General features: G+C 43.2%; 1 protein-coding gene across 8 annotated transcripts; it reads left to right on the top strand.

Moving 5' to 3' along the window:
- Nucleotides 1-15,308: 15,308 nt before the first annotated feature.
- On the top strand, nt 15,309-67,444 carry LOC128328087 (uncharacterized). 8 transcript variants are annotated; one of them, XR_008308995.1, is made up of 6 exons: nt 15,309-15,592; nt 54,596-54,705; nt 55,166-55,502; nt 64,418-64,696; nt 64,868-64,982; nt 66,994-67,444. XR_008308995.1 is itself a non-coding variant. In XM_053257685.1 (6 exons), exons 1-6 carry the CDS (start codon nt 15,572-15,574, stop codon nt 67,213-67,215), a joined length of 765 nt encoding a protein of 254 aa, XP_053113660.1. In that variant the 5' UTR covers nt 15,310-15,571; the 3' UTR covers nt 67,216-67,444. The 8 variants fall into 8 exon arrangements, 5 of the variants coding, with proteins under 5 accessions (XP_053113660.1, XP_053113661.1, XP_053113659.1 ...); XR_008308994.1 differs by having other exon boundaries at nt 64,418-64,700; XM_053257685.1 differs by lacking the exon at nt 64,418-64,696 and adding an exon at nt 53,491-53,545 and having other exon boundaries at nt 15,310-15,592; nt 54,599-54,705; nt 55,166-55,410.
- The last annotated feature ends 4,645 nt before the right edge of the window (nt 67,445-72,089 follow it).

Below are 72,089 nucleotides of genomic sequence, written 5' to 3'. Positions count from 1 at the left end.
CATTGGTCTATCTAGCTCAGTATTGTCTTAACAGACTGGCAGTAGCTTCTCAGAGGTTGCAGGCAGGAATCTCTCTCAGCCCTATCTTGGAGAAGCCAGGGAGGGAACTTGAAAACTTTTGCCCTTCCCAGAGCAGCTATATTCCGAGGGGAATATCTTACAGTGCTCACACTTCTAGTCTCCCATTCATATGCAACCAGGATGGACCTTGCTTAGCTAAGGGGTCTGTGAATAGAGGGGTTGTGAGGGAGGAAAGAGCCGCTTCAGGAGAAGGAGGCTGCCGTTGTGTGAATTAGATGAGGAAACAACATCTGTTAACTCAGGAAGGAAGAGAGAGAAAAAGAAAGAGAGAGAGAGAGAGAAAGAGAGAAAGAAAGAAAGAAAAAAGGGAGGGGAGGAAAGACAGAGGAGAGAAGAACAAATGGAAGAGGGAGAAAGAGAGAAAAAGATGGGAGGGGAAGAAAGAAAGAAGGAAGAGTGAGGGACAGGCCCGAGCCTGTCAGTGGCCTGAGTGGAATGAGTGGCTATGGTGGCGGTGGTGGCAGCAAGGAAGGGCCCAGTCAACCACTGCTGCTGTTTGGGGCTACTGAGGCCATTGGTGGAGGCAGGCAGGTAGGCAAGGGACGGGTCCGGGCCTTTCAGTGGCCTGAGGAGAATGAGTGGCCATGGTGGTGGGGGCAGTGAGAAAGGGCCCAGTCAAACGCTGCTGCTGCTCCTGGGGGGAGGAGCAGGGATCGGGTGAGGGTGGGGAGGTCTCTGGGCATAGGGGCTGCTGTTTGGCCAGTAGGCACCAGCAACGCTGTAGACCAAGAAGGGTGAAGGGGATGGAAGCAATGGGGTGGAGGAGTAGGAGCAGGAGTGCAACTCAGGTGAGGGTGAAGAGATCTCTGAGTTGAGGGGGGCTGTGGCAGAGGGTGAAGGGAGCAATCAAGTACTAGTGTGCAGATGCTCTGTGCGGGTTAAGCTAGTTACCTTTAAAGCCCTAAACAGTTTAGGACTGAGTTACCTGGGAGAGTGCCTTCTTCTGCATGATCCCCACAGCACATTAAGGTCATCGAGAGAGGTCCATCTCCAGATGCTGCCAGCTTGTCTGGTGGCGACTCAGGAGCAAGTCTTCTCTAAAGTTTCTCCTGGGGTGTGGAATACACTCCTTGTAGACATTCATGGTTTAACATCTTTACCAGCCTTTAAAAGAGCCCTAAAGACACATTTTTTAACCTGGCTTTTAGTAATTGTTGATAGTTTTAAATTGTTTGTTGTTTTAAGTTGTTGTTTTAATAGTGGTTTTGTTTTGTTTTGTGTACATTATTTATTTGTGTGAACTGCCTAGAGCCTTTGGAGTCAGGTGGTATATAAATTAAATGAATGAATAAATAAATAAAAATAACCACCTCAGGATTCTGCCCACCTGTTGAAGAAACAACATCTACTGGTCCCAACAGACAATATTGCAGCCAAAGCCTAAGTCTAGTGGGGAAAGGAACTGATTCTCCTTTAAAAATTATACCTGGAATCTTTGCAAAAAATTCTGAAAGGAGTCTTTCATTGTCTAATCATCATAGTGGCCCTTCAACCACTATATTCCAAAATATTGTGTTTATGTTTGAGAATCTGATTTTTTACCCAGTTGTTTTATCTCTCTTACCAATTCCCTCAAACCCATAGGGTCAGGAGTGGTACATTCTTGATATTTAAAGGCTACTACATAGCTACTACTACTACATCGCTACTAAAAAGATATATTTTTATTTCCTTCAGGAAATCTGCATAACCATAAGGATGTCCATGGTATCCCTGGCCTGTTGGATTATGGAATTTATCACCATGTCCTACGTGTCAAGTAACCTTTAGGGTACTGGAAGATATTGGCACACACTGATAAGGAAGTTGTAGCCTCTGCAGCTTTTTGAGATAGAACTTCCTGTAAAAGATTTGTAAGTTTGCAGCACATATCTTAGTGCATACATTCACTAGGCACTGGAAGAGTGACAAGTTCACAGTCTTTGGATGATGAATCATATAAAATATATTGTAGTTATAGATGGACCAGTGTCATGGAGTTTTTGGTCTTAAGAGAGGGTGTAGTGATCAGCCACCACCCCCTCCAAAGAGTTAACCATAAATGAACTCTGTCCTGACTGACAGGATGGTGAACTCCAGGGCTCAGCCAGTCAGCACCCCAGGGGGGTGCGACAGTTGGGAGGAAGAAGAGTTTTTTTTGTTAGAAGATGCAGGCTGGGGGTGTGCAGAGTGACTCATGTGGCCATGGAGGATGGCTGTAGGAAGATGATTGCAGATCTTGGAAGATAGAACTTCGGGGGCTTGAATTCTCAACCAGAGTTTGGGTGAGTTCAAGAAAAAGGAAGCCTGGGCTTTGGTTTTGGCAAGTTTAGTCTAGTCAGATTTTGCATTAGACTTCTGTTTCTTTGGTGTGTGTTTTGTATATCCCTGATAGTGGTCTATTATTGTTTACCTGTAATGTAACTAAACTAAGAAACACTAGTCTTAGCCCATCCAGCCAGGGTGTTGCAAAAGATTCTGTAAGCTTTTAAAGGTGCTTTTGTATTTTCCTACATACCTGTTCCTTGCAACTGGGTAACTACGATTTTTAAAGTGTGCCGCCCCAACATTGTTTGGGGTGCTTTTTGAAGCATTCTTGTAACCTACTGAGTATTTTTACCTGTAACTAAAAGCTGAGAAAGCCTCAGATGGAAGCAGTCTGTAGCATTTGAATAATATTGTTTTTCTTTTTGTCCTTTTCTTTTACAAGCCTCTCCTAGTGGATTTTTTAACTCAGGAGAAGGGCGGGGGCTGGAAGGGGGTCTTACTCTGGTGCAAGCATGTCCTCAGACATTCAGCAACTATCAGTTTTCTCACAACGTAGAAACCCTAGAATACTTGACTTGGAAGGATTTGATAGAAGGTTTGGATGGCATGCATTTCTGTGGTATGAAAAAAGTAAAATACATAGAGATTTTTTGAACCATTATGTGAGAAGGAGTTTAATGAGGGTGTGGCTAAAATATAAAAAATGGTTGGAACCTAAAACTCCATTATGGGTATCTCAGATTGAAGCTTTATCACGTAAAGAAGTAAATATGCAACTGCATTGGGGTACCTAGAGATTGGTTTCAGTACCATCAGTTAAATGAGTTATACAAGAAGGATTTTAAAGTTGGATTTGAAGATCAGACTTCGAACTTTGAGAAGGAATTATGTGAAAATGATGAAAAATTAGTTTCTAAAATGTATAAACTTTTTTCCTACTATGGACTTTACAGCAGGGTTTGAAATTTAGTAAAAATTGCAGGTTGGGTAGACTAACTGTGTTTGTAACATAAATTGTTAAATTTATGTTTTGAATTATTATTATAGCGAGGGTAAATCTTATAGCTGATGATTCATGAAGAGATGTGTGCGGGAAGTCCACTTTTGTTTATTTGTTAATGATAATATTACTATTGTTAAAATCAATAAAAATTGAATTTGGGGGAAAAAAAAGTTTTCTCACCATGTGTAGGCTTGCACGTGGAAGATTTTTGTACTTTTCCAATAGCAAAAGAAAAAGAGTTTTCACTGGGAGATCCACCCCAAGCCCAGGGAGGTCCAAGCTCTGTAATAGAGAGGGGTGGTGTTGGCAGCCATTTTTTGAACCCACCAAAAATACAGGAAAGGTTTAGGAGTAGCCTTTGCCAGAAAGCTCAGCAGGGATGATTTAGCATTTTTCAAACCCCACATGGGAGCTTGCTCTGAGACATGGGAGCTTGCTCTGGCAGAGCATTTCCATTGAATTTCCATACTGGAGGGGAAAATTATCTCTTCAAGTTGCCTGCCTAGCTAGCCTGGAGGGGCCTGATCTTCATTCTAGATGCCATTCTGCCCTCAAAAGGAACAGAAATTCATAGATAAGCCCAGAATTTTCTTGCCAGAAGCAGATATTTTTGCAGAATATCTTCTTGCTAGCTGTATAACTCAGGGGTGTTTTTAGTCTGGGATATCTCCATGCTTTATTACCTCAAGAAAATAATTCAGGTGAGCGAGTCAGCTCTAAACAGGAAAGAAAATACAGATAGAAAAACCTAAAGGAGTCCTATAGCATTCTAATTGGATTTGAAGTTCTGTTGTCTGATAGCAGTTGCTTAAGGCAAACATGTCTATTGCTTTCTTCTAAGTTAAACAAGACTCTTACTGGGGTATTGTGCATTAATTGGCCTATCAAAGCAACAGAATGTTGATCATTCAACCCTGGGCTCTTGAGTCCGTAGTTTTCAGATTCAGGTTGTAACAATTAAAAAAAAGGAGAGGGGGCGAGAGAGAATAAATAATCCCTTGTCTAGCTGTCCTAGGTATGTTGCCGCCATCCACTTTTTAATAGGAGCAGATTCACCTTTGCAAATGAATATTCTGGGAGAATAAAGTGTAAAACCCCTCAAGAAAGGCTTGAGCAGTCTTAGGCCTTCAAGAGTTTGTGACTAGGGCAGGACTCGATAAGGTGTGACGTGCTTTAACAAGAAGGATTTATTAATAATCAGATGATGAGGAAAAATATAGAGGCATCAACAACCACTGCTTCCATTCAAGAAAAACCCTTCCCCAGGAACTACAAGAACCATGCAGTCAGATCCAAGCACAAACAAAAATAAATTCCCTGATGGGAGAGGCTTCCAGGGAAGAACTGAACTCTCACACCCCTCCCCTACTTCTCTATAACCTCCCCCAACTCCCACCACTTCTCTATATACATACATCTATTCTGTATGTTCAGTAAACCCTGACCCTCACTCTGGATTGGGCCACAGGGATTTGATTCTCTCAGGCTTTCTTCCTTATTTGGAGATGGCTATCTTCCAAGCAGTTACTCCAGTTGAGGCCTAGTCCTCCCTCAAGCCTGACTATTACTACACAAGTACTCATCAGAGTATAGATATAGATGCCCTAGGCATGGAAAGCTATATCACTACACTTCTGGTTTCATTTCTAACTTCAGCATTTTTAAGTCAAGGTGTTCATTTGGTTAAAATGGAGCAGTGACAACGTATCTGCAGAATTAAACTTCTGTTTTCAAGCTATGAGGTTGCAGGCCTCCACTTCCAGCTGTTTCAATTTTAGATGTCCTTCATTTCTGATCGTCTTGTTCCCGGTACTGCTGATGAACTTGATTCGGCCTCCCTACTTTTTTCTTTTTAATTGACACTTTCAATATTTTAAGTTGAAAGGGCAGTTGTCTTTAAATGCTAAGAATGTAACATTCTGTATGTGAGCTTCAAGTTTATCATTCATTCTTTATATAAAAAACAAGATGTGATATTACATGGCCTAAAATGGAAAAGACAGCATTTTCAAGTTTGCTTAAAATAAGTGTGGGATATATGAGTGGCAATTGGCTTCTGCTACTTACACGTGCTTTTTTTTTTTTAAAATGAAAATATCTTTCTGTCAATTAAATAAAGCAAGATCTTAATAAGTCCTGCATTTGCTGGATAACTAAGGAGACATTGGGCTCTTTTAGAGCAACACAAATCTTATTAGGCTAGAGACCTCTGGTCTTTTGAGAATGAATGAGATAACTGCCTGTTGTGCCATTGGCTTGGTCAAAAGTTGTAAGAAAGCTTCCACTGAAAGCTTCCACGAGAGGAAATTTTATAATGTCCTACCTAGAACTGGTAGGAAGTGTTTGGCCAAAATAAGTAGGCTGAGAATAGTAACTTCAGTAACAAGAATAGTTAACTAGAGCTGGCATTACATTTAAGTCTTCTCAGTGATGGAAAGCAGAACTAGTGTCAAGGGTCAGCAATGTTGGGCCACTGCTAAGAGCCGAGGGCCTTAAGAAGGGTACACTGCTGATCTTGATATCATCTCAATGCTGCTTTTGTGTGGCAGGTGATGCAGGTGATGGTAGAGACTCTATTTGGAGCCCCCTAGGTAGGAGGAGACCCACAGAGGGCAGATACTTGGAGTGGAATACTTGGAGAGGGCAGATACTTGGAGAGGGCAGATACATAGTGGAAAGGAACTTGGTTCTGTTCTTCTGTAGCTGTGAGAGCGTAATCTTGCAAGAACAAACATGTCTGGAAGTCCTGAGTTTTAGGATCTTGTGATTCAGTCAAGCCTGAGCAAAAGGCACATTCAGATCTCATGAAACAGCTTCAAACTCAAATTCGCACGTAATGCAACATTTGCTATAATGAAATTCTCTAGGTAATCATTCTGCAGGCTTGCTAGCTTATATACCCTTTTTTATCTTGGAAACAATAAAAAGTAGAAAATCCTATTTCATGGCTATTTCACCACTTCAGGGTGAGAGACACTAGGAGAAATCTGTAAAGAACTGCAAGTAATAATCCGCTACCCACTGTAAACATAACCATCAACCTAGGCAGATTTATAATACCAGAATTATAGTCAGTGGCTGACATCCAGACTAAGGAAGCACTAGTGCTACGTGAGAAGTGGTGGTGCTTCTGATGGCTTCAGCTAATTCAGCAGTAGCAATTGCACAGAAGGCTCTGTGAAATTTTGATGACTCTTCCTGCCCACCAAATGAAAATATGTCCCTGAGGGTTGCACAGCCCTGAAGAACTTATTTTTGTGTGGAGAAGGATATGTCGACAAAATTTGTCCCCACATGCAACTGCTGGTAATTTGTTGGCCAAATATCAGGAGCACCACCACTTCTCACATAGCACAGGCAAACACAGCACTAACAACAAAAACATTTTATTTATATAGCCATTGCAAATGAAATTGTTTTCTGGGCAGCTAATCCTTAGTCTGGATGTCAGCCAGTTTCCATACACTAAAGGAAGCAAGTAGAAGGCAACATATGAGGTTTGAATGCAAGAATAATGGTTGTTCCCCAGTATGCAAGATGTATAATCATAAAATGATTTTCAGGCAGTTCTAATAATAATTTTGACATTTTTTTCATCTGTGATATCTGTTCAAGCTTTATCTTTGTCCTCACAACAATGTTCAACAGATAAACATGTTGTATGTCAACAACAATGTTGAAATGATAAAGCTTTATCTTTGTCCTCACCACTATTACCCCCATTTTACAGATGTAGTCTGAGGCTGAGGGCTAGTGAATTATTTAAAGACTAGTATTTTTAAGCCCGTTATAATAACGGGCGCTAGCTTCCCCCCTCTTTAAGCGTTCTTCCTTTTTATTGTCCCTTTTTTTCTCCCTGTCTCTCTTCCTTTATCTTCTTTCCTTTCTTTTCTTGCTCTCCTTTTCCCTCTCTCTCTCTCTCTCTCTCTCTCTCTCTCTCTTAATATGGGTTATTCTTTTCGTTATCTTTTTCTCTTGTCTTTCTGTAATGGGCGTGTTTTGGGGGGCTGTTTTTTTTAATCTTTTCCTTTTTCTGTCTTTTGTTTTTCTCCCTTTGTTCTGATAGAGGGGGATGGGCTTATTAATAGTATGGATTTGGGTTTGGGGGGGTTGCTGCTCCTCTGGGTGCTTTAATTTTAACTAATTGTCTTTGTGTTGTCTTACGGGTGTTTTGGCGGGCGGGGGGTATTGTGCTTAGTGCAAACGTCTCACATACACACTCCTCCTCTCTTGCCCTCTGATGTGTGTGAAGTTAGCACCAAAGCCCTCAAGCCATCTGCTGAATTCTTTAAAGGGTTAAACACACACACACACACACACACACACACACACACACACCCTGCAAGAAGCTTCTCTGTTCAGCTGCCGTGAGCAACTGGGACAGAGGAATGCTTCCCTGGGTGATATGAGTCAGACCGAGTTGAGTAATCTGCCTGCCTAGCTGCACAGGATCAGTGAGAGGGTATTTGGCTTTTCAACTGAAACAATCATTAGTGCTGCGTAAGGGGAAAATGTGGCAAAGCAGGCAAGAGCACCATTAAGCAACAGACTAATGCTTTCGACCGAGGGTATTGTGCTTAGTGCAAACGTCTGGTAGTGCAAACGACTGTTCAAGGCACCGTTTTACTTTAAATCTTCTGGGCTCTTTTTTCTAAGCTGGCGTTTCCTTTGTCAGGGCTGGTCCCTTCTCCTGCCGCTTTTCTGCCCACCGGGTCGGGTCTGGTCTCATCGCTGCTCTCTATCTCTGACCCGCTATGGCCGCCATTTTGTGTTCCTCGGTCTCGTCTCCTTTTAATCTCTCCGCCGCTGCTGTTATATTTTTAGCTTTTTTGTTTCCGCCGCTTCTCGTCTCCTCTTTTAAATCTCTCCGCTGCTGCTGTAAGTATTTTTAGCTTTTTTGTTTTTCTGGTCCCCTCGTAGCCGCCTCTGCCTTCCCGATCCCCCTGCTGCCATCTCTGCCTTCTCTGTTGTCTGTTTTGCGCCCGCCGCTCTCTAAGTCTTGGCGGCTGTTTTCTGTTGCTCCCTCTGCCCTCCCGGTCCCCTCGCAGCCATCTCTGTCCTCCGGTTCTCCACGTTGCTGCCTGTGTCCTCCCCGTAGCCCATTCTTTGATCCCTGCTCTTTGCATCATGGCCGCCCATGTCCCTGCGGCCGTATCTGGGAGGGCGGGCGGGCGGGCGGGCTGCGGCCGCGGCGGGAATCAACCCTGGTGTCGGCGGTCCTGTCTCCCTTGGGCTGTTCTGGGCCTGCACTTCGCACAGGCCCAGAACAGCCCAGCAAGGCAGGGACGCAGATCCCCAACGTTCCAAGGCCACGGCCACTCACTTAGCCTTTTATTATAAAGGATTCCAGAGAATCTGTATGAGAAGAGATTTTGAATCCAACATCATTTCCAATTTTTTTAAAACTGCAATGGAGTAAGAAGATTGTTTAATCAGTTTGCAGGAATGGGGTGTTGAAAGGAATTTGCTTTAAAATTGTGTATCATAAAATAGGTGAAATTGGTTTCTGTGATGTCCTATGCCATGGGACTTCAGTGTTATAAAAAAATTAACATTCTGATCATTTTGTCTACAGATCAGTAGGACTTTGGTTTAATTTACTAGCTCAAATACTGTATATGTAGTTATGATAATTGGTCTTGCTTCAGTTATCTCAAAAATTGTAATTATTTTTGTCAGGAGAGAATATATGAGAAAATTTGAAGGGCAGAAATGAAGATGAAAGTAATATTGAGATAATTCATTTCTTCTGTTGGTTGTGTGTCCACTGTGTCTAGGCTCTGATAGTTTTAATAATAGAAATGGTTCAGTTTAATTCTGTTGAGTTTGTCCTTGATTTCTATTATGATGAATGATAGAAAAAATACTATGCAATAGGCTTGTGCATTTGGATTTCGGTACAAAACATTTTGTGCCCGAAAATGGCAATTTCGGAGGTTTTGTAACCAAAATGAAATCAAGAATTAAAAAACAGATATTTTTGTTTCCAAATTGAAATGACTCTGTTTCAGACCGAATGCTTTGTTCTTCAGAAAAGCATTGCAATTGAAATTGACTTCTCTGACTCCTCTCCACTCCAGCTGAGGCACCGAGTGATTAGCAGAAGATAAGATATGCAAAAAATTTCGAGAAGCTGGTTAGGAAAGTTCTGAAATTACACAGGTTTTTCTTTCCAAAGGTTTAGAAAGAATCCCTTGACTTGTTCAGGGGTCTTTTGAAGAGCTATTTCATTTTTCTTCTGATTTTTATGAGTTATGGTGGTATCTAAGTTTTGTTGCCCAAGTTGAGCAGTCTAATGTCATTTAGGCCACAGTGTAATTTGGTGGTACATGATGTCTAAGCCAGTGGTTCACAACGTTTGCTATTGCAGGGACAGGTCATCCACATGGGACTACAGGAGACAAAAGGAGGAGGATGGGGAATACCCCTATCAATCTATTGACATCCCCAGGAATCTTAGTTGCTTCTCTCTTTCTTGTAACCATGGCCCATGGTTTTGCATTTTCTTAAATGCAGTGATGATAAATCTCAACAATTCTGAACAGTAGGCTGATTTGTTTGGGTTATGGCTCACTCCACTTCAGTTAAATGAACATTTGAAGCTGTTCCATATTGTGGGGAGGAAGCATTTTAATTGAAAGATTGCTTGAATCCACAAATGGGTTGTGCTGCTGTGCTAGTTCCACAGGGACAGGCTCACATCCGCTGCAAAATTCTCAAATAACTATGCCAAAAAATTAAGTGTCATTGGTGTTCATCATTCTCTTCACTCTTTCAACTTGTTTATGTGGGGCTTCAGGGGCAAAACAGTGGGTTGGGTGGCAGTGCCCCAAGGGGTGGTGCACCCAGATTCCAAATAGGGCAAAGGGCTGATTCCTTAGGAATTTTAGAGGTTTATGCGTCTTTAAGATTTTTTCCCATAGGGAAAATCTTTAAGATTTAAAATCTTTAAGATTTTCCCCATAATGGAGGTTTCAGCAGCCCCATAACTCCACCTGGGGGGCACTAGGGTGCCCTGGAGTGAGTCGTGGTGTAGTGCACAGAGCGTGCCAACCACCCCCATGGGTTGCTAACCCATGGAGTGTTGGACTCTGTTGATTCTGAGGTGTTCTGAGTGTAGATTCTCTGGTAGCATATGAGATTTTCAGTGACAAACCATGAATCCACTCATATGCTACCAGAGAATCTACACTCAAAACACCTCAGAAACAACAGAACCCAGTACCCCATGGGTTAGCCACCCATGGGGGCAGTTGGCATCCTATGAGCTCTACACCACATTTCGCTCTGGGCCATCCCGGTGCTTCCCAAGTGCAGTTATAGGGTTGCTGAAACCTCCATCATTTACTATGGGGAAGAACCTTAAAGACACGTAAACTCAATTAAATCTCTAAAAAGCAGCCCCTTTGAAATAATTCTAGCATCTTCCTTGACCCCACTGGGCACTACCAGCCATCCTACACTGCTCTGGGTCACCCCCTTCCCCCCTGACGTGAAGCTATACTTTTGCTGAAACCTCCATTATTCCCTATGAGAAAAATCTTAAACTTCAAAAATTCAACAAAATTCACCCCTTTGCCCAATTCCTCTGAAATTTGGGTGGTAGTTTCCACCCATTGGTCACTACAAACAGCACCCACTAGCTTTGCCTTGGGGCCATTTTTTAAATCTGAAATGTTTCAGATTTGGATTTTTCAATTTCAAACAAAGAACAAAATTGGGGTGTTTTGGATTTGGGCCAAAAACAAAACAGAAACACACACACACACACACAACCCTACTATGTGATGAATATGTTATGAGAGGACAGAGCTGTAAAGATTTTTTTAAAAAGATGTTTAGGGTTTTATATGCTCCTAGAAATTAGCAAAGACTTCAGAGCTAAGATGTAATGTGCTAACTTAACTCAGAAGTTCAAAGCTTTGTACCTCTGAGTGATCAAGAAGGGCAAACATCCAAGTAACGGACATTACAGTAGACTAGCCTTGAGTTTATGGAAGCACGTACAACTGTTCCTAGATCTTAATTTGGAGACAGAGTTCAGAAATGTCTTGCTATTCCGACTCAACATACCCCAAAGTGTTAAGTACAGCAATGTCTTTCATATAATCCCATAGGTTTATCTCTGGGGAGTATAAAGATTTATCCAGAACATAAATGTAGTATTGCAAATTATTTAATATGGGGTATAGAGATTAATCTGGTAGCATTATGCCAGCTGCAGGGGAGCAACAGTGTGTAGAGGGATATCCCTTCATTCCCTGCCTGTGGACTTCTGGTTGACCACTGTGTGAAACAGAGTTATGGACTAGATAGACCTTCGCCTATCCAGCAGGACTTGTGTTGTTATGTTCATTCGAGTGATCATGAAGTTTTCATTCTGAATAATGTATACTAAAAATCAATTTATTTTTTACAGCAATTCAGATAATACAGACACAAATAATAGTTCTGAAGCACAAGCTAATATAGAATAGATATATGCAGATATCACACAAGCAAACCAACAATTAAATAAAATGGCACAGGGAACTCCTGAACCAGGTAATAGGAAAATAAATAAGTAAAAGTCCCAAGCCGGGCAAAATTACATATTTGTACTACCAGGAAGTCTTAGAACATACAGAGATTTTAATCAGTAGGAGCAAACAGAGTGGTAAAAACATAAAAAAATGAATTTACCACTAATAGCACAAAAGGATGCTGAGATCAAAAGACGTAAAGATAACTGTGCCAGCATGGATAAACCTCTCCTGCAGCTTCTGTGGAAGAGCAGCATGATGATTTTTCCTGCTGTTCAATAAATATTCTATGAAGTTGGTAGGCCAATAAGCTGAATTTAATCATAGGCATGATATCACCTATTAGGCAGATTGCCTTGATGGAACCCTGACAGTCAGGATAAACTATATAAAATATTAGCTATCATACTAGACATCAAAAGAGTTCCATTAAAATAACAAAAATTCCAGAGGGTTAAAAAGCTGGGCTGTGGCATTGCCAAATGCAGGTTTGGAATGGTTAGAACTGATTTTTTTAAAAGTCAAAAGTGTTAGATATTACATGTAAAAATCAAATTATTAAAATATGCTCCTGGGAGCAGATTTCACTTTAGTATTTTAATAGCCATGTCTATGGTCCGAAGACACATGATACAGCAACCTTGCTAAAGTTAAACAGGTTTGGGTCTGATCAGTGCCTAGATATGACACTAAGGATAGCAGGCACTGGGCAGTGAGGTCATTAATCGTGCCATGGTGGATTACTTTGCTTTGCTGCCTGCAATGGCAGTAATTAGCGGGGGCATGGAGCAAACAGTAGCCAGCAGACCCAGGTTTGTCTCTGAGCAGTGCCTAGATAGATACCCAGGATAGATACCCAGGATAGCAAGCACTGGGCAGTGATGTCATTAATTATGCCGTAGTGGCTTACTTCGCTTTGCTGACTGATTAGTGGGGGCATGGAGCAAGCAGTAGCCAGCAGCAGGAGTAGGGGTGGCAGTGGCAGCCTACCAGAAAACCTGGACATGGGCCATGGCAGACATCACTAAGCCATTGATGGGGTTCCATCATGCAAAAAAGGTGGGACGTAACTTTGAAAACTATTTTTAAAAACAGGTGATACATGAGGCAAAGAAGCAATTCTTTTCTGCCCATATCACATCTGCAAGTTTAGTCTGGTGCAGTTGTTCAGATTTGTGAGTGGGGCTAGTGAGTGACTTTCCCCCCTTGAATCAGAACTTGGAACCAATAATTACTCACTATGATGTCTTTAATGAGTTTTTTGTATGGACAAAATCTCTCATATTCGGGCCAACTTAGATTCAAACTCTGGATTTGTTACAGAGTCTGATGCCAAGGTATCCAGCAACTTCTCTTATGTGGTGACCCTAGATCATTTCAGTTTGTGACTCCTGAGGATGTGGACAAGTTACTTGGAATGGTGCAGCCTACCACCTGCCCTCTTGATTCTTGCCAAACATGGCTTATACCGCCCTGAGCCATTTTTGGATGGCCAGTATATATAAATTAAATAACTATAACTATAAATATAAATATACTATCTGGCAGGGAAGCTGTTGTAGAGGGCCTGATAGAGATTATAAATGTAAGCATAATCTTATCTGAGGGAGGGAGCTTATCTCCTTGTCTCAAGGAGGCAATCATTAGACCTCTCTGAAGGACCCTGCTTTGCACCCCTCATTGTTAAGCAACTACAGACTGTCTCTAACCTCCCGTGGCTGGGCAAGGTGATTGAGAGGGTTGTGGCCTCCCAGGTCCAGGCGGTCTTGGAGGAAACTGATTATCTAGACCCATTTCAGTTTGGCTTTTGGGCAGGCTATGGGGTGGAGACTGCCTTGGTCGGCCTGATGGATGATCTCCAACTGAGAATTGACAGAGGGAATTTGACTCTGTTGGTCCTTTTGGATCTATTGGTGGTCTTTGATACTATTGACCATATTGTCCTTCTGGAGCATCTGAGGGGATTGGGGGTGGGAGGCACTGCCTTGTGGTGGTTCCACTCCTAGTTCTTGGGCAGATGCCAGATGGTGTCTCTTGGAGACTGTTCTTCAAAATCTGAACATTCAGATGGTGTCCCTCAGGGCTCCATATTGTCTCCAATGTTGTTTAACATCTACATGCAGCCACTGAGAGATCATCAGGAGATTTGGGGTATTACCAGTATGCTGATGACACCCAAATCTATTTATCCATGTCAGCCTAATTGAGAGAATGCCCGCCTGGATGTGGTGATGGGCTGGATGAGGGATAACCAACTGAGCTGAATCCAGATAAGACAGAGGTACTTATTGTGTGGGGTCAGAACTTTTGATCTGCTGCTTCTGGATGGGGATACACTCCCCTGGAAGGAACAGGTATGCAGTGTGGGAGTACTTCTGGATCCGAACCTCTCTCTGGTGTCCCAGGTTGAGGCGGTGGCCAGAGGTGCTTTTTATCAGATTCATCTGATATACCAGCAGCGTCCATTTCTTAAGATGAATGACTTCAGAATCATGGTACATATGCTGGTAACCTCCAAACTTGACTACTACAATTTACTCTATGTGGGTCTGCCTTTGTACATAATCCATAAATTGCAGTTGATACAGAATGTGGCAGCCAGGTTGTTCTTTGGGTCATCTCGGAGAGACCACATTACTCCTGTGTTGAAAGAACGACACTGGCTGCTGATAAGTTTCTGGGCAAAATACAAGGTGCTGGTTATAACCTATAAAGCCCTAAATGGCTTGGTCCCTGGGTATTTAAGATAACATCTTCTTTGCCATGAGCCCCATCACCCATTGAGATAATCTGGAGAGGTTCGTCTGCATTTGCAACCGGCTTGTCTGGTGGCTACTTGGGGACAGGGTTTCTCCATTGCTACTTCTGGCCTTTGAAATGGCTTCCTGTTGAAATAAGAGCCTCCTCATCTCTGGCAACTTTGGAAAGAAGGCGGTGAAAGAATCTCTTATCTGGACCCACCTTCCTCCCAAATGAGGCCGATGGGGCCAATTTCAGGCTTCTGTGTGCCACAGAGGACAGGCTTGGAATGGGCCAAATACCACCTGAACTGGGCAATTTGACCATTAATGGAGGCTGGCAGGGGAGGGGAACCTCTGGAGACCCCTCGTGGCCATGGAGAAGCCCCCCCAGACCAGCAGTGGTGAGTTATTTTTCTTTATTTTTTCTTAAATTGTGAACCCACTGAACCTCAACTGAACTGGGGAGGCGGGGTTGGGGTGCACCAAACTGAACATGACCTGTCTGGTTCGAGCCTGGTCGTGAACCAAATTAGTTGCAGATCTATCTATCTATCTATCTATCTATCTATCTATCTATTTATAGTTTGGTTATGGAACTATTGAAAATGTAATACTTAACAGTTTATGTAAGTGCAGGAGGGAGTTTGATTGATAGCAGCTGCAGCAGTAATGAGACCCCTGCAGAATAGATAGAGGAACCCCTGCTTAGAATGCAGGAGGGGGAAGACAGTTGGTGGGGACACAGTTGGATGACTGTTGATTGGCAGTTGAGAGGGTTGAGAGAAGGGAGCTGGAGGCTTGGAAAGAAAAAGGAGTACAGTACTGAACAGGAGAAATGGTGAAATAGAAATGGTGAAATAGAAATGGGGGTTTAAGTAGAGGCAGGGGTCTACTCTCAAAAGAAAAGCCCATTGCCTGCTTAGGGAAAAAGCAAAAATGTCCTCAGAAGAAGGCTGGTCAGAAAATGTGTATCAAAAATGAGGCACCTTAACCCAAAGGTGAGATAAGAAACAAGGAATGAACTATATGGAAGGAACCGTTATGGTTCCTTAACTATTTATCATCTTAAGAATGATAAATACCAAAAAAGAATAAGCCCAAGATTATCTACTTTGGTGTCAATTTTGAATGTTTACTTTTATGAAGAAGAATCTTCTTATAAGTACAAATTTTGGAAAGACAATTCATATACTTTGCAAAGTTTAACTCAAGACTTAACGCAGAGCAAGTCAGATTTTGAATCTCAACAACCACCTTGGTTTCAACAGGTCCAGATTAGTTCGATAGTACAGAAAGAGTTACAAATACAAGGTGGAAAACTTAGAGAATTGACTGACTTTGAAGACTTAATTAGCTGAAATAAGGACCGTTTGTTGGGAAAAACATATAATCTGTTGCTGAAATATGAGACAGAGATGGAGCAGGTTAAAGAGTGCATGATAAAGTGGATGCAGAATTTCAACAGGATAATTTTTCTGACTGGGAATACCAGTGGAAAAGAAACGTGAAATTTACAATGTGTTATAACCAAAGGGAGAACTGGTATAACATATTTTTCAGATGGTACATGACTCCCCTGATAATTAATCTGTATCTATAATTCTCCTGGGTGTGCCTTGGAATGTGCGTCCCAGCACCCAGCTGATTGGCTGGGCGGTGGATGGGCCTGATTGGTTGAGGTGCGCCCAGGAGGATTGGTCGCTGCAGCAGCAGCAGGCCTGGCCACAGAGGCCAGAGGTAGCAGCAGGCCCAGCCCAGCCGCAGAGGCAAGGCCCAGGAGGGGGGGAAGGGGGGGCAGAAGTGGCGGTGGGGAGGAGAAGTGGCTGGGCCTGGAAGTGGAGACTGGGGCAGAAGATGATGGGGGGGGAGGTAACCACCGGCCCCAAAGAGCACACAGATGCTCTGTGCGGGGTCGGCTAGTAAGATAGATAATTCATTTTCAAAAAACTGTTGGAAATGTAATTATCAATCAGGGTCATTTTTCCATATGTGGTGGACCTGTAATAAGGCTCAATTGTATTGGAAGCAATTTCATGAGAAAATGGAACAAATTTTAGAGATTAAATTTCCTTTTTTACCAGAAATCTTTCTTTTATGTATGACAAAACCTTATATTCCTTCTAAATGTAATGCGCTGTCTTTATACATGATTACTGCAGCCAGGATTTTATATGCGCACAATTGGCGTATTTCTGAAGTCCTTTCTTAAATGATTGGTTTTTGAAACTATGGGATTATGCCTCAATTTCTAAAGTTTCACCTTATATGAATGAAGTCTCAACTGAGTCATTTATGTCAACTTGGGATCCCTTTATAAACCTTAATATCCAACAAGGACATCATTTGTTCCCATTGTCCAGATTTGATTTGTGAAGTTTTTATGTACCCAGCTTTATGCAACCAAGTGTTGATCAGATGTAATCAAATATTGATCATAGCTGCCAAATTCTCTTAGAACTGTTAATATAGTCAGAATGTTTTCTTTCTAGTACTTGCTTAAAGAAATATCATGACATTGATTCAATAAAATTGGGGAAAAAAGTTTCAAAAAAAGAATGATAAACAGTTTATGGCAACACCTTTAAACCACTATGCTTCTTTACATCTAAAACCTGTTATTTTCATGTTAACAAGGGAATCGGTATGTTTTATTTGCTCTCTCATGTCACCAGAAGAGCTACTCCACACTATTACACAAATAAGAGGGGAAGAAGTGTGATTTTGATCTTGGATCCTTCCAAAACAGGACTTATGGTGGTAACTGAGATACCCAGAGTTAGTGAGACCCTCACAGGCTGCTCTGGCCCATTCCTTTGGGCGCATTCACACAGTCCCAATAATAGATGCCTAAAGTCATTGTCAGTTATAGTGTCTTCCTTCCTCTAAAGATTTTGCCAGCACTCAGAGGCTTTTTCTGGTAATAATTTGTTTTCACAGAACACTTCAAGATTAAGTGCACAAATTGTTATGTAAAGCCGCCACTTGGTAATGTTTATTCATTGTGGCTGTAGTAAAGTGTATTTAGCAGAACTGTGGGAACTGAAAGGTTAATAGTTGTAGGAGGGGCTTCCACCACCAGAGGTGTCTCTGGGAAGAAAAACCTCCTTGTTGTTAGTGTGTCTTAAACACAAGCTGGTTGCTGGGACCAGAAGCTCCTGAAGTTTTATGTATGAATTCTTAGGCTGTCAAATAAACTGTTAATTTCATCTCAGCGAAAGTAAGTTTTGTTCAGTGGTGAAGATGAGAGGAATTGGGATTCATTTACAACTGTGGTGACATGTAGAATTGCCAGCCTTTTCCCAGCAGAGTTCCTGTGCCTTTTACTGCTGTATGACAAGCAGAAATTCAGTAAGTGGAGAATTTCTTAACAAGTAGATACAGTTATGGAGAAAGCTTCAATTGCTGAATTTCTGCATGTCAGAAATTTTCCTAGCAGGGCTTCTGTGTGTTAACAACTGCACAGTGGTGTGACAATCATTACGTGAAGGTTTTTCCCTTGCTGCATCTGTTGAATTAAAAGCACTGGAGCAGAAATCCTCTCTTCAATTGAAGTAATAAAGGAGCAGGGGCCTGTCTTTGCATCTGGTTATCTTTGACTTGTTCATTAGGGTTTTTTTGAAAGCAAGAAATATCATCTAACCCTAACAATGTTGACTGAAATTAAGTTGCATTGGAGCTAGTGGAGTTACTTCTGCAGCCTTTCAGTGTTACCCTAAGCATGTTTACTTGGAAGGAAAGACTAAAAAATCAAAGGCATTAACTCTGCATAGGATTGGGCTGCGACCCTGTGCGCAGTTACCTGGAAGTAAGCCCATTGAATATGGCGGGACTTACTTCTGAATAAATATGCACAGAATTGTGACATTCTTAGTAGGGTTGCGCGTTTTGTATTTTTTTCTGTTTCGATTTGTACCAAATCCAAATGAACCCCATTTTGTATTTTGTCTGAAATTAAGCACTTCTGAATCACCCCAGTTTTGTTTTGTATCTGAATTAATCCAAATCCAAATCAATTCAGATTTAAAAATGGGTCACATGGTCAAAAGAGTGGGTGGGGATTATAGTGCCCAGTGAGTGGAAGCTATCACAAAAATTTCAAAGGAATTGGGCAAACTGCTGATTTTTGGTGAGTTTTTGAAGTTTGCGCATCTTTCAGATTTCCCGCATAGGATATGATCGAGGTTTCAGGAAAAGTATAGCTTCACGTGTGTGTGGGGTGGGTGGGGTGGGGTGGCGGTGGCTCAGAGTGGAGTGTGGTTGGTGGTAGTGCCCAGTTGGTACAAGGAAGCTACCACAATTTTTTCAGAGAAATTTGGCAAAGTGTTGATATTTAAAGAATTAATGAAGTTATGCGTCTTTCAGATTTTCCTCGTAGGGTATAATGGAGGTTCCTGCAGTCCCATAACTCCACTTGAGGAGCACTGGGGTGGCCCAGAGCAAGTGGCGGTGTAGTGCACATAGGGTGCCAACCACCCACATGGGTTGCCAACCCATGAAGTACAGGGTTTTGTTCTAGAGGTGTTCTGAGAGTAGATTCTCTAGTAGCATATGAGAGTGGATTCATGGTTTTTCATTAAAAATCTCATTTGCTACTAGAGAATCTAAACTCAACACCTCAGAAACAACAAAGCCCAGTACCCCAATAGGTTAGCAATCTAGGGGGGTGGTTGGCATCCTATGTGCACTACACCACCACTTGCTTTGGGCCATCCCAGTGCCCCCCAGGTGGAGCTATGGGGCTGCTGAAACCTCCATTATTCCCTATGGGGGGAAATCTTAAAGACACGTAAACCTCAAATATTCCTAAGGAATCAGCCCTTTGCCCTATTTGGAATCTGGGTGCACCACCCCTTGGGGCACTGCCACTCAACCCACTGTTTTACCCCTTTCAACATAAACAAGTTGAAAGAGTGAAGAGAATGATGAACAACAACAACACTTAATTTTTTGGCACAGCTATTTGAGAATTTTGGAGCGAGCGGGAGCCTGACCCTGTGGAACTAGCACAGCAGCACAACCCATTTGTGGATTCAAGCAATATTTCAATAAAAACACTCCCTCCTCATGGAACAATGACCACAGGTCATTTGAGATAGCAAGATAGACCAATGAACTGCCTTGGTACTATGGAACAGCTTCAAATGTTCATTTAACTGAAGTGGAGTGAGCCGTAGCCCAAACAAATCAGCCTACTGTTCAGAATTGTTGAGATTTATCATCACTGCATTTAAGAAAATGCAAAACCATGGGTCATGTTTACAAGAAAGAGAGAAGCAACTAAGATTCCTGGGGATGTCAATAGATTGACAGGGGTATTCCCCATCCCCCTCCTTTTGTCTCCTGTAGTCCCATGTGGATGACTTGTCCCTGCAATGGCAAAAGTTGTGAACCACTGGCTTAGACATCATGTACCACCAAATTACATTGTGGCCTAAATGACATTAGACTGCTCAACTTGGGCAACAAAACTTAGACACCACTATAATTCATAAAATTCAGAAGGAAAACAAAATAGCTCTTCAAAAGAGCCCTGAACAAGTCAAGAGATTCTTTCTAAACCTTTGGAAAGAAAAACCTGTGTAATTTCAGATCTTTCCTAACCAGCTTCTCGAAAAGCTTCTCCACACAATTTATACCTTGGCTTTTAGGAAAAGCTTTGGAATTGCATTGAGCTCCCAAATATATTTGGGTATTTCGGTCTCAAAATGCTGTCTTCCAAATCCCTTTGCAAGGTCAGTTTGCATTTCAATCACACTGAATACAACACATACTTAACTAAACCATTCATGCTAACAGCTTTTTGCCTGTCTTATCTTCTGCTAATCACTCAGTGCCTCAGCTGGAGTGGAAAGAGTCAGAGAAGTCAATTTCAATGACAATGCTTTTCCAAAGAACAAAACTTTCGGTCTAAAACAGAGTCATTTTGATTTGGAAACAAAAATCTCTGTTTTTTAATTCTTGATTTCGTTTTGGTTACAAAACCTCCGAAATTGCCATTTTCGGGCACAAAAAGTTTTGTACTCAAATTGAAATGCACAAGCCTAAGTCTTAGTTCTAAACAGATTTGGAAGTATGATTTATCAGAGTCAATGGGATTATTTCCATTAAATATGTTTAGGATTAACATTAGTATTTGGTCCTCAGTTATCGAAATTGGGGAACCCCTTTTCATTATTGTATTTTCTATTAGCTTTTTGATCCTAATTGCAGGTGCAGGAGGTGTCACACTCTACTAGGTGTGTTTCAGTTTATCTAATTATCTTTCATCTAATCCTTGGTGTCCCTCCTGTAGTGGGATACTTGATGATACCTCCTGTAATAGGATACCTACCATTACCTCCATGGCAGACTGGCCATTCATCAGGTAGAGCTATGCAATCCCTTCTACGTGCTTCTACATACTTCTGCATTGTAAACTGGCCATTTAAACAGAACTAGCTGGAGCTTGCTTACGAATGATAGAGGATCACACTATGTATGATAGTAAACCTGTAATTAATTCACTGGTTTAAACCAGGAATTGGACTAGAAGTGGTCATTTTATCTCTAAATATATCTGTTGGTCATTGGTCTAGCTTTGGACTGTGGCATTTGTGGTGGTGGGTTTACACTTCCCCTAACCTTTTTTAAATATTGAAAACTGCACCCCCCCAGCTATTCAGGGGCAAATATTTGTTTTAATTGTATGCTCTGCTACCTCATGATAAAAAAAATTTAAATGTTATGGAAAGATAATATTGAGGCTTTAATAACTGGCTGACAACCAAACGAAGCATCAGTGCTTCTGAAAAGTTCAACAAAATCATCTACACTGGTGGCTCAGCAGTGTGGGCAAATTTTTCCAACCATCTCTTCCCCAGGAAGCCCTCTGTACTACCCAAAAACATGTCCCTGAGGATTGCACAGCCTTCAGCGAGATATTTTGGGTGACACAGAGGGCTTCTGGGAGAAGAAGTTGTTGAAATTCCCCAGATGCATGTTAGCACCAGTGTAGCATTTTCCTGAAACTCTTCAGAAGCACTGGTGCTACACTGGATCTGGATTGTGATCCGTTGTAACCATAAGGAATGGGTTCTGTGCCTGCGCAGGGACCTCACGGGCTGATTGATTAGCTCATCTTGATGCCACTCCCGCCTGCACGTGCTGTGCCAAGTTCATTAAGATTGGCGGTTGGTGCGTCTTCTCTTCAGTTTCTCTTTGACTGCCTTAGCAATCATACCTCATAGCTGTTGCTCCTTGTTAGAAATTACATAAAAACTACCTAGAATTCTTGGCTTTGAACTTGGATTTGGACTGGGTTACACTTTACTCTAGACAGACAAATTTGTTGAAAGATCGTTTGCCTTTTTCCTTTGACCTTGGAATGGATTTCGGACTGAGTTTGCTTGACGGACTGTCTGATTTGGTGAAGAGATTGTTTGCCGTGGTTATCAGGCTATCGTAATGGAGACGAAGAAAACCTTTAAAAGATGTGTGAAATGCCGAGCCAAACGACCACCGACTGATTACCATGACGCTTGTTTGATGTGCCTGGGAGAAGAGCACAATACTGCAGCTTGTAAAGTTTGTTGCTCATTCTCGAAACAAACTAGGCAGAATAGGGTGTTGCACCTCTGGGCGGCTTTGTATGATGAGGCCCTCCGCCTGCCTATGCCTCGGCCTGGTGCTTCACCAGGCTCCCCTTCGATGTCAGGCACACGGTTGGCATCGGGTTCCCCGGAGTCTGGTAGCAGCGGAACTGCACAAAAGCAGTCTAAAACCGCGTTACTGAGTGCTCCAAAGAACACAGATGTAATTTTCAAGAAACCCAAATATATGTCAAAAAAGGAAATACACAAAGATCGGGACAGCCAATCGAAGGGAAATGCTAGGGGCTTGGAGGTGCCAAAATTAAAGGTGCATTGTACCCCTTCCCCTGTATTTGCACAGGCTTTTGATGGCAACTCAGATGAGTCTGCCTCAGCCTCAACATTGACCATGGCATTGAAAGCTCGTTTTCTAACTTCAACTTTGACTTTGGCCACAGCTTTGACATTGACCACGGCATTGACGACTCAGATTCCGGAATCGGCTTCGACCTTGACATTGATAGTTCACCTTCCTCTCTCAACATCAATGACGACACCGAGCTCAGTGTCGAGATCGACATCAACGTCACAACATGCATTCTTGATGCTGACAACAATGTTGACAATGTCTGATCAGGCTTACAGTGGACCCACGACGTCAACACTGGTGCCTGCGGGGGGGGGAAGACTCCCTCATCTATTGTCTCCAGAACGGACCCCTTTTCAGTTCCCCTCTACACCTAGAACACCGGGCTTAGATGTGCAGGATGGAGGGCATTGTGCAGGACTACGTGATTTACTTGACTCAGCTTCAAGTACTCCTCCCTACGCACCTTTACGTATCCATGAATCAGAGATACGTGTGCCTGCTCCAACCTTGTTGCAAGGGGAACCCTCTGCATCGGTACAACAAGGTGTACCTTCAGTACAACCTAGCCACAGCTATGGTTTCCATCATACTTTGCCAGGGGACTATGCAGATTACCTGTGCTGGAAATCCCTACAGGGACCCTCTGCTCCACAGCCGGTATTGCAATCACAGGGGCCTGTTATTCAAGTGCTAGCAGAAGTGGTGCCACAACTACTGACAATGCAGCTTCAACCATCAGTCATGCAGCCCCAACCACCAGCTGCACAGCCACCACGGATTCAACCACTGGACAAGCAAATTCCAGAAAAACCTAGTGCCAAGAGGAAGCGGAATTCTACCCCTCCGCCCTCAGACCCGCTATCCTCCCCTGGTGACGCTAGCATGGGGGATGACTCTGAGGCTAGCTCAGAATCTGACGACTTCAGTCGAAGATCGGATTCCCCCTCGGATGTTCTGCCTAGGCTGTCTACTTCGCCAGCTAAGAAGTTGAAGGCATATCATGCCCTGATAAGCAATATAGCAGAGGCATTTGGAATGGATCTAAAATCTCCTGATGCAGATGTTGTGGACCCAGTGTACAATATGATGGGGAAATCACAATTGTCCCATCCAGTTGCACTCAGTATGATTCCGGCAATCAGCAAAGCAGCGAAAATGGCGTAGGAGGTCGTGCACGTCACATCTCCAACTTCTAAACTTTTGGAAAATCTGTACAGAATCAGTGAGGAAGACAATACATACCTGCTGCACCATCCAGTGCCCAACTCCTTGGTCATAGACTGCGCCTCAACATCTAAGGGTGGTTGTCGCCAAACGACACCTGCGGATAAAGAAGGAAGGAAGACAGATGTCATGGGGAGAAAAGTTTATAGTATGGCTAGTCTTGCAATTCGGATTGCCAACTATGCAGCTTGCATGGCCCGGTATAATCATCTCTTGTGGGATGCCCTATTGCAGGACTCTACATCTATGACACTGGAAGAGTTCCAACAAAACCTATGAAAAGACAACAGCAATGACAAGGCAGCAATTAAGTGCCTTCAAACATCTTGCGGAGATGGAGTCCTGCACAATGGTCACAGCAGTAGGCATGCGCAGGCATGCTTGGCTCCGTTCCACCACTCTCCAGCCAGATATGAAGGACAGGGTGGAATCTCTGTCATTGGATGGAAAGGGACTTTTCCATGAGGACACGGACACATCTATGGAGATGTTAAAGAAGTCGAAATTTACGGCTCATACTTTTATGACATCCTCGGGGGCGGCCACTTCTACATCAAAGGGCTGCTCTTATTCTCGTCAGAGACCCAATAGATTTCAGAAAAGGAAAGATTTCAAGAGACAATACCGGCCCTATCAACGGAATAGAGGGTATAACCAAAAGGCAAAAGGGAATACAACTCGACAAAATAAAGACGCTTCTAAACAGAGCTTTTGATGGCACTGTTCGTCCGCTGCACAAGCTTGCACAACCTTACAACCAAAGCATTGGCCTGATACCACCTCTGCTGGCCAGTCTATCCAGGGCCCCCACCATTGGTCCTGTGGTTGCCAGAAATACCATCAAACTGGCAAGCTATGCCCAAGCATGGCACAATATAACATCAGATCAATGGGTCTTGCATATAGTGCAGATGGGATATGCCTTGGAATTCGAGGCCAAACCTCCATTTTTAGGACTGACATACATGCCAGCCACAGAAATTCTTCAGGAGGAGGTCAAGGTGTTGTTGGAGAAGCAAGTGATTACTCCTGTGCAGTGAGCGAACAGACTGATGGGTTATTATTCCCGTTACTTCCAAATCCCGAAAAGAGATGGCGGGATCCGGGCTATAATGGACTTGAGGGGTCTCAACTGTTACATCCTGGCCAGGAAATTCAGAATTATCACTCTATAGTCTATCCTGCCCTTGTTGGTTCACGGAACATGGGCAGCAACATTAGATCTGAAGGATGCCTACTTTCATGTCGGCATCCAGGAAAACCACTGCAAATACCTCATGTTCACGGTGGGAAGTCAGATATATCAGTACATGGTTCTCCCATTCAGCCTGTCAACAGCACCAAGGGTTTTTACCAAGGTGATGGCAGTAGTTGTAGCCTACCTGAGAACCCAGGGGATGATGGTCTATCCATATTTAGACGATTGGCTCTTGGTCAATCACAGCAGAGAACTCTTGATCCAACAAATTCAAAAGGTTGTTTGCCTGTTGGAAGACCTCAGAATCAACATCAACTGGAAGAAGTCAAATCTTGACCCAATGACTCAGGTGAACTTCATCGGAGCAGTACTAGATTTGGAAATGGAGTGAGCATTTTTGCCTTTGGAGCGCATTCGCCAGATACACTCCCTCATCCAACAATTTGTGGAAGCCCCACAGCAACTGGCTGTGCGGATTCAGAAGCTGCTGGGTCTGATGCTTTTTGTACCACAACTGTGCAATACGCACGCTGCAGCTGTGGTACCTCTGCAACTTTTGCCCCAATGTGGACAGTCAGAACATGTGCTTGACAGTGCCACTAGTGGTTTTAAACAGTTTATGCTGGCGGATGGAGGAGCGCAACCAAAGTCAGGGGATGAGATTCGCAGTACAGGTCTCCACGCGTTGGGTTGCAATGGATGCGTCCTTAACAGGATGGGGGTTGCATTGCTTAGACCACTGCATCCAGGGTACTTGGACACAACCGCAGACTCAGCAACACATCAGTTACTTGGAGTTGATGGCGGTATTTCTGGCCCTCAGGGCGTTCGAGCCGTTGCTCAGAGGGGCGTTGCTCAGTTACTCTCCCCCTGCTAAATAAAGAGAATCACCACAGTAAAAGGTGCCTCTTTGCCCAGTTAGCAGGGGATATATAATGGGAGAAGGGCTGTAGGTCCACAAAGAGTTAAGAAAGCTTGTGCTGAAGACTTCTTGCACAGCAGACTGGACACAGAGGTGAGTGAGAAAGATTTTCACATCTCTAATCTTCTTCCAAAAGCCCCTTCTACTTGCATATATATGTTCCCGAGGGTCACACAGCCCTTGAGAACAGATTTATGCATGTGGGAATGACTTTTGGAGGGAGGAGAGCGATGCAAAAATTACTCCCCCCCACCCCCGGGTTCACTGTGCAAGAAGCCTTCAAGTCTCCTTGCAGTCCCACAGCACTTCTTCTGTCAGTGGAAGGCTGCAGATCATGTTGGCCACTAAAAAGAATAAGATAATAGTAGAGCTAAATGATGAACGGTCTTCTTGACCTATTTTCCAAAGAGAAAATGTTCTCATTCTTTCTCATGAAGAACATTCATAAACGTTGTATTTATGTAGTCTTAGTGCCAATAGTATGTTAGCAAAAATCTTTCATGGGCTCCACATCAATGTTTTTTTTCCATTTGTGTAGAAGTTGCTGTTATTTAATTCTCAAAAGCTTTAAACACTTTAATAAAACCTGTAGTTCACTTGCTACACACACAATTCCCATAGGATATTTCCAACCGTTCGGAAAATATGAGCAATATTTTGCAATATGAGAATTCTTCTATGAGCTGTTCAAAATAGGTCATGAATCATGAAATGAATTCCTTAGGAATGTTTTATGTGTGTCTCATTTGAACTTGCTCAAAGAGCATAATCCTGTTTCCCCCCACTAACCAAAGGGACACTAAAATTTCAATTATAAACAGTTTGTGAAATATATTTAGTTCTACTGGAAATAATTGATTTTTTTTTTAAAAAAAGCTTTGAGTGTGTGGGTGTATAGTGGCTATTAAGCAACATCACACAAAAACATGCATCTTCAAAAAACACATCAATTTGAATTCTGTGCCTCTGAGAAGGCTCTGGCTTTGTCAACAAACCAAGACAATAAGGTCATTCATACAATCATAGGAACATAGGAAGCTGCTACATACTGAGTCAGACCATTGGTCTATCTATCTCAGTATTGTCTACACAGACTGGCAGCAGCTTCTCCAAGGTTGCAGGCAGGAATCTCTCTCAGCCCTATCTTGGAGAAGCCAGGGAGGGAACTTGAAACCTTCTGCTCTTTCCAGAGTGGCTCAATCCCCTGAGGGGGAATATCGTACTGTGCTCACACTTCTAGTTTCCCATTCATATGCAACCAGGGTGAACCCTGCTTAGCAAGTATGGCTTGTACCCTTAGCTACCACAAGACCAGCTCTCCTCTCCATAGAACTGTATTCTATCTGGGTTTGGGAGCAGTGTGTGCTCCCAATTTTCGGTTGTGTGGAAGCAAGTAGGAGGAAAACCTGGGTAGAAGTGATTGTCTGGAAGCAATGCAGGAGGAAAAGCTACCTGGGTTCTCCTCCTGCCTTGCTTCCACACAACTGAAAATTGGGGGCACACACTGCTCCCAAACCCAGGTAGAACATTGGTTTTGATTTGTAAATGACCTCATTAAGATCTAAAAACTGTGTCTGAAAATAATAGTTTCCCCTGTTTTCAAAGGATAATACGAATATGAATTTCAGCCTCCTTGAATTTAGTTCATTTATTGTACAACATGTCTATATTAGAATAATTGTGCTTCATCTTATTTTGAACAATGAGATCTGAAGTATTTACCTACCATTCTGGGAAGGCAGCCAAACCTGTAAATGGATCCATCCCAAAGCAGAAGATATATTAACCCATCCAAACTGAGGGCTAAACACACAAACACTAGAGCCTGATTACCTTCATTGAACTTTAGTTGTGCTGCTATGTATTTCTGTTAGAGAAGGTGTTTGTCATCAGATTGGCAAAGATGGTCAGGGCTTATTCTAGGCATGCTGGAGGCAGAACATGCAGGAGAAAGGAAACAAGCAGCCAGTCCCAGGTAGCTGGTTCACATTGCTGTATTGCCTCCTGAAGTGAAACAAAGCAAATGTCTAAATGCAAAGTTCAGAGAGATCCTCAGCTCTTCCTCAGTAGCATGTTGAGTGCCATCAGACTTGAGGAGCCCATCATCCAGCACTACATCGACAATCATTCTATTTTGTCTATCCATGTGGTTTTCTTGGTAAAATACAGGAGTCGTTTACCATTGCTCCTCTCACGCAATATGAAATGATGCCTTTGTCGTTGTCACAGGAGTGATCGTCCACCTCCAGCACCTTCCTATATCACTGCTGCCCAGTATAGGTGCCTGCTTGCTTTAGCTAGGCATCTGGGATGACCTTCGGGCTTTGGGTGACCCTACTGGGAGTATATCTCCCAGCGTACTTCGCCCATCCCTCCCAGGAACACCCCCCAGCCACCATGATGAGGCAGCATAGCAGGGCTTGGAGAGAGCCGAGGATCTCTCAGAGTACCAATGGTGTTTATGATGCAGTTAGATTAAAGCCTTTTGGATATCTAGTGGCTGATGTTGCCATGCGGGAAAAGAAAATTCAAAGCTTCAAAGACAGAATTACAATTGGAACGTGGAACATAAGAAGCATGAATATGGGAAAGCTTGACACAGTGAAAGATGAAATGAATCGAGTACATTTTCAGTCAGAAAATCATACTGTTTACTACTCAGGATACGAAAAACAAAGGAACGGTGTTGCTTTCATAGTCAGGAAAGATATAGCAATGACCCTTTAAAATGACAGTTTTTCAAGTCTATTCCACAACGATTGCTGCAGAATAAGAGGAAATTGATGAGTTTTATGCTCAAGTTCAGTCTGAAATTGACAGAACATGCAAGCAAGATGTGCTGGTGGTGGTTGGAGACTGGAATGCCAAAGTTGGAAATGGTAAGGAGGAAAACCAGTTGGCCTATATGGCCTAGGAAACAGAAATGAAGTAGGAGAATGACTTACTAGTTTCTGCCAAGTCAATGATCTCTTCATTGCTAAAACATTCTTCATATAACCAAAGCGGCAACTATATACATGGACTACACTAGATGGAGTACACAGAAATCAAATTAATTACATTATTGGTGGAAGAGCTCAACAAAAACATGTCTGGGGGCTGATTGTGGAACAGGTAACGAACTGCTCATGTGCAAGTTCCAAGTCAAGCTAAAGTGGAAAAACAAAGCTATCCAGCTTCCACGATATGATCTTGAGAATGTACACACCATATTCAAGGAAAACATCAGGAACTGCTTTGAAGCTCTGAACCTCATTGATAGTGAACCAGAGGAACTGTGGAATGAAATCAAAGAAGTTTTAAAGAACGAATGTGAAAAGAGACTGCCAAATACCAAGAAACAGAAGAAAGCAAAATGGATGTCAGAACATATGGTGGAAATTGCCAAGAAGAGGAGAGAAGCCAAAGTCAAGAAAGATAAAGACCTCAGGAAGGAACTTAATAGGGAATTTCAGAAAGCTGTTGGAAGAGACAAGGAGCAGTACTACAATGACATCTGTAAAGACCTTGAGGATGGAAATAGACACAGAAAAATAAGGAAAGTTTCCCAAAAGATCTCTGAACTCAGAAGGAAGTTACAACCTTGAATTGGTATGTTAAGGGATGCCAAAGGACAGATAGTAACTGTTTCAGAGAAGATCAAATAGAGATGGAAAGAGTATACTGAAAATCTGTACAGCAGGGATGTCAACATCCAAGATACTGTAGAAGATATTCTCTACTTGCAAGAACCTCTAGTATGGGAAGATGAAGTTAGAGCAGCACTCCAGTCATTACCAAGTCAGAAGGCTACAGGAATTGATGGAACAGCTGCAGAAATGTTGGCAAGCAACAGAAGAAGAATCAGTCACAGCTCTAACCAAACTATGCCAGCAAATCTGGAGAACAACACAGTGGCCAACAGATTGGAAGAGGTCAGTCTAGATACCCATACCAAAGAAAGGAGACTTAAAAGATTGTGCAAACCATCACACAATATCCTTAATTGCATGCAAAATAATGCTCAGGCTCATCCAACACAGATTAGAGCCCTATGTGGAAAGGGAAATGCTGAATGTTCAAGCTGGTTTCAGAAGAGGCTGAGGAACAAGAAACATCATTGCTGATACATGCTGGATTATAGAGAAAGCCAAAGAATACCAAAAAGAAGTCAATATGTGCTTTATTGACTACAGAAAAGCCTTTGATTGTGTTGACATGTCAAAATGTGGAATATCCTTCGGAAAATGGGTGTCCCAGAACATCTTATTGTTCTCATGCGAAACCTATACACAGGACAAGAAGCCACAGCCCAGATGGAACATGGTGAAACAGACTGGTTCTAGATTGGCAAAGGAGTAAGGCAAGGCTGTATCCTTTGTCCTTATTTATTTATCTTACAGCTGAACATATATTGAGAGAAGCTGGATTGGAAGAAGATGAGCATGGTTTTAAAGTTGGAAGAAGGAACATCAATAACCTGTGCTACGCTTATGACACCACTCTGATAGCTGAGAATGCGATGATCTGCAAGCTCTAGTAATGAAAGTCAAGGAGCACGGTGTAAATATGGGACTACGGTTAAATGTAAAGAAGACTTAACTAATGACAACAGGTACATCAACCAGCCTCAGGATTGATAATGAAGACATTGAAGTGGTGGATAGCTTTTGCCTTTTAAGATCGACCGTCAACAGTAAAGGATCCCACAGTCAAGAAATTTGCCACAGACTAGCACTTGGTAGGTTTGCAGTCATGGCCTTGGAAAGGATATTTAATGCTGTGATGTGTCTATACCTACAAAGATTAGAATAGTTTGGACAATGCTTTTTCCTGTGATACTCTATGGATGGAAAGCTGGACTTTGAAGAAGCAAGATAGAAAAAGCATTGACGCTTTTGAACTTTGGTGCTGGAGAAGACTTTTGAGGATAGCACTAGCACTTAGCAATAGCACTTACATTTATATACCGCTCTATAGCCGAAGCTCTCTAAGCGGTTTACAATGATTTAGCATATTTAGGATACCATGGACAGCCAGGAAAACAAACAAATGGATCATAGAACAAATCAATCCAGAACTTTCACTCAAGATACAAATGACCAGGCTCAAGCTATTGTACTTCGGACACATTATGCCAAGACCCAGCTCCCTTGAGAAGTCTATAATGCTGGGGAGAGTTGAAGGAAAGAGAAGAAGAGGATGACCAGCAGGTTGTTGGATGGATAGAAACTCTATTAATCGCAGGGCTTAGTAACTTTTCCCTTCACCCCCAAATGCTCTACCCTCACACAGCTTGATCAAAATATGCTCCCATAAATTGTCTGGTGGATTCAGAAGTTTGTTTTCTCCCTGAGAGAAGTGACACATTCCATTGTTCACAGGATTTACAAAGGATACCACACCATGAACAGGCTTTTAAAAATGTTTTGCAGGAGTGCTGCTGTTTTTATGGATGTTTTATGGTGATTGATGTTTGTAGTGAGAAGAGTGGGGGGAGGAAGAAAGGGGATTGTAATAAAGAAAAATGAAGTTGTGAGAGGAAGGGCTGGGGTGAATCTGGGTGGGAGATCTGTTTTTTCTTGCAGTTGAAGCTGCAGCATATTTACTTTGAAGTAGGTCCCATTCACTTCAAGGGGACTTGAACTTGACTCCTGTGTGTGTGTGTTTTTACTCAGAAGAAAATCCTACTATGGTCTGTGGGGCTAACTACTAGGTAAGAGTGTGTGAAATTGGAACCTCCTCAGCTCCAGTAAAAATGCATCTGATTGCAAGCAAAAGTGGCAGGAATTCTTCTGCTGCATCCCTGCTGAACTGGTTTCTTTCAGCACTCTGACCCTATTCTTGAATGCTAGACGAGAGGAAGAAAATTTGATTCTGAATATGAGTTCTCTCAAGGGTGGAAAAAATTAGAGCCAGACATGCCCCATGGTTTCCTCTTTTGTTTGGGATCTTACTCTGCTGCAACCTGATCCATGTGTGATACCTTGGGGAAAGAAGTCCTCACGTTCTACTTGAAAGAACATCATTTTCCTCTCCTTTAACGTTCAAGAATGGGGTGGTGGCAGTACTGGAATGAGTTGGGAGGGGGCTGGTGGGGAGCGGTCCCTCTAGTTTTTTTCATCTCTGTGCAGAATGAGTTTTGTTCTGGGGCTGGGTGACAGTATCAAGGCACTGTGTGCGCAGATGCATTCAGAATCAGCGCCTTCCCCTTTGCGTCCCCTGCCTTCATTGGCTGTTGCATGCTAGAAAAGGGGATGGGATGGCAGAGAGAAGCCAAACCAGGCGATCAGGTGTGCAATTCTTTCATGCCTTTGAGGGGTTGCAGATAGAACTGCAAGCCTTTTGGGTGGGAACTAGATAATGTCTGTGCTCTGCATAGCATTGCGTGTGCGGTTGTTGTAAAATGAATGTTAATGAGCAACAGTAGAATTTCTCCTGTGTAGATGTTTAATTTTGCTGCTATTCTGCAAGATCTCCCTTAAGGCTTTCTTTGATTAAAAAGATGTTGATGTGATTTCTAATATTGAGGAATTAACTCTATATATCAGCCAAGAAGTTGTGTGGCCGACATCTGCTGCCATGCCAAATATAACTCAAAGTGACTATGTAGAAGATGCTTGTGATTTTTTGATTTCCTTGCTAAAGCATAAACAGAGGAGGGGGCTGAAGAAGAGGAGAGGTAGGGACAGAAAGGTAGCTCTCCCAAAGCGCCACTCACTTGCCTGCAGTTTCTGGGCTCCACACATATTAAAAAAATAGGTAATATAATAACCCATATGTATATGTGTGTGTATGGCAGTGCTGTAAAATGGGTTAATTATTTTGATATATATCTGCACAGACAGTCTTGTACATTTTTTACAAAATAAGGTGGTTAAATATTGGATCCTTTAGAGCCAGAAGTGGGGGAGGGGGGGAAATATGTGGGATGGGAGTATGTTAAGTTGTGTGCTACGCCCCTGGACAGCTGCTTCTTTTCATGTGTGATGCCAACTATTTGAAAAGCAGGACAGAGGATGGGTTTTTTGCTTTCATGACCCACTTGAAGCCACAAGCATCCTTTCATCCATGGTACAATGACCATTTCTTTCTCTTTCCAAATTAAATCATATTTAGAGGACCATGCTGTCACACACACTTGTCCACCTTGAGCTAGACGGATACATTCAATATCTAAGTTCAGGAAAGGTTCAGAATACAATACCAGACTTGGTGTTTAAAATGCATGCATCCTGTCCATATATATGCTGTTTGACGGGGGTGCAATTTCAGTGCTTGCCCTAGGCGCTATTTTCCCTATTTACACCCCTGACTGAGAGATCTTAAAGGCCAAGTTGAAGATAGATCATCCTGGAGAGAATCTATCTATGTGGTCACTAAGAGTCAACACCAACTTGATGGCACTTAATCAATCAATCTATCTATCTATCAAAGTTCAGAAGTCTGGAGAACAAATAATGAGAAGCCATTGGTCAGATCAAGGAGGTGTGGCAGGAGCTGGAGCTTTGTAGGTACAGATACAGGTTTTGGCTAAATATTGCTTTTATTGCTGTTAGAGGTCACATAGGTGTGCTGGAGGGAGACTGAAGTTGTTGACAGTCTTGTGTCCCCTACAATGTGTGCTTAAGAGCACCATTTTTTTCATCATTTATTTCATCCTTAGCTTCGTATACTTACTGAGGTGGAAGCTCATTACATTCACGGCTAGAGGTGAATGGCAACAAGTCTGCTCCCATTGCTGTTCTCACCTTCTGATCAGAGCAAGCACTGATGCTGCCCCTGCCCCACCCCTGCCTCCAATGCCCAGGACAGCCTTTTTTCTCCTTGCAGCTGCTGCTGGCCTCCACTGCTACAGGATGTTTGCATGATGTGCATCCCATGGGAAGCCGTCATGGAGTTGCCAGTTACAGATGGTTGCTGCCTCACCTCTTACTTAGGTGGCAGCAGCAATCTGGGAGGTGGTGGGGGTGCAGCACCAGAAAGGGGATAAGGCAATATCAGTACTGGCTCCTGCCTGAGGGTAGAACCAGTGATGAGGACCTGAGGCATATGGTAGTGAGCAACAGCATCAGCGTTCGAGAGTAGTGGGCAGAGGTGCATTCTCCCACTCCAAAAAAGGCCTCAAAGGAACTATCTGCAGCAATTGCTTCAGTTGGCCTCATGGGGGAGCCTCCTGGGTGGAGACAGAGTGAGTATTCTGATGGGATAGCTCTTGCCATTCTGTGCTGCAAGTTATTTTGGCAGGCATCAGATGGTTTAAGCTTCAAAAAGGAGACCTCAGACCTACATAAGAATATATCTTGCACAAGCCAGGAGAGAAGAACCTTAGATTTATGTATAGCAAATTGAAAATTCTGGGGGTGGGTGGGTGGAATAATCTAACTAAAGCAATTAATTCTTCCTATCTGTTGATTCCAGTATTTTCCAGACTCCCCTATGGAGGCCAATGGCTGATGTTCCACACAGTGAAGTGCGGATTGAAGAGGGATCTATGTTCACTGTTTCTGAGGGATTGATTAGCCCATGGGCCCTGTCAATGATCGTGTGGACTGCTTTGGCCATACTAAGCTTTGTGTCAGAGCAGCTGTGGCCTACTGCTCTCATTAGGAATGATAAGAGTAAGTCATAGTTATTGTAATGGAGAACTTAGTATGCACGGAGCAGCCCATGTCATTGCTAGCAGCGCCAACTGACTGGTGAGTCTCTCAGAAGCAGTGAATACGGATCCCTCTTCGATCTGCAGTTTGCTGTCTGGAATATCAACCACTGTTCTTGTGCTTATTTCACAATACTGGATTTGACTGAATTTAGTGTTCGGATGCTTAAAAAAATTAAAAACTGTTGTTTGTCAGTAAGGTCAAAGCTTTATTGTGTCTGCATAAATTTTAAAAAGATTCTGAGTTCTGGAAATAACTCATTTTGTGAAACTCCCATTACCTCTTGAAGCAGGTAGTTTTTCTGCCTGAAAGGGTTCAATTTTGAATTAATGAGGCAAATCTTAGGTTGCATTTCTATGCATAGCTGCTCTCGTAAAAGTGCCACTGAAGTCAAAGAGACGTGTCCATACATAACTGATTTGCACCCATAGGGGTTACATCATAAGAATCAGTATTTCAGCCCAAATCAGTCATCTGAAAACATGTGGAGCACTGAATAAATTCTGAAGTACATAATTTTTGAATTATCTATCTTTCAAACTATTAAATAGAAGTATTTGTTTAAACTGTTAAGCAAAGGCTTATAATTTAGATAAGATAAAAATTATTCCATTTACAGATTAGAGTTCCACTGTGTCTAGCATTTTCTTCACCAGTAACCAGCCAGATACTTCTGGGATGTTTAGAAACAAGATATGAAAGAAATGGCCACATTCCAAGCAATCCAGTACTGGAACATATGGCTCAGCCATTCAAGACTCAGAGCTATAATTCCTCTGACCCAGACTTGCATCCAGACAGGTTTCTCTTGGAGGGGTCCAGGAGATACTGTCTCACATACAGGCAAACCTCATTATAAGCCAGCTCTATATCCGTAGTTTTGTGTATTCACGGGTGTCTAATTGATACCCGATTTCATTATCCATGAATATGAAAGAGTTAAAACCCATGTATCCAGGGTTCCTAGAGGGCTGGAGGTAACCACGGAGGTAATTTCTTGCCACCATTTTGTCAGGAAGGGGCCATTTTGTGGCTCATTCGTTTTTTTTTAAAAAAAGCATTTTCCCCTGTGATTTTTTATGGGGGGATGGGGAATTTGAGCCGGGGGGATGCACATTCCTGGACATCTGGATACCCATGGAGCATGGTAGAGGACTTGTCTTTTCTTGCAGGATGAGAGGGTACAGACACTGCTTCGCAATCACAGCTATGCTAAAATTTTGACACACCCCCCCCCCCGAGTAGCTTTCATTTCCAACCTAGGGGATTAAAATATATTTTCAAAAATAACCAGTAAGTCCCATCTTCAGACATTTGACTTTTGAGAATTTTGCCTTTTCCTGTCTATGAGTAATGGAGAACAAAGCACAATATCAGTGCTTTGATTATTTGTAAATCTTAGCTCCACCTTCTGTCACAGACTAGAAGAATGGAAGGTGGCAGTGGACCACTTCCTCACTGAAGTGCCAGCCACATCTCCCCTTACAGCTCAGCTTTACAGAACAGCTAGGAATTTGCTCTTTTCAAAAAATGCAATCTGGCAAACAGTCTAGGGTTTGGGAAACACCCAGGTCTGGGAAACACCCAGTAATCTAGATAAACAGTGACCCTTACTCCTTACTTTTTCCTGTCCTCCTTACCTCTTCTTCTGGGGCGAAAGGCTTCCATCTTGGGGCTTGCTGTGAACCTGAATAAATGTCATGATTCCATTGTTGGTGCAGAGTCTTTAGCGGAGCGGGGGTAGCCAGTAACTCCTCTTGTGTGGTTATATTGGATCAGATTCAGTTTGTGACTCCTGAGGATGTGAACAAGCTGCTTGGAACGGTGCGTCCTGTGCCACCTTTCTCCTGACCCTTGTCCTACATGGCTTATATTATCAAGCAGGGAGATTGTTGGAGAGTGCCTGGATGAGATCATAAATGCTTCTCTGAGGGAAGGTAGGATACCTCCTTGTTAAAGGAGGCAATTATTAGACCTCTTTTAAAGAAACCTACACTTGATTCCTTAGTTAGGCAATTATAGGCTTGTCTCCAATCTCCAGTGGTTGGTCAAGGTGATTGAGAGAGTGGTAGCCTCGCAACTCCAGGCAATCTTGGATGAAACAGATTATCTAGACACCTTTCAAACTGGCTTTTGGACAGGTTATGGGAGGAGACTGCTTTGATTGCCCTGATGAATGATTTTCAAAAGGAAATTCACAGATGGAGTGTGACTCCATTGGTTATTTTGGATCTTTCAGCAGCTTTTGATAACCATCGACCATGGTATCCTTCTGGAGCAGGGACTGGGTGTAGGGGACACTGCTTTGCAGTGGTTCCACTTATACCTCTCAGGCAGATTTCAGGTGTTATTTATTATTTATTTATTAGATTTATATACCGCCCTTCCAAAATGACTACTTGGAGACTGCTGCTCTACAAAGCAAGTGCTTCTGTATGGTGTCCCTCATGGCTCCATTTTGTCTCCAGTGCTTTTTAACATCTACATGAAACTGCTGGGAGAGATAATCAGGGGATTTGGTGCAGGGCATTATCAGTAGCCTACTTTTCCATGTCAGCTTCATCAGGCAGTGGCATAATTTCCCTAAATGTCTGTCTTGAGACAGTAATGGGCTGGATGAGAGATAACAAATGGAGGCTGAATTCAAACAAGAGGTGCTAACTGTAGGAAGCTGCAGTTCAGGAAATGGGATAGATCTGCCTGTTCTGGATGGGCTTACACTCCCCCAGAAGGAACAGGTTCACAGTTTGGGAGTACTTCTGGATCCAACCCTCTCTCTCAGGTAGAGGTTGTGGCCAGGAGTGCTTTCAATTGGCTTCAACTGGGTCGCTAACTGCGCCCTTTCCTGGAAGTGAGTGAGCTTAGGACAGTGGTGCATTTTCTGGTTAACCTCCAGGCTTGACTACTGCAATGCACTCTACATGGGGCTGCCTCTGTACATAGTCCGGAATCTGCAATTGGTGCAGAAAGCTGCTGCCAGATTGGTCTCTGGGATGTTCCCATGGAGACCATATTACTCTAGTTCTAAAAGGTCTACACTGGCTACCAATAGGTTTCTGGGCAATATACAAAGTGCTAGTTATTACCTAGCCCTTAATGGCTTGGGCCCATGGTATTTAAGAGAATGCCTTCTTTGTTATGAATCCTGCCACCTGTTAAAATCTTCAGGAGAGGTTCATCTGATGTGCTGCCAGCTTGTCTGGTGGCGATTCAAAGCCAAGCCTTCTCTGTAATTGCCCCAGGGCTGTGGAATGCACTTCCTGCTGAGATTAGAGTTGCGCTATCCCTCTTGGTTTTTAGGAAACAACTAAAAACACATCACTTCAGCCAAGCTTTTTAGTTAGTTGGTGTGTTTTTATGGATATTTTGATTTGATCTTTTATATATTTTAACTGTGAAAAATTATTGTGCCGTTTAATGCTGTAAACAGCTTAGAGACTTTGGTAGTGAGTGGTATACATATTTATTAAATAAATAAATAAAACATGTCCCTAAATTCTAGAGTTGTGGGGAACAGAGAATAAATACCATTTAGTAAATAGTATTTATGAAATACTCTCCAAACCATTCAAAATCGTATGAACCTCCATTATATTGCCTGGAATATATTTTTCTTTCCCAAACTAAAAATTCCAAACTACTTCTGTTCCCACCCACCCCCAACCCTGAATTCAGTTTGTCTTATTAATTTTAGTAGGTTTGGGGTTTTTTTTGGTAATTTTTGTATGCCCCCCTCATCAGCTGTACAATATCCTTTTCCAGACAGGGCAACTTAGGGAACTGTCCACCATCTGCCAAATGTAGGTGCACATGCATTTAAATAATATGCCTTATGTATGTTCAGTTCCCTTCCAAACAATGCTGAACACTGAAATTGTCTTTCCCTCCCTTAGCACAGTGAACAGGTGTTCCAGGTAGTGAGCTTGCTGTTCTAGTCCCATATTATTTCCCTTAATGTTGAGGCCAATTTAGACTTCATCAGTGCATATGTGAAGTGAAGAGTTCTCTCAACATGCATTACTTAGCACTGACATTGAATCATTCTTGCCTGTCATTCTTTTGCTCAGTTATCTACTTTCAAATGATCCTATAAAAAGTCTTATCAGTGATTGGGATTTAATGAGCTTGAATAATCTGGTGTCATATGCAAATTTGACTATGTCACTTTGGTGACAGCTAAAAGTGGCTGCAAAAATATGCACACTTACTTGGGAATAAAACTCATTGAACATTAGTGGAATTTACTTCTAAGTCAACTTGCATAGGCTCAGACTGCATGTTAAAAGTACCAGTCTCAAATCAAATGCTTGAGGGTAGGGGTGTCTCATAGTTCACCGCTTTTCATGATGAAAACTGTCAATTTATTCTTATTTTTGCCTTTCAGCCAATTATCAGTCTATATGAAAACTTTCTTACTCTGAGTGTTCCCAGATGGAGAAATACTCCATTTAAAAATGGAAGTTTTTAACTGTTTCTTTACCATTGCACAATTTCACAGCCCCATCTGCTGGCTATTTGCTGCCAATTCACAATGAGAATTGGGGTATTTGAGACTTTTAAGGTAGTCTTTTAAAAACCTTGATTCTCATCACAAATTGTCAGCACATTGCCAGCAAATGGTGCAGCAAACATGTGCTACAGTCAAGAATGTCATCTGAACCCTGAGTAGAGAAGCAGTAAGAATTTCTGCTTTAAAATTGAGTATTCATCCATCTGGAAACATCCTATGGCCATTAAAAAAAATTGAATTTATATAATGCAGTTGCAGATTTATTTATTTATTTGCAAAATGTAGAAGCCATTGAGATTTTGCAGAGGCACATATGGGGGGGAAATCTGCTAAGTAACCTCAGAAGTGACCTCTCTCTCTCTCTCTCTCCCTCCCTCCCCTCCCTCTCTCTATCTCTATCTCTATCTCTATCTCTATCTCTATCTCTATCTCTATCTCTATCTCTATCTCTATCTCTATCTCTATCTCTATCTCTATCTATAATATTAGCACCAGGCTTCATCGATGTCTACTTATTTTAAAAGATGCTAACTTGCTGCCAATACCTTAACAGCTGCTGAATACTGATACAGTTTTATTCTCCCTTGGGTTAATGTTAAAAAGAATTTGCATGACACCATTGTTGCCATAAAATATTCCAAGGTGAAAGCAGACAACTACACTTTTAATCAAGGACAGAATAAAAGTGTCTAAAAATGACAGTTTGAATTACATTAGCCGGTTTTTTTAAATAGTAGTTTTCTCCAAGCATATCATCAGGCAATGCACATTGTTCCAGAGCCAAAGTTGTTCACTATGAAAATGAAATAAATTGTGTTTTCCTTAAAAAGGACACACTATTCTATTCTGCAGCTGTTACCAGTGTTGACATTTGACACCATTAGACATAAAGAAGTAATTTCATGCAAATTGGTTGGTGCTGGATTTTAGCTGGATGAACAAAAAAAAAGACAGGCTGAAGTTTAGTTATGCAATAGCAGCCTGTGTATCCACATGGAGGCCTGCAGAATGGGTCTAATCATGACTAACTTTCTTTAGATACTTAAGTTTTAAAATATAAGTAACCATTCTGTAGAGAAGCCTTACATGAGTTGCGTTGTAAAGAAAAGTAATTTGTTGTTATGCAGACACAGAATAGTCAGAACAATAAGAGTAATCTGGAGTAACATAAATTTCAATTGTTTCATCTGCATTTGTTGCCATTATGTTTCCGGGTCCAAAACAAAGAGCTGGTTTGAGCCTTTAAAACTTGAAACAGTCTGGGAGCTGGCAATCTCATGGGATGCCTTTCTCAATATGAGCCTTCCAGGGCCTTCAGTTTGGCCGTTGACGTCCTGTTATTAGTACTGCCTTTAACATTTGGCAGCTATGAGGGACAGGGCCTTTTTGATGGTAGTGGTGCCAGGGTTTTGGAATACTTTTCCCAGGGAGATTTGGCAAGGCCCCTCCCTGACTGCTTTTGGATGCAGGCATTGATCTCCTTTATTTCTAAAGAGCTTCTATTGATCTATTGTTTTAACCAGTTGGGTGACTGGGTAGATTAGTATGTTAGTGCTGCTATTTTTATTGATTGATTCTTCAATTTTTGTTGTATTTTTATTGTTTTATTAGCTATCAAAATCTTTGCAGGCTGCCTTAAACTATTTGGAAAGGTGGGATTCAGATTCCGAAAATCATTTATCTATCTATCTATCTATCTATCTATCTATCTATCTATCTATCTATCTATCTATTTGACTGATTGATGGATTGATATATATATACCACCCTTCCACAAATGGCTCATCAAAATAAAAACAATTAACATCAATTAACAAATAAAATCAAAACTAAATAAATTAAACAGTTAAAATCATGTAAACATTAAAAACTTTACAATCATTCATTTCAAATTGAAGATGAGCTGCCGTGGACCCCTGAGAAAACCAAGAGCCCCTCACCTGCCAGCCTATCAGGGGGTTTGGGGAAAGGTTCAAAACTTGTTTAAAATCGCCTGCTTGCCCATTTCCTTTGTGGGTTGGCTGGTAGGTAGCACCTATCATGGCCTACCACCCAACCCACTTTGCTGTCCGTAGGAGCTACCCATGGGGAACAATAGGGTGTTTCTCATTTTCCCATTGTTCCCTATGGCCAAAACACTCAAAACATTTCAAGTTTGTTCTGTCAAAAAAACAAAATGGTCAGACCAGTTGTTTCAACAAAATGTTTCATCCATTTGCATTTTGTTTCAAGCTCAAAACAGAACGCAAAATCTGTTTTGTGTACATCCCTAGTGGATTGGGGTCAATTTATAGTACTTTCAGTTTATAACAGATATTGTATTTTTTATCCTTTTGTGTAGTTCACTAGTATTCCAACACTGCAAATGGGAAACTGAGGTAGAGCTACAGCAATTTGCTTAACAATACACTAGGGCTATTCACACGATTCTCAAAATGAAAGTAGGAGACAAGCAGTGTAAGTCTGGAGGCATGTGAGAACCCACACAACTCTTTCCAACCCAGAACCGATACCACTCCTACAACCCAGCCCGCTGAGATCTGGATAGGCCAACTTTTATATCTTGGTCTTTTCCGAGGTAGGACAAAAATAGCGGCTGTACTACCTTGGTTCTCCAGCCCTTTGGATGCATTTGCCATTCCTAGTGGTTTCTGGGGGCTAGTGGCCATGTTTGCAAAAGAGTGCAGTGGCTAGAGGGGCTGCCATCTGCGAATGTGCCACTCTGCAAAGCATACTCTATGTCCTTTCCTAGAAATGGCTTCAATAGGGCTGGGCCTGCCTCCGGCCCCTTTGTAGCCAGACTGAGGATGACTGATACGGGAATAGGGATTTCTGGTCTCCAGCCAGTATAGTGCATGCTGGGATAGCTCTTTCGATCCCCAGAGAACCCAGCTCTGAAATTAAACAATGGAGACTGTGGCTGCATTCCTCGGGTCTGTACTGGGTTTGCAGAGCAAATCCACCCCCAGCATGGTACCACCAGCAACTGTTGCTGTTGACTGTGTTATGTTTCTTTTTAGATTGTGAGCCCGTTGGGGCAGGGATCCATCTTATTTTCATTTATTATTTCTCTGTGTAAACAGCTTTGAAAACATTTTGTTGAAAAGCGGTATATAAATGTTGTTGTAGCCAAATGGTGTTTCTGCTCGTCTGTGGGGAACAGGGTAGGAACTCTTGACCTCCCCAAACCACCCCTAGATGCTCATGTGGAAGTCCTTAATATCTGTATGGTATAGGCAGAACTTGAATCCAGATCTCTCAGGCCCAAATCCAATTAACTTTCCACATGGCTACCCCACTGCTAACACTTAGATACATCAACACTTGCTTATTTTACCATGAGTGGAAGGAAAGATGCATTACAGCAGTGGTAGGCAACCTTGGGACTCCAGCTGTTGTTGAACTGCAGCTCCCATCATCCCCAGCCACAATATTTTAACCTAAAACTGTATTGGTTTTACTGCCTTGCGCTGCTGTCTTGATAGGTCTCTTGTTGGTTTATTTGGTGTTGTGTAGTCTGTGCTGTTTGGTTTGGTTCCCTTGGCTTTGCAGTTGTGTGGGCATAGCTGCAGCAGGTCAGTTTCTGTGGTGGTTTTTTTGGTTCTTAGCTAGGTTTTTAGTTGTGTCACTGTTTGTTGGTAGTGTGGCCTGCTAGGGGCACAAATCTGGGGTAGGTTGTAGGCACCCATGGGTGCCCACCACCCACTGAACCCCCAAGCAATGGGGATTTTATGTGATTTTTGTAAATTGCAATTTTTTCCCCATTTCTCCCATAGGGAACAATGGGGGTTTGAGGTGGCCCATCCGGCCCATTTCCCCACTTTGGAGGGTGCCTAGGCACCTCAAAGTGGGTCTGGTGGCACATCAGGTTGTGCCAGAACTCCCCCCAGGCAGCCCTTCTGAAGAGCTTTTCATAATATTATATACAAACCAGAGAATCCACTCTGAGATAGACTGTTAAGAGAACTAAAAAATTCCTGAAAAAAATCTTGTAAACCCCACCGACTTGGGGCTGCCTGGAGGAAGTTCTGGCACAACCTGCCGTGCCCCAAACCCCAATTTGGGGTGCCCAGGCACCCCCCAAAGGGGGAGGAATGGGGCATCCTCAAATCCCCATTATTCCTTATGGGAGAAATGCAAAAACTGAAACAATCTCCAAAAATCCATTAATAATAACAGGAGTGTCTGATTGCCTTGGGGTTTGGTGGGTGGTACGCACTCTTGGTAGGATGGATGCCTACCATCCACCTTGGTTTTGTGTCCCTAGGTGCTTCACATAGGTAATAATGGGCCAGTTCGAGTTCCCATTATACCCTATGTAGAACCTTTTAGAACCAGTTCGAATTGGGTTTGAATTCAAACCAAACTAGGGGGCGGTTTGAGCAAAACCAAAACCAAACCTACCCACCCTGGTTCGAAGCTAGTTCGAATTTGAATCAAACAGGCCAAGCCGGTTTTGTGCACATCCCTTCTCTGAGCAACAGCTGGATGGCAGCTATATGGTGGCCCTCCTATCATGTCACCTTATGACTGGGTTCGTTGTAAATTCACCATTGGGTATACCTGTTTCACAAATTAAGACTCAGCCCTCTCTAAGTATTGTATTTCTGTGTGAGGGCTACAGATGAAATATTGCTCTTTATCACAACATGCTTTCAAAACTCTTGGGTATTATGTTGGAGGAAATATATGTGAGGAAGCTACTGTGATCCAAAGTAATGGTCTACTTTTTCTACAGTATAGTTACATAGGCACGGTGGAAACTACCAGCACTTTAAACCCAGCCAAGGGCTCAATTATGCCTTAAACTTCAAATTCGGCTGAGCCATGCCAAACATGCCCCAATATCCCAACAACAGTCCAGTTCAAAACACTAAATTCTGTTTTGCAAGACTTGAGAAAAAAACTGACTGTGCTTTAAGTGACAGTATAAAAGATGTGTCAAGAATTCCTTGAATGCAGAATGAGAAAGCAAATTGCCTTTCACAGTCGATTCCTTTTTAACGCACCACAACTACACAAAACTGTCCTGACAAGTATTTAGAAAGTTCAGCTATATCTAATTTATCTTTGCCTCTTCCCATTCCTGTACACATTATGGATTCAGTTGAGTGTGCCTCAGTAGACCACTGGGGCTATTTGCTTATTTGTTTTTGTCATGATATGGCCCCTTATTCTTTCCCTCACACCAGAGATTAAAAACGGGGGTGTGTGATTAAAAACAGCTTGGAAACTTCAGTTGGTCCAAAATGTAGCAGCGAGACTTTTGTCTCCTGCCTGTCAGCCAGCGCATATAACTCCAATCTTGTGTCAACTGTATTGGTTCAATACATTTGTTTCCAGGTTCAGTTGAAAGTGTGTTTTTGACTTTTAAAGCCCTAAGCACTCCTGCACACTTGGATACCTTAATTTTATTTGTTTGTTTGTTTGTCTGTCAAATTTCAAGACCACTCCAAACTTCTGTCTCTGGGTGATTTACAACAGCATAAAACAAATAAAAAATGAAAATGAAAACCTTAAAAACAATTTTAAACCACAGTTTAGTTAAAAAGCTTGGGCGAAAAACCTTTCTAAAATTATCCGAGATGGAGAGGCTCTTATTTCAGCAGGAGGCACATTCCAAAGTCTCGGGACAGCAACAGAGAAGGCCTGTCCCTGAGTAGCCAACAGCAGACGAACCTCACTAGATGATCTCAATGGTTGATAAGGCTCATGGCGAAGAAGACATTGAGGCTATTCGGATGATCAGGTGAAATCGGGCTAGGAGAGCCTAGCCCGATTTCGCCTAACCGTGTGAGCCACCGGGCTTGCAGGTGGTTAACCCGCCTAACTACCCCTCCCCTTAAACCGGGTTTGCGGAGCGAGCACTCCACAAACACAGTTTTCAAAATTGTGAGTAGCCATGGTGCGGTTCTGCGCTGTGACTACTCATGAGTAGACCCCCAGCTGGGAGGCTTAAAAGCCTCCCAGCTCAGGGGTCTCTCCAGTATGCCCTGCACACTTGCGCAGGGCATACTGGAGCTTCCGGGGGCCATGCGGCCCCCGATCCCCCCAGCCCCTGATTTTGCCTGATTGTCCAAATAGCCTCAATGTCTTCTTCGCCATGAGCCTTATCAACCATTGAGATCATCCGGTGAGTTCGTCTGCTGTTGGCTACTCAGGGACAGGCCTTCTCTGTTGCTGCCCCGAGACTTTGGAATGTGCCTCCTGCTGAAATAAGAGCCTCTCCATCTCGGATAATTTTAGAAAGGTTTTTCACCCAAGCTTTTTAACTAAACTGTGGTTTAAAATTGTTTTTAAGGTTTCCATCACAGAGCCAGCAGTCGTGTGGGCGGCTGCTGCGGCCACCTAGAGCAGACTGTCTGTGAGGAGAGCGGGCTTAGCCCACTCTCCTTGCAAACCCCCTAGAGGCTCTTCTTACCAATCGTGAGAAGAGCCTCACTCTCTTAAACACCCAGGGCCCAAGCTGTTTAGGGCATTATAGGTTATAACCAGCACCTTGTATTTTCCTGGAAACTTATTGGTGGCCAGTGTAGTTCTTTTAGTATAAGAGTAATATGGTCTGTCCAAGATGACCCAGAGACCAACCTGGCTGCTGCATTCTGTACCAACTGCAGTTCCAGATTATATACAAAGTCAGCCCCACATAGAGCACATTGCAGTAGTCAAGCCTGAAGGTTAAACAAAACTTTAAACAAAATATGTTTTTTGAACATATAGTTGCACACAGTGACAGCTAGGCCCAAGAAGCCTGAAAGGCAGACTGCATAAACTAAAACTTTAAATTCCACTCTTATTGCATAGTCATATATAAAGGCAGTATATTATTACTGTTATCGTTAACAATAATAAGCAAAAGGTAGGTTTACATATGATTACATTGAGCTAGAACAATAGAAAATTCAATTTTTAACGTGGGAAGCGATCTCGAAGGACTTCTAATCCAAGGGTTCCCAACCTGTGGTACTCCAGATGTTGCTGAACTATAAAACTGACAGATTTGGGTAAAGGCCTCCTTCACACAGTCAGTGGTGTGGTAGCCCTCTGGGAACATCCTATGTGACTGGGAGTATGTGTGTGAATGTTCCAAACACATGCGTAAGACCAACTGCATGGATCTTGCCCATCTGAATGGTACCCACTGGGAAGGAGGATACTGATCTGGTGGGGGAAAAAGCTCAGGTAGCTTTTTAAAAAAATGACAATAAATCAATCAAGACTGTCACTCCCCTGTGCGAGTGACATCAAGGGCTCATAGTGAAACAATGTAGGTTATGACCCACTGCGTGTGTGCGTGTGCGTGTGTACATATGTATGTATAGATCTTATTACATATACAATAAGGCTATGCACACAATTGGGTGAGTGGGTGGGAAGGCTGTGCGGAACTCACCTTCCACCCAGATGGTTCTCCCTCAGAGGTGGGATTGTGGATCACGCTCCCACCACTGCGCTCCCACATGATCTGCACTGCTTGGAGCAATGTGGAGCTCCGGAGGCCGGGAAAATGCATCCTGAATGCATGACAAACGCTGTTCATCAGAGGAATCCCCCAGGAGTTGGGTGCTCTAGGTGCCTGATTCTGTGCATACTTGGACTGCAAGCAGTCTGAGCACCCACATGCCCCCAACATTGGGGTTAAGGGTGCATTTGCACCCTTAACCTCGACTAAAGGCTGGGGTTAAAAGTAGGGTTAGGCGGGCAGGCAGCGCCAGGATCCACGCGGATCCTGGCACTGCACACAAGCAGCCTAGCCCAGGCTGGGCTGTTTGTGTGAATAGCCTTAATATTTTGTTTTTTCTTATTCATTTACTATTTTACTAGATAATTAATATATAACATTTATAAATAGATACATACAACTTGAAAACTTAGAAATTATATTCCTTTACACTGTATATACTAATCGACAATCATATTTTAAAATGTGGCACCTTTTAATTTATTTACGTGCTATGCCTAGTTGTAGACTCTTTCTGCAAAAAACGAACCATTCTGGTGTTGTTTCAAGTGTTAGTTTCAAGTATTTGGTAAGTGCAAGGATACAATCCTGTAATCCACAGACCAGAGTGGAGCTGAACTGACACGTCTATGTCAACATACATAGGATAAAGTATCAGTGCAGCCTGGGAGTGGCCAAGTCTCTGTGGGATTCAGTTCTAAAGAAACATGCTCAGGGTAGCACTGCACTGCATATATGTTGCAAGAGAGTAAACAAAGGAAGGAAAGAAAAGTGGTGCAGTGGTTAGAGTGCTGGACTAGGATTGGGGAGGCCCGAGTTCAAATCCCCATTCAGCCATGAGACTTGCTGGGTGACTCTGGGCCAGTCACTTCTCTCTCAGCCTAACCGACTTCACAGGGTTGTTGTGAGGAGAAACTCAAGTATGTAGTACGCTGCTCTGGGCTCTTTGGAAGAAGAGCGGGATATATTAAAAAAAGGTAAAAATAAAAATAACTGCACATCTGGTAAATCAATAATAGACAGAAAGCCATGTGATAGATATCACACTAAATCAAAAACTATTTTGAAAAAAAATGCAAGGATTAATGTTAAATTTGGAATACAAAATAGAGGAAATGTTTCATCTTGGCTGCCATTTCATGGGGCTAAATTATTTATCTGGGCAATTGTACCTGGGCATTGTAGCACCTTTGATTGGTTTGATGGTAGCTAATAATGGCTAACCAGGAAATTGCACTCAACAGTCCAATTGACTCACTTTCTCTACATTTTAATGAATACTTTTCTCTGAAAGTTTCAGGCTTATATTTTAAGCCCTAGTTAAGAAGCAGAAAATTGGCATATTTGCGTCCTTTTACTGATTTTTCAACCTTATTATATGGGATTAAGCATCCTGACACGGATGAACACTGCTTATGTGTTTTTTTGCAAGCAAAAGGATGTTTATTAATAATGTTTTATATATATGCCTAAGGTTGTCTCATTATTAATATATGCCTGACTGTTGACCGTGGTCCTCTATTTGTATGCCAGAGAGTCTCAATGCGGATGCTGTATGATATAGGGCCAAATTACATATTAGGTTAAACACACAGTTTGACATGTTTGGCTTTTAAAGTGCAAATAACAGCTGATGCGGGCTGGGATGATCACAGCATCCAGGGAGCAGATATTTAACCTCTCCCACTGCACCACAGTCCTGACAAAAGTAGCATTCCCGAAGCTGCTCTTAGACCTGAGAGGGAAGCTTTCATTGGTGCCAACTTAAAGAGTGCAAACCTGACGACTTCTCTCCCACTGAGGTTGTGAAGGGTGCTATCATAAGCCACCATAACTATTTTGAATTACTCACTTTCCCCCTTCCCATTTTGGAAACCTTACATTGTATCTCCCTACTGCCATAAACAACGTGAATGTCCCTGGGGGCTGCATGACCTCCAGAACATGCTTTTGAATGGCACAGAGCCATTGAAACAACAGCACATGTATTATTATATTGTGACTTTTACAGGACATTTGCAATGTGTGCATTACTTCCTATTTATCGAATCTTTGGGGCTGTTCTGATGATTTCCATATAGGTTATCTTTTATTGGATGATGATGATAAGATTTCTTATGTAGTCACCAAGTTCTGCCTAGTTGCCAGTAGAATTCGTAGGACTATGTTAAGTAATTGAATAGATGGATGTTTTTATCTACTGAAGACAATTATTTACTTATTTATTCATCATCTTTCTATACTGCCAGATATAGACATCTATAGATCCGAGTTCAAATCCCCATTCAGCCAAATACTTGCTGGGTGTCTCTAGGCCAGTCACTTCTCTCTCAGCCTAACCTACTCCACAGAGTTGTTGTGAGGAGAAACTTAAGTATGTAGTACACCATTCTGGGCTCCTTGAAGGAAGAACGGGATATAAAATGTAAAAAACCAAACCAAAACAAACAAAACATAGAAAATGTAAAACAGTATAAACAATTAAAATTCACAAAAAATAAAAACAATCTCAGTAGATAAAAACATATTAAACATTAAAAAATTCAGTTAAAAGCCTGGGAAAACAGATACACCTTGTGGGTCTTCCTAAAAGCAAGCAGAGAATGAGATGCTCTTATTTCAACAGGGAAGCGAATTCCAGAGCCCTGGAGAAGTAACAGAAAAGGCCCGATTCCAAGTTGCCACCAAGCAAGCTGGCCGCAACTGTAATGGAACCTCTTCAGATTTTAATAGGTTTCATGACAGAGAAGGCGCACTCTTTACCTTAATTATAAAATACTTATAATAACTAAGCCTTAGTTATTAATTATAATAAATAATTCTCTTAATTATAAACTGATGAGTTTTTTTTTTTAAAAACATGTTTATATTAATCTTATGTATCTGTTTCTCTCTGTATTTTTGCTGGCCAGTGACTGAAAATAAACTACTACTACAGTGGCACAGACCACTTCCCAGGGAAGCTACTGCTGAGCTGAGCTAGCTCAGTTGATGAACTTTTCCGAAGCACTTGTGCTTCCTTAGTCAGGATGTTAGCCAGAGCCCCTAAAAATGGTAGGAATGATCCATTTCATCCCTTGCATATGGAAATGTATGCAGACAGCCCTATGCATGAGCAGACAGTTCTGCACACAGAATGGGGGCTTTCTAGGTAGAGTGGGGTGGTCACTCCTGTGCATGAAAAGGAAAGGTGTGAGGAATTGGGTTATCACCTAAGAAAGAAAGGAACTGGGTTACCACCTAAGAAAGAAACTGCAGTGCTTCGGGCATATTGGACCCAGTCCCCAGCTCATTTTCATGTATTGGGCATCACGTCTACTGAGAACTGCTGGAGATGTGGACCTCCCGGGATGCATCTAACACAACTAATGTGGGCTTGCCAAATAGTGAGCTTGCCAAAGAAAACAAAAAACCCTGAAGCAAACATATACATAAGGAAAACATACATCATGAGGCTCTTGTCATGAGCAGGCAAGAATGGGCTGCCAAACCTACTCTTGGCTGCTCGTGAGAAACAGAAGGAGGCAAGCGGCTACCACCCCTTTTGGACTGAAGTTTGTACCAAGAAACTCTTCCTACTTATTTCTAGGGATACATGCTGTATTTGGATGGACCCCAGATAACTGGGCCCACACACATAGTCAGAAAACATGGATAACTAAGACGTTCTTAGTCACTAAATGGGTAATCCTAGAAGTCTAAGGCTCCACCTAATAATAAGAAATGGTTTAAAAAAAATGCTAACACGAGCAGCCTTAGAGCAATCTGCATACATGAGGCAAGGAAATCTGAAAATGTAAGGATGTGTGGAGTGAGTTCCTGGAACCACTTGGATCATGCCAGGGGAGGAAGTCAACTATGCAACTAGCTATAAATCAAGAGTGTACCATATGGAGCCCTTTCTCACAATTGGTGAGAAAGGGCTCAAGGGAACGCAGGGAAGAAAGCTGCTAGCACTTACCTCTCCACAAACAATACCTCTTTTCTCCCTGGGTGGGAGGATTGCCCACCCATGCGATTTCCAGTAGCTGCTGACAGCGTGGAGGGCACTTCTCTATTAACCTCATTTTGAAGGAGGGCTCCACAGATGGGTATGTTGCGGCAGCAGCAGACACTTGCCTCCCACTGCTTCTCATGAGCAGCCGAGAGCAGGCTTGGCTGGCTTAGCCTGCTCTTGGCTGCTCTTGAGAACAGCCTCATGATGCATGTTTTCTCTCTCTCTCTCTCTCCTCTCTCTCTCTCTCTCTCTCTCTCGCGCACACACACACACACACACTTATGGGTATTTCTTTTCTTTCTTTAACTACTTATATACATGCGTATAAGTTTATGTCAGATGAATAAGATGGGGAGAGGTTAATGGGCACATGGTGGGAGGGAAACAGGAACTCAAGATGTTTCTAAAACCCCAAAATCAATAAAGTAGTAGTGATCATCCACACCTCCCCTAAAGAGTTAACCAGAAGTGAATCCTGTCCTGACTGACAGGCTGGTGAACTCCAGAGCGCAGCCAATCAGCACACCAGGTGGGTGGGACCTAAATAGCCGTTGGCCGGAAGAGAAGAGTTTATTTTGTTAGAAGAAGCAGGCTGGGGTGGGGGGTGGAGGAGGACATTCAGTCATAAAGACTGGCTGCAGAAAAATGGGAAGCCAGGAGGGCAGAAAGTTTGAGTTCTCAACCAGGATTTGGTGAGTTAAAAAAAAAAAAGGGAAGGAAGCCTGGGCTTTGGCTTTGGGACGCTTAGTCTAGGGAAAATTTGTTTAGTCAGATTTTGCATTAGGCTTTCTGTTTCTTTTGTGTGTGTTTGCTATATCCCTGATACTGTTCTAAGTGTGCGTTTGCATTTTCTGACATACATGTTCTTTGCAACTGGGTAACCACGATTTTTAGTGTGCCACCCCAACATCATCTGGGGTGCTTTTTTGAAGTATTCTTGTAACCTACTGAGTATTTTTTACCTGTAACTAAAAGCTGAGAAAGCCTCAGATGGAAGCAGTCTATAGCATTTGAATACCCCCCCCCATTTTTGTTCTTTGCAATTTACAAGCCTCTCTGAGTGGGTTTTTAACTCAGGAAAGAGGGGAGGCTGAAAGGGGTCTTTCCCCCCCACCCGGTGCAAACAAGGAGGTCAACAGCTATTAGTTTTTGCACCATGTGTAGGCTTGCACATTGAAGGTTTTTTTATACTTTCCCAATAGCCAAAGAAAGAGTTTCCCCTGGGATTTCCACCCAATCCTGGGGAGTGGGGCAGTCAAGCTCTGTCAATAAATGGGTTGTGGTGGCAGCTTTAAGAACCTATCAAAAATCACAAGAAATTTTTAGGAGAAGCCTCAGCCAGAAAGCTCAGCAGGGATGGTTCAGTATTTTTCGTCGCCTCACATGAACTTGCTCTGAGACAAAGGCTTTAATCAGCTACAAAAGTGTTAATAACAAAAAAGGGAGAATAAATAAAGAAGGATTTAAATGTGAGGGGAAATAATACTGACCAAATCAAAAGCTCCAAAAATGAAACTACACATAAGAGATGGATAAACTTGGAGCTGCTGTGGTGAAATGGATGAAGCTGAGAGCTACAAAATCACTGACTGATATCTTGCTTCAGCTATGAGTTCATTAGGTGGCCTCAGGCAAACCTAGTGGCTTTCAGCCTTGGCTACAGTATGGGGGTGGTGGTATTAATGTTCAGCTGCAATATGGAGTTATCAATATCTGTCAACTTCACAAGTCTGTTTAAAGTATTGAGGAAATAGTGTTTGAGTAGCACTTTAATTGTTTAAAGTATGCTATGTAAAGTGTGCTAATAAATATGAAGCATTACAGTCAAATATTAAAGACTATGAACTCTAGGAGAATGTGAATGGTATCCTTTTGAATAAGGGACAATTTAGCAAAAAACAAAACAAAACAAAATCAGTCCATGTCAACACTTTATTATAGCTTAGCTATTTGGAAGCTCATTTGAATGTCCTTCTCTATATATTCACTACCTACCTTTTCACGGTAATGATAGGGGACAAAATAAATGTAGCGGTGACAAAAAGAAGCAAGCATCCATTAAGGGAGCTATTATTGTTGTGAGTTTGTTGCCTGAGTACTGTGAATGGGACTTATCATGATTTATTACAGTCTGTGATTTGACAAAGCAATGTTAATATTTCTTAATGGCACCGAATGATCTCCTGAATACTAAATATACCTGGAGGTGGGGTATGAGTGCTTTGCCATATGTAAGAAACAGGAGTTTGCAGTTTTCGGTAGATAGCCCTAGTGTGGAAAGAGAGAGAGAGAGTGTGTGTCAAGTTTTTTATGCCCTCATGCATCTTGTTTACTTTCTATTATTTTTATTATCATATGTATTTTTACTTTTAATATGTAATCACCCCTTATGCTTTATGCTGGTCTATGACTGTAATAAAGATTGAGAGAGAGAGAGAGAGAGAGAGAGAGAGAGAGAGAGAGAGAATCTGTTTCTGGAGATCTGCTATGGAGTTACAATAAGTTGCCTCCACTTATGCTCTGCTTGTTAATAAAGCAAATACTACAAAAATGCAGTATCCCTTTCTCAAAACCTGGTAACCTGGTAGTGTTGCCCTGGAACTTCTCATCATTTGGAGAAATGTGGAAGTACTTATTAGCTCATGAATTAGTGGTATAGCAAAATGTCAGTTTAGACTGAGAATGGGGCGTTTCACATTTCTTTGCACGTACTACTGTCTCTAGTGACAGCTACTACATGTGGGAATGGATGACTCACCATGCTGCAGTCAGTCTTGCAGTAAGGGAGAGGCTTCTCCAGTTGCTGCTGCCCTTCCTCCATTCTGAAGCGTCCTTCAACATCATCTCTGTGCTTTACATGATTAGGCTTTGCACCTGCGTAGGGACCATGTTGGAAACTTTCCAAGCTTCGATTTCCCCTCTCAGCGTTTTGGTGGGAACCCCCCACCCTGGTGATATGCGCCTGCATCGCCTTCCCTCCTTCAGTTTTTCTTTGTCTGTTGACAGATTGACTTCATCCAGACCTCTCTGAGCTTTCTCAAAAAACTCCCAAGAAGTTCTGGTAAGAACTAATCTGCCTACTTGCCTTTTGCTATCCCTACAACTGAACTAAATTTGGTCCAAATTGGTTAGGCAGTTCACAGGTTAGCCCACTTGCACCTCAAACATTCACACGTCCAGCATCTTGAATTAAGGTGGATTACATAATCACAAACTATGCATTTGAGGTGTCCCTATGTGTCCTTACAACTTACCAAATTTGGTCCATATCAGTTCCTACATGTGCCTCAAACATTCACAAACACAAGTGGTTCGCTGCAAACATTATTCACCCAACTGTGCCTGAATCAGGCAAAAAATGAGTGAAGCACTCGGAAGAGGAAGAAAAAGTAAGGCTACTCATAGCTCTTCTTATCAGGGAACTGGCCTAATTCACACCCAGCACAGCATCCTGCCAGTGACTTTTACTGCTTTCTACCTATTGTTTCTCTTTTGACTTTGAGCCCTTTTGGGACAGGGAACCATCTTGCTTGTTTGTATCATTATTTTTGTATGTAAACCACTTTGAAGACTTTGTTGATAAGTAGTATAGGAATATTTATAGTAGTAGTGGGTTTTGTATCTGTAGGTAATTGGGAAGTATGATAATCAGAATTTTATTTTAAAACTGCAATAAATAAATAAATAAAAATTTCCCCTGAGGATATCCGAGTGTCAAAAATAGTACATCCAGCTAATTTCAGTGACAAGTTCGTGTGTGCAAAACTTGGTATCAGGAAATATGATATTCACAATTTTTTTTTTTAAAAAATGACCAAAGTATTTAAATTTCCACTGTGTATATTTCAGGATAAAAAGGAGTGCATCCAGCTCATTTCAGAAGCAGGGTTGTGTATGAGAAAGTTTTTATCTGTGGGGTCATCAAGCAGTATTACTTTCTTTTGCACAAAGAAATTCTTCCAAATAGTAATAGATAATATCTTTAATGTTATGAAAGAAATACGTTATGCGTTTTTGTATTGTACCCTTGATCTTCCTCCATATATATAATCAAATGCAAAGGACCAGTGAAATTCAGTGCTTGTTTCAGAAACTTGTTCTCTTTCCATAGTAGATGTCAGGAGTTATAAAGCGAGGGAGCAGTCAGAAGAAGAGCCTGGCTGGGAGAGGAGGAGATGCTCTTGGGGGGACGAGAAAGGCCTGCCCCTGATGAATCTGAATGTAAGTTAATGTCCCTCCTGACAGGAGTAGGATAGTTAGCACCAGAGCGACCCCTTTTTACAACATTGTGGTCCAAACAGCTAGGCAGGGGGAGTTTTAAGATCCAACACAAAGTTCTATGGGATTCTAATATCAACAGTAAGCCCCAAAGAAAAATCCTAAATTAAGCATTTTAGGATTCTTCTTTTGGTTTTATAGTTTTAGAATTTAACTCCTGAAACAAAGACCACAGTTAAAACATCACAAGGGGATTTATTTTAGCAAAGAGGTAAGGGCCTGGGTTTATGAAGGAGTAGGAAGAGAGAAGTTACACCACCACACACTAAACCAAATACCTTATTAATTAAAAACATAGTCTTGGATTCAGGGTAATACATTATATATGATGCCCCCCACCTCTTTCTGAAGTGAAATCAAACAGGGAGTAATTAACTCTCTCTTCTCTTTCCATCTCTTCCAGTTAATGGCATGGTCTATTGAAAAGATAATCCTAAATAATGAAGACTTCTATTGCCATCCTTCAAATCCCCCAGCTGAAGCCATTCAAATCTGCCAAGAAGCAACGGGGGGGGGGGGTGTCACCTTTCTCCAAGCAGCATCAGGGGACCCATCAACCTGCAGCAGGATCAGGTCTGGCTCCAAGGAACAAGCTCCAATCCACCACAGATACTGCCTGATGAGAATAATCTCTGGAGTCCGTATCAGGTCAAGGAGTTCACCTCTTTCCCCATTGCTCTCTCCATCTCTCTCTGCTCCCTGATTCTCATGCTAGGAGAGTCTATGATGGAGACAGAAGGGTAAGCCCCTGCAGTGTTCCCTCTAACAGGGATTCCCAGATGTTGTTGACTACAACTCCCATAATTCCCAAGCAAAAGCTATTGCAGCTGGGGATTCTGGGAGTTGTAGTCAACAACATCTGGGAATCCCTTTCATGGCAGCTGGAGTCTTCCCTATCCAACCATTCCTTTAGGACGTCTTCCATTCCGCTGCTCCGAATTTACCTTTTTTCTAGGGGTGTGCATTTTGGAATTTTCTTGTTTCGATTTGTATCCGAATCGAAACACCCCCGTTTTGTTTTGTACCCAAATTTTCTGAATCCGAATCAGCCCTGTTTTGTAGCCGAATTTTCCTAATCCGAATCGATTTGGATTTTAAAAAAGGGTCCCAGGGCAAAAAGAGTGGATGGTGGTGGTAGTGTCCAGTGGGTGGAAGCTACCACCCAAATTTCAAAGGAATTAGGCAAAGGGCTGATTTTTTGTGAATTTTTAAAGTTTACACATCTTTAATAATTTTCCCATAGGGAATAATGGGGATTCCAGCAAACGTATCGCTTCAAATCAAGGGGAAAGGGATGACCCAGAGTGGAGTGTGTTGGGTGGTAGTGCCCAATGGGGGCAAGGAAACTTCCAGAATTATCTCAAAAGAATTAGGAACATAGGAAACTGCCATATACTGAGTCAGACCATTGGTCTATCTAGCTCAGTATTGTCTTCACAGACTGGCAGCGGCTTCTCCAAGGTTGCAGGCAGGAATCTCTCTCAGCCCTATCTTGGAGAAGCCCAGGAGGGAACTCGAAACCTTCTGCTCTTCCCAGAGCAGCTTCATCCCCTGAGGGGAATATCTTGCAGTGCTCACACATCAAGTCTCCCATTCATAAGCAACCAGGGCAGATCCTGCTTAGCTATGGAGACAAGTCATGCTCAGCCACAAGACCAGTTCTCCTCTCCATTGGGCAAAGGGCTGATCTTTTGTGAATTGTTGAAGTTTACGTGTCTTTTAAGATTTCTCCCACAGGGAATAATGGAGGTTTCAGCAACCCCATAATCCCACTTGGGGGGCACTGGGATTTCTCAGAGCGAGGGGTTGTGTAGTGCACATAGGGTGCCAACCACCTCCATACCCACAAGCCCTTGGGGTACTGGGTTTTGTGTTTCTGAGGTGTTCATTGTAGATTCTCTGGTAGCATATGAGATTTTCAGTGAAAAACAAGAATCCACTCTCATATGCTACCAGAGAATCTACACTCAGAACACCACGGAAACAACAGAACCCAGCACCCCATGGGTTAGCAACCCTTCCCCCAGCCAATGTGGGGTCAGTAAAGAGTGGCAAGAAGCAAAAGAGCCAATGGGGAACAAGGAGGGAATTGTCAGCAGGTCAGCCCATGATTTAGGTCACCGATCAGAAGGCTGGAAGGGTGGGAAATTCAAACAGATGTCAAACACAAAATGGAGACTGACTCAGAGATCACTACAAAATGGAGGTCCGAAACAACAGAACGTTTTGTAGCCGAAACAGGGACGTTTTATTTTCTATACAAAACTTTTGGATCTGGAAAATGGGTGTTTTGTTTTGTCTACAAAACACCCGAAACAGGCTGTTTTGGGTACAAAATGTTTTGTATCCGAAACATTTCACACATTCCTACTTTTTTCATTCCTCTGGAACAACAGAAGCACATTAATCCAATTTGCACATTAATGTTTTACATCATAACAGGATTTATTTTAGCAAAGGGGTAATGGCCTGGGTTTGAGAAGGAGTGGGGGAGAGAGAAGTTACACCACCACAAACTAAATCGAATACTGTATTTACCCAAATTGATGTCAACTCTACATTTAAGAGCCCCCCCCTCAAAGTAGAATTTAAATACAAGTTATACTCTTATTTGCCCAAAAGGAAGAGGACTCTGAATTTAAGATGACCTCCTCATTTCTAATATCAAAAAACTTTTGAAAAAACCTAGTCTTAGATTCAGAGAAATAGGGTATATATGATGCCCTCACCCACTTTCTGAAGTGAAATAAAATGAGGAATAATTAATTCTCTCTTCTCTTTCCATCTCTTCCAATTGATATGGTCTATTGAAAAGAGAATCCTAAATGCTGAATACTTATGTTGCCATCCTTCAAATCCCTCAGTTTGAAGCCATTCAATTCTGCCAAGAAGCAACAAGGGGGATTTGCCTTTCTCCAGGGAGAGTCAGGGGGGCCCATCAACCTGGCTGCAGCAGGACTGGGCCCGGATCAGGTCAAGGAGTTGACACCCTTCCCCATTTCTCTGTGTCTCTCTGCTCTCTGATTCCTCTGCTAGAGATGGTCTACAATGGATACTGAAGGGCTTACATGGTGGACAGAGATTTTCCTGTCCAATCATCCCCTTGGGACATCTTCCATTCCTCTGCTCAGAATTTCCAATTTTCATTCCTCTGGAACAACAGAAGCATTGCACTTCGCACTTTCATATAGCTTATCTTCTGCCTTTGGAAATACCCATTGTGCATGCATGCCTCCTTTGGATCTTTCCTGAGTGCTTCTCTCCCCAAACATTGAGGAGAGAATGCTTTAAAAAGAAATCCTTTTTCTTCTGATCATGGCTGTATCTCCCAGGGAAAAGCAGCAATTGTTCACCAGAAAAGCAACAACTGTTCACCTGGGAATATTTCTCTTAGCATCGGATAGAGAGTTTATTTCATGTTTGCTTCACTAGCACAGATTTCTATAGGAAACTTTGTAGGGTCCCCCCCCCAACACTGAATGTATTAAAATACTGTATTAAGCTGCAAGAGCACACCTTAGAGTCTGATGTGCTTTCTCCTAATTCTTGAAAGAGGAAAATACCATAATGCATGCTTATCTTTACTTTTTATGAAAGTCCTGTCCTGCCTTGGTTTTAGCAATTAAAGAACTGCAAGATGATAGAGGTGTGCACAAAACTGGCTTGGCCTGATTGGTTTGAATTCAAACCCAATTTGAACCAGGGTGGGTGGATTTGGTTTTGGTTTTGCTCCAACCCCCGATTGGTTCAGTTCAAATTCAAACCGAACTCGAACTGGTTCTAGAAGGTTCTACATAGGGTATAATGGGTACATGAACTGGCCCATTAATTCCTATGCAGAGCATCTAGGGCCACAAAACTGGGGTGGGTGGTAGGCATCTATGGGTGCCTACCACCCACCAAACCCCAAAGCAATCGGACACTCTTGTGATTTTAAATGAATTTCTGAAGATTTTTATGGTTTTTGTATTTTCCCCTTAGGGAATAATGGAGATTTGAGGCTGCCCAATCTGCCCCCTCGTGGGGTGCCTGGGGACCCCAAAGTGGATTGGGGGGCAAGGCAGGTATGGCCACAACTCCCCCTGGGAGCCTCAAGCTGGTGGGCTTCATGGATTTTTTTTAAAAAATTTAAATCCGCCCCCTCCCCCACTTATCTCTTCAATGCATTCATTGGCCTCCATTCAGAAATCCAACCTGTGTTGACTTGACCTAGTGACCTGGGTGTGGACTCATGGATGCTGTTCTGAATGGAATCCTATGAATGCATTGAAGACAGCATTATGCCAGTGGGTAGGTATGTCCAGTAGTTGTGTCACGGCACTAGCAGCATGCTGCAACATGTCACAGCTGAAGAAAGAATGGGGAGGATTGGAATGAGTGGAAGCTGTTGTTGGGCCGGTGACCAACACCATGGGTTAACCATTGGCCAATCACTCACCCAGCTCAACTTACAGCTCAGGGTAGCCAAGCAGGGGGAGATTTACCTTAAGGAAAACAAGCTGCTTGACCAAGCCAGGGTCCAACCAGGACTAAGCGGGTGTTACCACATTCCAGCATATTAAAACACCTGCTTGCTCGCTCTGGACACTGGTTGGGGAGCAGGAGAGGAGATGCTCAGCAATCATAGCCAAGTCTGGCCAGACTTGGTGGTGGGTTGCCTAGAACTGTGCATGGTCCATCTCAGGGTCTTCTTCCAAAGGCTCCTCCAAGTACTGGGCAATGCACTGTGCAGCACTGGTGGACCTGTTAGGCCAAGCCTCCCGCAAACCGGGCAAGGTGCCAAGGAACACCTGCTTAAACCACTGGGCTGATTTAGTGGGAAAAACTGCCTGCTGCATTGGCACAGCTGCCTGGGATGCCACGCTGCTAGACTGGGAAGAGGAAGGGGTGGAGGATGAAGGGTCGGTCACACACTGCTGGGTGTTGGCTGCGTACACTTGTGGGGTACCATCACCACCCTCCTGGTCTCTGCTCTGCCTGACCTCCTCTCTAACTCTATCGACCATGAGGTCCCTCCACCTTGGCAAGTCATCCATACAGACGACATTGCCCTTGATGGTCGGATCACAGAGACAAGCCAGGACATACTCCTCTCTGTCACCCAACACACCAACCAGCCTGTTGATAACCCTGGTCCTCAGCCAAGCAGCCAGCGCATGGACCTCTGGCGTGGTCAGCAAGGTCCAGAGTTCACCCATCAGCTTTTCCAAGAGAATAGCCGTGGGCAGGGCCTGGCTCAGAGTAGTGGCGTCGGGAAACAGAGTCTTTGTTGTCTACAAGAAAGGCTTCTGTGCCAATACCATCTCGGACATGAGCTTCCATTCCCAGTTGGAGAGGTCATTCCACACCAGGTCATCTAAGGCTACCTGCTGCTCCAATAGGTGCTGAAGCAAGAGGAAGGTGGAGTTCCACCAGATATCTACATCCGATGAGATGGTGATGAAGGCCATGCTCACACTGCTGCTCACAGAGCAAGCACCTGGACTTCTCACTCTTGCGGAAGAGAGCTGCAATATTGAGGGCTTTGTCCACAAGTGCAGCCATGGCAGCAACAGGACCCTGAATGTGTGTCCACTGCATGGCATGCATGTATGCATGGGGTCCTCCTGGGAACCAGGAGGTCATCCCATGAAATCGATCGCCAGGAAATTTAGCACCAGCAAACGGAGGTACTTTTTCACACAACATATAATCAACTTGTGGAATTCTCTGTCACAAGATGTGGTGACAGCCAACAACCTGGATGGCTTTAAGAGGGGTTTGGATAACTTCATGGAGGAGAGGTCTATCAATGGCTACTAGTTGGAGGGCTATAGGCCACCTCCAGCCTCAAAGGCAGGATGCCTCTGAGTACCAGTTGCAGGGGAGTAACAGCAGGAGAAAGGGCATGCCCTCAACTCCTGCCTGTAGGCTTCCAGTGACATCTGGTGGGCCACTGTGTGAAACAGAATGCTGGCCTATATTGGCCTTGGGCCTGATCCAGCAGGGCTGTTCTTACGTTAAGCCTTTGCATGGCCCTGGTCAGTGCTAATTGCAGGTACACCAGGCGCACTAGCGCTGCCAGCAAAGTTAAGGAGATCCGGGTGACACCGTCACATGTATTGCCATATAGAGGTCATTCCCAGAGCTTAGCATCCTTGCCACAACTGATCTGTGACCTGCGGTGAACACAGCATGCAGAGGTTGGGTCATCTTGAGAGATTTCAAAATGACACCAAACAACGCTGCTCTGGGTGGCTTTGGACGTCCTGGACAGCATTTTGGGCCTCCGCCCTGCACATCCTAAGAAGGGCTCAACTTCAGCTAAGGGGGCGCCTCCACCTTGGCAACATACCCTTCCTCCTCAGAGCCAGACTTGGAGGACACAGAACTGGACTCCGCCACAACCTGGGCATCATCAGGGGGTCCCCACTGAGTGGTGAGAGGAGCATGGGGGGGGGTGCAAGAGGGAGGGAAAATCTGGCTGCACTGCCAGCCGTCAAGCCCCTGCCCTCCACCCCCACCACGGAAGCAGCTTCCCTGGCAGGAGAGCCCCACACACTGCCAGGCTCCACTTGGAGTGGCAGCAGTGGCGGAGCACCCGTTGATGGACCCGCTGGCTCAGTAGCAGCAGGCTCTTCTAGACTGGAAAGCCTTCATGCCACCACTTCACCTGGGTCAAAGAACTCACCAATGGGGATCTGTGGGACCCCATCCTGGTGTCTTCTCTTCCACCTACCCTGGCCTCCCAAACCAGCTTGGGGACTCCTCCCGCCTCTGCCTGCCACCCTGCTCTGGGCCTTGTTCGCCACACAATGCCACACCCTATGGGTGTGAGCTTTTTAAAAAATTAAGAAAAAATGTAAAAAAATGGGGGGATGACCCAAAAAACCCTATTCACCCCCCCCCCAAATTAAACTGCATACCTACCCACTCTACCCACAACAACACAACACAATAAAATACAATGGGGGGCAACTAAGGGGGAACCTGTGAAAACAAGAAATAACCTGTAAAAACAGTACCCTCAGTATGAACCTGCGTGTGACACAATAATATCTATTGGAGGGTGTGATACTGCAGAAAGCAACCTCAGGAGTTGCCATGAGCTTCAATTCTCTGAGTGACAGGCACATGCTTACATTCAGCATTTTAGGGCTAGAAGGGCCTTTACTCTGAGTAAACTTTAGTCACCCAGCTCAGGAAACCTCTGCCTTGTATCTGAATGGCTGTCCTTCTTCCATGTGACAGCCCTTCAGATATTTGAAGATGGCTCTCGTATCTCCTCTTCACCAGGCTAAACATACCCAACTCCTTCAACCACTCATCTTAGGACTTGGTTTTTTCAGACTGCGCATCACCTTGGCTATCCTCCTCTGAACCCATTCCAGACTTCAATGTCCTTCAAATGTGAGGCCCAGAGCTGGATGCAGTATTCTGAAAGAGGTTTTGAGCAACACAGAATAGAGTAGAAGAACTTCTCGTATTCTGTAGACTATGCCTCTTAACACAGCCTGCAATAGCACTAGCTTTTATATAGCTCTGGTATCTCAGAGGTGAAAAAGAGGTGGCAGAATTGTAAGGCTTTCAGTGTGTTCTCATGTGTTGATTGTCCTGATGGGCCTGCAGTGCCAGATGTGCAGTGATCTTTTAAACACTTTGAAAAGTTTTAAAACACAGAAACTATTATAAAGGTTTATCAGTGTCAGAAGTGACAAATGGCAGGAATGTCCCCCAAAGATGACTCCATGGAAAGAGTACAACAATTTTCTCCTTGTAATCCTATACCCTTCCTCTGTGCGAAAATGACTGCAATTTCCCCAAGTCATTTGGGGGAAGGGATAAAAAAAAAGGGGTGACAACATACAGAAAGCTGTCAGTGCAACAATGTGATCACCGGTTTCCCATCTCTATGAGGATAGATGCCAAAAATAACTATGAGCATCTGTCCCCAGAGATGGTACCAATGGCCAAAATGTGTGGGCCTGGCTCATGGACTATCTGAAATTTTCCTCCCATAACTTCACAGAACCTGATCTCCGGGTGTGTGGAGAAAGTAACAACAACAGTACTTTATGTACAGCCCGTGGGAGCAATCGAGAAATCAAGAGAGAGTACACCCTGTTGTGCTCTAACTCTTCAGAACAGCTGTTTAGGGATCTGGTTTCAAAGAACCCGCCCCCAAGCCAAAATGGATGACAGACTCACAGCCTTTCCCGCACAGGGAGTGGGACCGTTTGCCTGCTCTTTTACAACTCTGAAACAACCTCTAGAGTCAGCCTTTCCCTTCCTATCCTGTGCTCTCCTCTTCTCTAGAATGTGAGTTGTCTTTGCCCTCTGTTCTCAGGAGCAAGAAGTTTCAAGAAATCTCTGCATTCCTTCTCTGCTATAAAGAGAAAGGACCAGCATGGCATTTGGTCTGATTCAGGAATGTGTGTAAAGTTGATTTTCAGTTTTTCACCTTAGATGTTACTTTGGCTTGTATAAGTGTACATCTATTTCTTCTGCCACCAATTATTTGATGAAACTGCTGTAACTCTGTTGGTTTCTTTACCCTGCTAACAGGGCTTGCAGACTTGAGGAGGGTTTGTTAAAGAAATCACTTAGTCAGATGCACTTTAAAACAAAACAAGAAGAATATGTAAAGATGTTATCTGATGTTTGTTTGTTTCACCATGGATTATTAGAGCTGAAATCTTGCTTGGTTACAAAGTTGATGATTTGAACTTCTCACAGCATTTAGTTACTTTGAATTCCGAACTGTACTTCACAACCCAGTTTTTACTGCAGACTGTCCTAATAACCAAGTCCTTAATGTTTTAGACAGCATTATCCCTCATTCTCAGAACAACTCCTCTTTATCCCTCATTCTCAGAACAACTCCTCTTTGAGACTATTCTACCCAAATCTCCACTCTCCCTGAACTTCACTTCCAACAACTAACTGTCACTCTCTAACTGCCTCTTATTATTGACAGCTCCACAGAGTTTGCATAAAAGTAGTCCTGCACTATTTCATCACAACAGGTCTCATTATTTGGAGTGAACACGCAAAAGAGATCCGTGCCTGTTTCTGCTTCCCAGTCCACCACTTTGCACAAAGTATCTATCTGGAAAGAGCACACACTGGCTGCCTTCCCATCAAGTCAGAGGCAAGAGTGCAAAAAGAAAGGTGGAGAGAACATGAGGCTGCTGGTGGAGGTGGAGGAGGCTTGACTGAAAGCATTCGTGGCACTAAGGAATTGGTTTGGGGCTCACTTTAAAATGCCCCTGTTTCCTCACATCCACCATAGACTTCAAGGATGAAGACCTCAGTGGCTGCTGTCCTTCTCATAGCCACTGTCTTATTAGCTCAGGTTCAGTCTCGTTCCTCATGTGAGTTCTCTTTTATTCCCCCCACTCTCGATTGCACCATGTTGAAGGGGGAAAACTTCAGCCAGTGGTTCCCACAAATGATTATTTTGTTTTCCCAAGAGTTTCATGGATGCTGAATGAAATAGGCACGGAACTGCTAAAACTAGAGTTTCTCCATCTCTGGTTCTTCTTAAATAGACACTTAAGATGCACCTCTTTTCTCCGGCTTTTAATTAATTTTAATTGGTTTTATATCATAATTGTTTAAATCGTTTTATCCTGTTGATATATTTATTATGTTTTAACTTATGTACACTGCCTAGGGAAGCACATGTCAGCTGGTATCGAAATATGATAGACAGAGACAAACAAATCATTTCTATCCAAGGAAGAGGTGGTTTTCAGGCATCCCTTGCTGCCTGTTCACTGTGCTGAATCTGTTGTGAGGAAGGGCCAGATTTTGGAAAGAGGCATATCGGCCCCTATATTACTGAGATGCTTGTTCATGCAGATGGGAGCAAACCAGGTTCTGCTCGTGCTCTCTGCAAGGTGCCTCTGTTGACCAGAGGGAGAACATACCCTTCCAAAGAAGAACAAAGAACGTAGGTACATAGGAAGCTGCTTTAAATCAAATCAAACCCTTGTCCTACCCAGTTCACAATTGTGTGAGCTTCCTTAAGGTCGTTGTTTCAGTAAGTTCAAGGGGAGAGGACTCAATTGAGCAGAGACCATGCTCAATTATGAAGTAACCCATCCCTCCCTCTCTCTTGCAGATGTTTCCTCCAGGTCCATTCCCTGCTGCATCGGTTACACAAGGAAGTCCCTTCCGCTGAACATTCTGAAATCCTATATACGTACCGGTATGCGTTGTCCCATGCCGGCTGTCATGTAAGTATTAAAAGAATTTTGGAAAGCATGTCAAGCTCTAAAGAATTCTGCTAGGACATTGATGCTGTCCAGGATTGATTCGTTTGGCCCATGCTATTCTCTGGGTTGTAGCCAGGTTTATTTTTGTAGTTTGGGGGTTCTGGTTCCCCAGATGTTGTTGGACTACAATTCCCATTATCCTCACCATCCCCAACTCTGATCATCCCCAGCTACTTATGTCAGGGGGTCTCAAACTTTGTCCCCCGGATGTTGCTGGACTACAACTCTCATCATCCTCACCATTCCCTGATCTCCATCTGTAAGATGCCGATCATCATACAGGCCAAGCTTACAGGGCTGTTGTACTCCTTTGTGAGATAGTAGGCTGGTTCACACACTGATTACTGGGCAAGGAGATGCCTCCTATCCTAGTCTGGGAGCTGTGCACACTGTCCAAGTGTCATCACCTGTGAAGGGAAGACAGAGTCGGAAACTCCTTTCGTGATTGTGTGGTCATCAGCATCTGGAGGGCTCCCTCCTCAGTTTTCTACTGATATATTTATGTAAAATAAATATATCCCTCCCCTCCAGTAAGATACTGCTCAGGGCGGTTCACAAAGACAACAGCACCAAGAGTCTATTGATCCATCTAGCTCAGTATTGTATATATTAACTGGCAGCAGAGTTTTCTGTAAATGACAAACCTGTAAATGTAAAGGGATGACAGGTTACAGCCATCATTTACAGATGACTGTAAGGGTGCAGTGTACACCCGAGTGCTCCTTTGACCTTTGCGGTATGATTCCACCTGTTGGGAACTGTGCTCAACAGGGTCGGGTGTTATTTTGCGGGGTTTCCTGGCCCCATCTGATCCCCTCCATCTCCGCAGTGCAGGATCTTGGCCAGGCTCGCCTTTGCGCCACTGGGTCTACTTGCTAGTAGGCAGTTAGACTGGTGAGCTCATGAGAGAGAGAAGCAACTAAAAGATCCACACACAGCTCAGTGTTCTTTATATAAGAATTATTTTTTCTATTAGATTATTAAAATAGATGGAACAAGGGTTTGGACTGACAGAGGGAAAATAGTGCAGGAAGAGAAAATAAAATAAGAACAGTTTTGCTAGCTCCTAATGTGTTCTGTCAGTCTAAGAGATGTACTTAAGCAGAATCTGCTCCAAGATTCTGAATCCATTTATGATGGTAAAACAGTTGACAGCTGCAGGTGAAACAAATAACTTTTTGATGGAGAGCAAAGACAGGCTCACAAGACAGGCTCAATGCTGGGAGGGAGGAGAAGGAAATGCCACGAAGGGTTTCCCATAAAGCTTTCTCTCTCCACAGGGTTTTTCTCAGGCACAGAATCATCACAGGGTGGGTGGAAAGATAACATCTAGAGAATGTATGTCAAGGACTTTGCACACTCAAAAAGCTCCATAGAAATGCTGTTTGCTCTGAGCTGATCTCATCAACCTTTAGTTCTTCATAGCAGAGTATACTAGGTTCTCTCAGTATAGCATATGCCTTATACTGAGTCAGACCATTCGTCCATCTAGCTCACTATTGTCTATACCAGACCTACTTAACTTCATCCCACATGCAGATGTTGGCCTACAATTCCCATAATCCCTGGCTGTTGGCTATTGTGGCTGGGGATTATGAGAGTTGTAGTCCAAAAACATCTGGGGGGCCTAAGTTGAGCAGGCCAGGTCTACACAGACCGGCAGCGGCTTCTCCAGGGTTGCAGGCTGAAGTCTTTCTCAGCCCTATCTGGAGATGCCAGGAAGGAAACTTGGAACCTTCTGCAAGCAAGCAAGCAAGCAAGCAAGCAAGCAAGCATGCAGATGCTCTTCCTAGAGTAGCTGCATCCCCTTAGGGGAATATTTTACAGTGCTCACATGTAATCTTCCATTCAAATACAAACCAGGGAAGGCCCTGCTTAGAAAATTCATGCTTGCTCACAAGACCAGCTATCTCCCATAGTAGCTTCTTAGGTTTCTGACCAGGCACAGAATGCACACATTTCCCCTTTGCAGATTTACTACAGTGCGCAATCGGAAGATTTGTGCGGATCCCAAGGCCGAATGGACCCAGGATCGCATGCGTCACCTAGGCTGACCGTGCCACATTCGTCACCTCCTCCACAACCAGAAGGAGAGAGAAAGGATGCACAAGAAACCATCAGTATGTGGAGAAAAGGAGAACATTACTTTCCCCTGACAACTGCATATCATTACCCTACATTCATATTTGTATAGTAGAGACATCCCACATTTCCATCATAGCTGCTTCCTTTTAGCTTTGCAAGTGATATGACCAACATATGACTGAGTGCTGAATTGGCCCTCTGTCATTCCCCTCCCTTCATGCTGTAGAGAAGCTGCCCGCCTTGGATTTTTCTTTTAATGAACCACATATCTGCTAAGCTGCTTCTTCACATCATTAAAATAAAACAAGCATTTTAAAAACAGTTTCCTGAATCCTTTGGGCTCTACAGTGGGGAGACACCTTGGGGACATCAAGAGTGCTAGCTCATTGGTGCTGCCCAGAGCTAGCGTCATGACACCATGGGCACAGCCGATTGGTGCCATCCTTAAGACCCTCTGACACTTCTTCAAAATATGTCCCCGTTTGCCCTCTCTTCTCGGAAATGAAATGTTGCTTTTCCTGCCGATCAACCTCTTCATTCATCCCCATTTCCTGATATAAAGTCTGAGTATCTGAGGCAAAGATGCCAAGAACATCCCCAACTGACCACTAAGCACAAGTTGTCCTGCTGGGAAGACTAACTAAGCTGCTTTATTACCTTCCCTCCCTCCCAGGTATATCATAGGGGCAGCAGTCTGTGAAGGAAGGCAGAAAATGCATGCCACTCAGTGGCGGATTAATGGAGAGGCAGAGGAGGCATTTGCCTATGGCGGCAAAATTTGAGGAGTGGCAAATTTTGCACTCCTCAAATTTTGCTGCCCCTCCCTGGGAGGCAGCAGCTGCTACAGCGAGGGTGGAGGGCAAGGGGAAAGTCCCCTCTTTCACCTTCTTAAAAAACCACTGCTGTGCGGCTGGATGTGGCACAGTGGGAGCCGCTGAGGCTGCAGGGATTGGGGAGCAAGGGGAAAGTTGCCCCCTTTGCCCTCTAAAAAATGCAGTGCAGCCTGTTTGGGGCTTCCCTCCGCACATGCGGAGGAAGGCCCAAAATGGGCTGCGAGAGGCCCATACAGTCACTTGGGAGGAGGGGAGCTGGAAGGATCTCACCGTCCTCATCCCGCTGTGCAGTGGTGTTCTAAAAAGTAAAAGGGGAACTCTCCCCTCCTCGCCCCCCTCCCTGCAGCCTCCGTCAGTGGCATTTTTTAGAAGGCAAAGGAGGGAACCTTTCCTCTTCCCCCCTCCCCACAGCCACTGCGGCCGCCACCAAAACCCATCCCACCACAAGGCAGCATTTTTTAAAAGAAGGTGAAAGGGTGGCAAAAGCTTAATCAGCCCATGAGAAGAAAGTGAAAGGGTGGCATGGGCTTTGCCTATGGGCAGCAGAAAGCTTAATCCACCCCTGATGCCACTGCTGGCTGAGGAGGAGGAGCAGGAGACTTAACTGAAAATATTTGTGGCACAGAGGAATTGATTTGGGATGCATGCCCCATTGCACTCACCCTAAAGATACCCCTACTTCCTCACCTCCACTATAGATTGCAAGAAAGAAGATCTTTGTGGCTGTGTTGCTTATAGCTACTGTCTTATTAACCCAGGTTCTACCTTGATACTCATGCGAGTCCTCTTTTATTTTCTCTTTCCCCCTCCATTGGTCCAAATTGAAGAGGGAAGTTCTCTGTTCATAAAGTGTTTGCTTATGTGGATGGGAGCAGACCAGCGTCTGTTCTTACCATCTGCAAGGTGCTCCTGTTGATCAGAGAGCACATACTTCCATTCTTCAAAGCAGAGCAAAAAAACAACAACACCTTGCAGGATGTCCTCCCATAACATCATTGAACACAGTGCTGCTGAGGGATGGAGGCAGTGGAGGATCCAGCCCTGTAACCAACAGCCTGTGAGAGCAAGAGAGAAATTGGGTACACTCTACAGAATAATCCCTTGTAGGACAGTTTGTTCATGGGAATGCAGGTGGCTCTTTGTGGGGGGATCATTTCACAGTGGTTGTTTCACACAGCCGGATGATGCTGGGCTAAACATGGCTCCATTAACTCTTTCCCATCTCCACTTGATAAGCTTGTCAATGTCCAAGCAATCAAAACAATCTCACATTAAACTGATCAGTGACTCATCCCCTGACAGATGGAGGTGTCCATTCTTAGTGGAGGATCCAAAGCTGCAGCTTCCTCTGCCATTTTCATCCCTGAATAAAACATTAAAACTGTTTTACTTGGCTCTATAGTGAGGCTTATCTATCTATCTATCTATCTATCTATCTATCTATCTATCTATCTATCTATCTATCTATCTAATTTTTATACCGACTAATATGTACATCTCTAGATGGTGTACAAGGTGATGCACAGAGGAGGAAAATGAGACCCTAGATGGAATCTGTTGATGAAGGTGACTGCTTCATGTTGCTCCATCAGCTGCTGAGAAAATCCACCCAAATTAAGAGCTAGAAAAGATGAAAACACTCTAGTGGTGATTCCACTACACTCATAATTCCACTAACTTTCACACCCATGATCCACCAAGTGGTGATTCCACCACATTTTAGTGCTGATTCCTTTGCACTCATGATTTCACTAACTTCCACACTTGTGGTGATTCCACCACACTAGTGGTGATTCCCACATTTGTTTCCCATGCAACATCTTTGTTTCAGCCAGCTCAAGGGGAAAAGAATCCACTGAGCAGGGAGGATAAACCATGTCATCACCCCTCTTTCTTGTGCATCTTAATAAGTCCAACACTTGCTGCTTTTTATTGTCAACCATGCAATTTCTTGTGAGCCTCCTCAAATACTACAATTATACCTGCTAGGGGTGTCCCTTGGTGTCATGTAAGTATGATTTTTTTAAAAAAATAAAAATAAAAAATCATGCTCTAAAGAATTCTGTCTGAACATTTGTCCTGCTTCTGGATTCATTGATTTGGCTTGTGCAGATCTCTGGGTTGCTGCCAGGTTCATTTCCTTAGTTAATGAACCATGTAAATACAATCCACCGACAGGTTTGTACACTTCGTACAATGTGAGCAGGCTGAGTTGGCTTAAAAAACAAACAAACAAGCAAACAAAAAACCAGAACAAAAGTACACACCCTGAGCTGCAGATCAGGGCTTCTCCAGTTTAAACCTTGCCTCTGTCATGATCTCAGTGGTGAGCCAATAAAACATTCTATGAACAATAAAACATTTAGCATATATAACAGTAAGATATTGAAACAACTCCTCATCTTAACTCTGTTGCCACTACCGTGACAGTACAAAAAGGATTGTTGACCAGTGACACACTCTTAGCCTCCCCTATCTGCAGGATGTCAATAATAATACAGACCTACCTTTCAGGACTGTTTTAAGCCTTGCTGAGATACTAGGCTCATTCAGACAAGGATTCATAGGATGGGTGTCACAGCCTACCCAAGCTTAGCTGCTGTGCATGCTCCTGTTCTCTGCTTATTAAAATTAAAAAGTTAAGAACAGTGTTGGAAATGCTGGCATTGATCAACTGTGACGTGGCAGCTGGGTAGAACTAGTGAGACTCCATCCCCAGCTTTGGAATAAGCTAGGAGAAAAAACTGTCCTACCCAGATGGGGCTTCCTACACAAGCCCTCATTTTTAACTCTGCCCTTTTTTTAAAATCATGCATAATCAGAAAATGGGAGTGAGCACAGCTTCCGAAATCGGTTAGAATGCATCTCCTACCCTATTAATCATCACATGAATGAGCCTACTGTTTGTGAAGCACTTTGAATACTTAGAAGCAGAATTAATGAATGCAATAATATCCTTGTATAAATCTATGATGTGACCACACTTGGAATATTGTGTATTTTGGTTACTGCATCTTAAAAAGAATATCTTGAATCTTGCCACCACATAAACTATTTTGAGCTATTAGTGATCTTCAAAAGTCTAAAAAGTTTCTTGCCTGTCCTCTGAAACTCTGTAGTGCTTGTTTAAACAGACAATACCATAGCCAAAGCTTATATAAACAGGCAAGGGGTGGTACCAGCTCCAGGACACTCATGCACCTCTCGATGGACATATGGCATTGGTGCATTGCCCACCCCATCATCCCCATTGTGGTCCATATCCAAGGTCATTCCAACACAAGGGCGGACACCCTCTGCAGATCACAGACAGACTCTTTTATATGGCAGCTGAAGCTGTCAGTCCTTCAACTGATTTTCTGAAGGTGGACCACACCCAAAACAGACCTCTTCGTGTGCCCTCACAACAGATAGTGCCACCTATTCTGCTGCAGGGCTGGAATGGGAAGGAACTCATTAGGGGATGCATTCTCCCTACATTGGGGAGGGACTGCTTTCCACCCATCCCATTGATTCCCAGAATTCTCCTCAAAATACAAGATGGAGCAGATTGCATACTAATGATGCCATGGTGGCCCCAAAGACCATGTTTTCCCCCCATCTACGTCAAATGTTGGCCGGTTGCTATATCCACATACCATCACACATTCAACTTCTCTCTCAGGCTTTGGGAAAGGTCCTCCATCTAGATGTGCACAACCTATGTCTCACAGTGAGGAGGATATGGACTCCTTCCCACCAGAAATGCAAGAAGTCCTCATAGGGGCCAGGAAACCTGCAATATGGAAATCATGTGTTCATAAATGGAAACAGTTTTTAGCATTCGTAGAATCAAGAGACTTCAATCCGATTACCCCATAATGACCAGCCTGGGATCTTTCCCTAGTACTTTCATTTCTGATGTTGCCTCCATTCGAGCCCTTGGCAACTGTCAACAATAACTTCTGACTTAGAAGATTGCCTTTGTCATAGCGAACACCTCGGCCTGCAGAGTTAGTGAGCTTAGGGCCCTGAGAGTAGATATTGTGCAAATATATTGTGCAAAGATAAGGTTGTTTTACACCCAGACGTTGCCTTCCTATCCAAGGTGGTATCTTCCTTTCACCACTCCCAACCACTGATGCTGCTGGTTTTCTTTCTGGAACCCAAG

Source organism: Hemicordylus capensis, chromosome 5, assembly GCF_027244095.1.
Source record: "Hemicordylus capensis ecotype Gifberg chromosome 5, rHemCap1.1.pri, whole genome shotgun sequence".
Lineage (NCBI taxonomy): Eukaryota > Metazoa > Chordata > Lepidosauria > Squamata > Cordylidae > Hemicordylus > Hemicordylus capensis.
This window is presented reverse-complemented; position numbering and strand designations above follow the sequence as displayed.

Coding starts and splice junctions, on each gene's coding strand:
- LOC128328087 (XM_053257684.1), top strand. CDS start 15,572: ATGAGGCACCTTAACCCAAAG. Junction 15,593..53,490: donor TGAGGCACCTTAACCCAAAG/GTGAGATAAGAA, acceptor GTCTGTTGACAG/ATTGACTTCATCCAGACCTC. Junction 64,983..66,993: donor TGTCCCATGCCGGCTGTCAT/GTAAGTATTAAA, acceptor TCCCCTTTGCAG/ATTTACTACAGTGCGCAATC.